This window comes from Eptesicus fuscus, chromosome 9 (genome assembly GCF_027574615.1).
Source record: "Eptesicus fuscus isolate TK198812 chromosome 9, DD_ASM_mEF_20220401, whole genome shotgun sequence".
NCBI lineage: Eukaryota > Metazoa > Chordata > Mammalia > Chiroptera > Vespertilionidae > Eptesicus > Eptesicus fuscus.
In genome coordinates, this window is record NC_072481.1 from 76,754,032 (window position 1) to 76,826,120 (window position 72,089).

Here is a 72,089-nt window from a genome sequence, read left to right on the forward strand (position 1 = left end):
AAAATGAAAAGTTTATTTCTAATTTTTGTGGCTTTAGTAATTCTCTGATAATTTCTGACTTAAATACAAAACACAAATTACAGTAAAATAATGGTTATGAACCCCCCTAGTATGCATTGATCAAGATGCAATACAAAGATGCATTGATCTAGAGATTTATCTTATCTCCAGAGGGCTTTCTTAACTAATATATTCATTTCCATTGCCAATAACACTCCCTCCTCTCAGGTTGCTTGACTCTAGCTTATGGGAACACTGAATTAAGACATAATGGGTAGGGACAGAGATTCAGGTAAAGGCAGTCCTGTAGTTTGGAGTACTGCAAATTAGGAATCACTTATTATCGTGCCTTTTGTCTCTTGGTAGTATGGCAGAAGGTTTATATAGTACTGTATAAAGGATATATTAAGTAGGTAACAAAATATTTAATGAAATATTCCTTAAGGTAAAATCAATTTTTGAAAGCATTCACCAACTTATTTAGAATAATATAGTAAAAATTAATCAAAAATTATTTAAGAAGCCATCATTTTTTGAGTTCTATTACTTCATCAGTAGATTTTTTTTATTTTGAAAATATTAGGTATGAGAATGAATTTTAACTTTAAGTATTACTAACATCATTAATAAAATATTTTAATTTGCTATAATTTATATTTAAACATGCAAAATATTATCACATATTTTAACAAGACAAAAGCAATTAAGTTATAATCCAAACACTTAAGAATTTCAGGAACATATAACTAAAAGGAGATTCCCACCCCATTCTCCTTTAGTTTTCTTTCTCATGATTTAGTCATATTTCCATCTAGAACAGCTAGACTGTATCTTAGATTGTTTGTGAAATACCCTCAGTGATGTTAATATTAATGAAATAACACTTTAAAATGTCACTATTTGGGAATTTATGAAAATTTACATTAAAATTCACTTCCAACCGATAGATAGTAAAACACTTGCTAAATAAATTAATCTTGTAAACAGGCTTTTAAATGACATGTATTCCCCAAATAATAGTCCATCTTCTATCTGCCAAAGCACTTTGAATCTTGGCCATATAGTATTTAGCCTGGTGTATTATAAATATTTGTTTATTTACCTTTCTCCTCTAATGGACTGAGTTACTGGACAACCTCTTATTTGTCTTCTTATGAACTAGCATAGTGTCTAATACAAAGTACACATTCAATATACATTGGTTTACTTGAATTAAATGCTTACTTTCAAGCACTTTGGAAATAGTGTGTGTATACACTGAGTGGCCAGATTATTATGATCTCTGAATGCATAATAATCTGGCCACTCAGTGTATATCCTATATAATAAAAGGTTAATATGCAAATCGACCGAATGGTGGAATGACCAGTTGCTATGATGTGCACTGACCACTAGGTGACAGACGCTCAATGCAGGAGCTGCCCCCTGATGGTCAGTGCACTCCCACAGGGGGAGTGCAGCTCAGTTAGAAGCCCTGAGCTGGGCTTACAGCTGGAGAGCACAGCGGTGGTAGCGGGAGCCTTTCCAGCCTCTGTGGCAGTGCTAAGGGTGTCCGACTGCTGGCTTAGGCCTGCTTCCCTGTGGGCTCCCAGACTGTGATGCTGAGGGACCTCCTCCGCCCCGAGTGCATAAATATTGTGCACCTAGCTTCTAGTGTTAATATGAAATAATTTTTATCTATTTACAAAAGAAAGAATTGTATATAGACAGATCTGGCATCCACTTTTGGCATTTATTTGTTGTATAACTGGACAAATTAACAAACCACTATGAATCTTGGTTTTCTCATATATGAAATGTGGTTATTAATTATACCTTACTCACAGACTTGTAAGGGTTAAATAAATTCATATGTGTAAAGAGTTTAGCATAATATTTGCCACATAATAATCTCTCAATAAATGATAAGAATTGGACATTCTACTTGCATCTTCAGGTTAATTCATTTATACTTTCTTTTTTTCTTTTAACATTTTTGGGGCAAAATGGTTAGTAATTAGAACATTAATATATCATATTAAAAAATTCTTCACATAAGAAATTTCTAGTTTATGAATGGGAGAAGATATTTGCCAATGATACATCCAATAAGAAGTTAATATCCAAAATTTATGAAGAACTCATACAACTCAACACCAAAACACCAAACAATCCAAGACAGTTCTGGGAGAAGGGGGCTAGAGGGCTATAGGGACTGAGCAAAAAAAGACAAAAAAAGTTAAAGAACTCATGGACAAGAGCAACAGTGTGGTGATTGCATGGGGGAGGGGTGTGGGTGGAGGTGGATGAGGATATATGGGAGATAATGGTGATGGAAAAAAATAAATTAAAATAAAAATGGGTAGAAGACCTGCATAGTCACTTACCGATGGCCAATAGACATATGAAAAGATGTTCAATGTCACTAGTTATCAGAGAAGTGAAAATTGAAACTACAATGAAATATCACCTCACACCTGTCAGAATGGCTATCATCAATATATCAACAAACAACAAATGTTGGCGAGGATGTTGAGAAAAGAGAACCTTTGTTCACTGTTGGTGGAAACACAGATTGGTGTAGTCACTATGGAAAACAGTATTGAAGTTCCTCAAAAAATTAAAAATGGAACTGCCTTATGACCCAGGAATTCCACATGTGGATATATATTCAAAGAAGCAAAAAAATAATAATTTAAAATAATATATGCATCCCTATGTTTATTGCAGTATTATTTAGACTAGTCAAGTGCCCATCAATAGATGAGTGTATAATGAAAAAGTGGTACATATATACAATAGAATATTACTTGGCCATTAAAAAAAATGGAATCTTACCATTTGCAGCAGTATGGATGGATCTAGAGGGTATAGTGCTAAGTGAAATAAGTTAGACAGAGAAAGACAAATACCATATGATTTCACTAATAGTGAAATCTAAAGAGCAAAATAAACAAACAAAACAGAAACAGACTCATAGATACAGAGATCAGACTGATGGTTGCCAGAGGGGAGGAGAGCTAAAGGGTTCAGTGAAAAGGTGAGGGTTTAAGAAGCACAAATTGGTAGTCACAAAATAGTCATGAGGATGCAAAGTCCAGCATAGGACATATAGTCAATAATATTGTAGTATGGTGCTAGATGAGTACTTCAAATATCAGGGGACCGCTGTATAAAGTACAGGCAGTCCTCGGGTTACATCGCATGTGATGTACATCGTTACGTGGTTACGTCACAATCTCCCATTAATTTATAAAAAAAAAGTTCTGTCATTTTGATGTATGTACATATGTGTTTTATGTTTTTTATTATTTATTTACCACAAGTAAAGGTCAGGAATTGTTATCTTTTTTTTAAAATTTTTTACTGTTTCACTTCATTACTGCTGTGTATGTGCTCCATGTGAGTGACGTAGGTGCTTATGTAGGTGGTTTCTGACTTACGGTGAAAATCACATTACTTCATGCCTTTGGAACGGATCTCAGACGTAACCCGAGGACCTACTGTATATAATTATCTAACCACTATACTGTCCACTTGAAACTAATGCAAAATAATATGGAATGTGAATTGTAATCCTAATATATAAAAACCGAGGGTCTGTAATGACAGACCGAAGGCTCAACTGAACACTGGAAGTCAGTCCTGCAGTCAGTGCTGGGTTGCCATGACCCAGCACTGACTGCTGAGGGAGCTGCAGATCAGGCCCGGAGAGAGGCCCAAAGAGAGAGGCAGGGTCTGATCCACAGCTTCCGTGGCAGCTGTTGATCAGCCGTTGCCTCTCTCTTTCTCTCCAGGCTTCACCAGCAGCTGTGCCTCTGTTTCTCTCCAGGGCTCCGTGGGGGCTGCTGATCAGCCCCACCTTTCTGATCATGCCTGGAGATAGGCCCAGAGACGCTGACTGGCATAGAAACTGACCAATCAGAACCAAATTGGCTGGCAGGGGAGGGAAGTTGGGGGCGAGATCAGGCCAGCAGGGGAGGGCAGTTAGGGGCGATCAGGCTGGCAGAGAAGGGTAGTTAGGAGTGATCAGGCAGGCAGAGGCAGTTAGGGGCGATCAGGCAGGCAGGCAGGTAAGCGGTTAGGAGCCAGCAGTCCCAGATTGTGAGAGGGATGTCTGAGTGCCAGTTTAGGCCCAACCAAATGACAGGAACAACCATTCGACCAGTCGCTATGATGCGCACTGACCACCAGGGGGCAGAGGCTCAATTCAGGAGCTGCCCCCCTGGTGGTCAGTGTACTCCCACAACCAACCTCCCATGGTCCCTCCCCTCTGCCAGCCAACCTCCCATGGTCCCTCACCCTGACCGGCCAACTTCCTATGGTTCCTCCCCCTGGCCAGCCAACCTCCTGCGGTTCCTCTCCTCAGCCAACCAAGGGGGAGGGGCAGCAGGAGGTTGGCCATTGGCCCCGATGGGGACTGGGCAAGACGGCCCCAATCACCCTCAATCTCTGGCCAGGCCAAGGGACCCCACCTGTGCATGAATTCGTGTACTGGGCCTCCAGATGAAAAATAAAATTAACATAAAGCAAAAAAAAACCAAAAAACCCCAACTAATTTAATCTGGTCCCCAGAAAAGAAATGAGTACACCTTAAATTTAGCATACATTAGAAAAGAATTCTCATTACACATACATTTTATAGATATTATATATATTTCTATATGAGACAATTTTTTTATTTCTATGTATTTGATGTTTTCTCAGACAAGACTATAACTATTCTTTTTAGAAGTTGCAAAAAATTGCATAGAATGGTTATACAACTTTTTTTTTTGTTCTTTGGTGGTTATTTGGTTATATTTTCACTCCAAAATATTTTAAAAAATGTTTTACATTTTCTTCTACTTTTTTGAATTTTTAAAAATACACTTTAAAATAATCAGATATTCATTTTGTGCATGCTGAAATGTCTGGCTGGTATAAGGGCTGAGAATTACTTTATGTCACTCTAGTTCTTGTTTCACAACGTGTGTATATGTTTAAAACACACAGGGAAGCCCCTTACCCAGCAGCTACTTTGCCATGGATTCATAGTCAGCAAAGATATTCTTGTCATTGAATGGGTGAATTGAAACAAGATTTCTATGTTGGTGCTAATGTGAATTGTGGTGCCAGATCACAAAGTAGAGCAAAAAAAAAAAAAAATTATAAAAATGTTAACATTTCAATAAGAATAAAATTGAATTATTTTCCTTAGAGATTTTTTATTTATATAAATCCTTAGTCTTAGTCTGTATAAATGTGGTCCTCCTGATCACAATAAATGAAGCAACTCTTCTATTATGTGTTGAGGTTTTTGGAAATTTTCTTCTTTAAAATATCTGCTTTAAGAACAACTTCTGCTGGTTCCCTGGTCAAAATTATAGTTGCTACTTTCTTCTGCCTCAGTATTGCATTCATTAAACCTAAGTGAAAATAATGCATACTATGCTTAAAGGTTGTTCTATACTTTTCAATAGTTATTTTCAAATGTTTTTGTTTAAATAAAAAGTTGGTAAAATACATTTTTAAATAGCTGGAGTTGTTTGTGTATAGACTATGATTACAGGAACATTTAACTATGGAAATATTACCAAATAAAAGCCATACAGTATTAAGTTTTCTTCAGTTGTTACTAGTAGAATACATTTCTTTTTATATAAATACTATGAATAGCTGCAGTTTAAAACACTAACATGTTAATTGGTCTAAATTGTGCTGGTGTATATTATGCTATCTGTTCTTCTTCTGGCATAGTTAGTTTTTAATTATTTTAATGTTAATTTTAAATTTTAGAAATGAAATTGTGAAAAATGAAAATGTGAAAAAAATACTTCTGTTTTTATGTGACCAATTCTTTGTTATCCCAGAAAATAGAAAACAACTTCACATGGATTACAGAAAAAACACAGTCCATTAAAGAGGCTTCTGTTTTAACCAATGTATTCAAGGAGCCTTGCTAACAAAGACGAATGAATAGATTTATGTTTTCTTCTTTTCTGTGGGAATATGGCCAATGGTAAAATGGCCAAAATTGTATAGAAAAGTTAAAATGAAGCATGGATCCCAGGCAACTCAGACTGGATTCAAGCTCCATGTAACTTCACAGTGGCTGAGCCAGAGCTTTTAACAATGAGATTGAGATGGATAAACTTGAAAATCTGCTTTATAAAATTTACTCAAATAGGAAATTGGAGGTAAAGCAGATCTCAGACTGCATTTCCTGTGAGCAAAATAATGCATTATTTTTCTAGGGACAGAGTGCACTTGGAATTTATGCGATGGACAGGGAAGATTCTAGAATGAGAAATTATATTTCTTAAAACTCTCCAGAGACTACTGCAGAATCATGTGACCTGAAGAAGTCATTCCATGCATCTTCTGATTACCAGGAAAACATATTTCTATGCTACTGCAAGAGGTGACATTTTATTTTCTCCATAAAAGAGTCTCTTAGGAGGTTATTTTATAGTTTCTCTCTCAGACCCATTCCAAAGACTTTTTCTTGGTCCAGACAGGACTCATATCTCTTATAAAAGATGGAGAGCAGGTAGACTAGCTTATTCAGGACTTGGAGAATGTGTGAGAGAGTAATTTAAAGTTTTTCCTTCTATCATCAAAATTTTATCTATATCCTTCTAAAGTTACTGAGCCAGAGCTGCAGAATGATTTTCAACTATTCCAGAGGATATAAAATATACCATTGCCTACTTCAAAATTGTTTTTCTTCTGCATGTGCATTTTACCACTGTGTGTGGGCTTATTTGTTGCTAAATAATGCTGGTAGTGATAGAAAAAGCTTAGTAATGATTACCAGAGGGGTAGGGGGTAAGGGAGAATGAAATGGATAAAGAGGGTCAATTGTATGGTGACAGATGGAAACTAGACTTTTGGTGGTAAATATGCAATTAGTGTGTATAGCAATTTCAACCTTTTTCATCTCATGGCATACATAAACTAACCACAAAAATTCTACAGCTTACCCAAAATATAGTATATATTTTGCTGATCTGACAAAAAATATAGGTATAATTTTGATTCATTTATACTGGATGCCTATTGTGTTGGCTGTAGTTATTTTTTTATTGGACAATCTAAGGGAAAAGAGGTCAGTGCCCATGACTAAATAGTCAGCTATTGCATGTTTTAAAAATTCTTGCAGCACACTGGTTGAAAATTTCTGGTGTATACAGATATAGAATTATCATGTTGTACACCTGAAAGTTATATGATGTTTTTAACCAATGTTATCTCAATTAAAAAAAAAAGAAGAAGAAAGAAAAGAAAAAGGAAGGGGAAAAGAAAAGAATATGCTTGGCAAAGATGACATCAACTCTACAAACCATCATTAATACATCAAACCACTTTTTTTTTCTATGAGTTCATGAGCCTGAATCAAGCAGCTATTACAAATCAATCAGCACTGCCATACTAAACAAATTCTGATTATCTAAGCCCTAGGTTTTAATCAACCACCATAGTCCGTCAGGGACTAGAAGGCTAACGATTTCAATGCAAGATGGACTTCAAAAGCTAGAAAAAGACCTCAAAAACTATGTTTTTGTTTTCTTTTGTAAATTTGCTTAATTTTAAGTGAACAAAGATCTTTATGACATAGGGAAAAGAAAATTCATTTATTTACTAGAACAGCACTCACATTTGCATCAAAATAATCCAACCACTGTCCTTCCAGACAAAGGAAGAAAGAATGCTAAGATTTAAGGGGTTTGCTTCTGTTGAACATTAGTAGCAGAAACAGGTCTGTTGTCATAATGCTCCTGACAGTACTTAGCAACAGGAGGCTGGGGCCCAGGCCTTCAAGAACTCCTCAAATTGTTTCATCTCATCTTGGGCACAGTGTTCCTGATGCTTTGATGCCAGGCTCAGGGCCAGGCTCTTCACCTGATTTTGTACATGGGGCTCTTGGAGGAAGGTGATTTCAGCTAAGTTCCCAGAGTTTACTATATCCATCATTAATAGGATTTGGTTCATCCATTCTATGTCAGGAATTATGGCTTGGTCTGGGCCAAGAGAGAGTCAGGCAGTCATGCCTCCTGTAAATCACCAACAGGTCTCTCAGTTCCTATACAGGAAACCACCACTACTGGGAGTGAACCATGGTAGTGGAAGAAGTATCCTCAGCAGCCTGTCCAGGGACTGGGAGGATGTCCTCTGAGCCCCCTGGACCACAGCACTGGCTGGTGGACTATGCTAAGAACAGGCCCAAGAGTGAAAATTTTCTGTCAACTAAAACTTTCAAAGCATTAGTTCCTTCAGGTAATAATGTGTTGGCATATATGTTCTCAGACATCCTTTCAGTCTTCAATTGTACAAAAAGACTAAGATATGAGGTCAAGAAAATATCATCCTTTGTGACAACTGTGAAGTGTTATCCAATCAAAACCTCTGGGATGAAGAAAAATGCTTTGTGCTGTCCAATATGGTAGCTACTAGCCACATGTGGCTCTTGTGCATTTCAAATGTGGTTAGCACAGCTGAAAAACTAGATTTATTTTTTTAGAAAGTAAATTTGATTTCTTAAAACTAAAAATTCAAATAGCCACATGTCACTAAGGGCTACAGTATTGGACAGGGAAATTTGATAGAATATTTCCCTGGAATATATCTTATCTTATAATGTGATCAAGAGTATTCTGATTAAATTATTTCCTTCTCTGCTATAAGTCTACTTAAAATGTATGCTATGAAAAAATAATTATAAACCTAAAATTGATGCATACTTTGGAAATGTGTGAAAATGATGATGGGTGGTATAAATTTTAAAAATATGAAATATAAAAAATTTAGGCTGGTCCCTAAGAAAGTATTTATGTAAACTTATTTAAAAAATAGAGACATGATATTTCTTTATATATTCTGTTCATTATAAAGATGTATGCAGAGTTTCTTTATAGGCTGGTAGATCCTACTATTTGAAAACAAAAATTTTCTTCTGTAGTTTTTTTCTTACATCATCTGGTATATGATGAGCATGCAAAAATATTTTTAAAGAATGAATAGAGTTTATCAAGTTCTATTACCCACAGGAGGTACCTTCCAAATCCGCTGAGGAACAGTGATAAAAAAAAGAGTTCTTCAGCAACTCATCATTTACTTGCTGCAAAATTGCCCTTGGCTAATCAGCTCACTGCAGGAACTCAAAAGAAATAAAAACACAAACTTTGACCAGTGGCATTTCTTAACACATATCCAACTCTTTCCCCAAAAGTAATAGCAAGTCATAACCAGTTAGTGTTTTGCTTTGTTATTAGGTTGTCTCTATGCTGTACTTGCGAGTACAGAAATCTCAAGCGACTCCATGTTCTCACTTAAAATGAACTAAAGTCCTGGCCGGCTAGCTCAGTTGGTTAGAGTGTCGTCCAAGGTTGTGCATTTGATCCCCGGTCAGGGCACACACAAGAAGCAACCAATGAATGCCTAAATAAGTAGAACAATAAATTGGCATTTCCCCCCTTCTCTCTTTCTCTCCTTTCCTCTCTCCCTAAAAATCAATCAATAAAAACATTAAAAAAATGAACTGAATGTGTGTGTTGGCTTTACATTCGGTTCTTGGTCTTTAACAGGTGTTGCTGAAAAAAAATTAATACAAGATAATTCAATAGAAATTTTTCTTGTAGTTCTTTAGTTCAGGAAGAATGGCTCTGCATTTAATTTTCTCAAGAGATTAACTGAGACTTAGCAAATAATTACCAGTAGCAGGAATCTTAGACTAGACCTCCTGTGTTCTGGACCAAATTGACAGTCTTGGGACCCTCCAGTACTGAGGCAGAAATCCAGTTTCCTAATAGCAAAGGCATTATGCAAAACTCTCTGAGTAGGTGTTGGATTTTCTCATAAACCTCCAGCTCCCTATTGATTAAGACTGTCTAGGCTTCTGAAAGTCAGTCCAGAAGGATTAACTCCTGTTCTTGATTATTGAACCACATATTGATTCTTGACCTCCTCTAGTAAGTCACCTCGGGAACTCCTTTGTTTATATCATCGTTATAGCCTAGCCTAAAATTCCAGACACAGCATCCAGTTCAAAAATATTCCTGAATGGTTTGCATATGATGTCACCTGGACAGCGTGATGACTATATATAGACCTGTTGGTGTTTTACAGGAGGCATGACTGCCTGACTCTCTCTTGGCCCCTGGACAGCGTGATGACTATATATAAATATATATATGTATATCCTATCTAATAATAGACAAATATGCAAATTGACCATACCTCCGACACACCCACAAGCCACGCCCACCATCCAATCAGAGCGAGCATGCAAATTAACCCAAACCAAGATGGCTACAGCCACAGAGAGCAAGGTTTCCTAGGTAACAGAGGAAGCCAAGCTTTCCGCCTGCCCTTGCCAGGCCTAAGCCTCCACTCAAGCTACAAAGTTTCAATTATAGAAGGTAAACAAATTCAAACAAATGGTGACAGAATGGAGCTTGAGAGAGCAGGCCAGAGTTGCCGCCGGCAACAGGGGAAGCAAAGCTTTTCACACACCCTGGCCAGGCCCACCCGCTTAAGGCAACAAAGTTTCAATTATACCCCCAACACAAATGGCTGCCGGCCTCGGGAGGGAGCCCCAGGCTTGGCTCTGCTCCAGGCTACAAAGTTTCAATTGTAGAAGGAGAATAAATTCCAGATACCAGGGCCTCCGCTTGCATTGCCAGGGGGCGTGGCCAGCCTGCAAACCACCACAGGCCCCTCTCTCAGGCCACCCCATGCCCCAAGGGAACCCCCACCTGATCCAGGACACCCTTCAGGGCAAACCAGCTGGCCCCCACCCCTGTACTAGGCCTCTATCCTATCTAATAAAAGAGTAATATGCAGATTGACCATCACTCCAACACACACTATAGCTGCCCCCATGTGGTCAAAGATCCTGCCCCCATGTGGACACAAGATGGCCACCACAAGATGGCCAGCAGGAGAGGGCAGTTGGGAGGCACCCGGCCTGCAAGGGAGGGCGGTTGAGAAGGACCAGGCCTGCAAGGGAGGGCAGTTGGAGGTGATCAACCCTGCAGGAGAGGGCAGTTAGGGGTGACCAGGCTGGCAGAGGAGGGAAGTTGGGGGCATACAGGCTGGCAGCAGAGTGGTTAGGGGGTGATCAGGGCTGGCAGGCAGAAGCGGTTAGGGGCAATCAGGAAGGCAGGCAGGCAAGTAGTTGGGAGCCAGCAGTTCTGGATTGTGAGAGGGATGTCCAACTGCCCGTTTCCGGGATGGGGCCTAAACGGGCAGTCGGACATCCCTTGAGGGGTCCCATATTGGAGAGGGTACAGGCTGGGCTGAGGGACAACCCCCCCCTCCGTGCACGAATTTCATGCACGGGGCCTCTAGTATATATATATATTTGTGATACATATATATACATATACATATACATATACATATATATATATATATATATATATATATATATATATATATATATTTGTGTGTGAGTGTCTTGTAAAAATCATATTTCTGACAAATAACTCATATTGATGATAGGTGAGTAGCTTGAATTACTTAGGAAGTTCTCTGCCTTCCCAACTGTACACCTGGCATTAGATACAAACCAATATGAAATGTCACTTTGTGAAATATGTACCTTTTTATCAACTTGTAGATTTGGATTAGGAAGATCTTACGCCATCAAAACTTCCCAACGAAGCTCCACAATATAATTGGGCATTTCTAATGACAAATGGCTGAGAGCCTTGCTATTTTCAATTGCATTTACTGACTAGTAGAGGTATCATAGATAATGAAGATGATTTCAGTACTGTGTAGTGATGGTATAATTTAGTACACAGACTCACAATTGGAAAAAAATTCTAAAACAAGCTCACAGTCAGTTCAAATAAAAAAATCATGGGCCTTAATATGGTCATGGAACTTCTTGCCTCCAATTTTAACATCAGGGATTCCTTAATTTTTGCTTGCTTCTATGTTTTAGATGACACTGTAAGCAGTTGGTGTCCCAGTGCCATCTGGCACATACAGCAAACATAGATTCATTACCATATGGTGAAATGCCAGTAGAACAAAACAAGGTTTCATTTCATCATAACTTGCTGAAACATAAAAGTCAAGACATGGCTGACATTAAGGAAAGTTCTTCATAATGGTGAGTTCAATACTGAGGAATGCCTGCTCTACATCATGGAGGTAGTCTTTGGAAGATGTGAGTTACTCGTTTGTGTATATAGGGTAAAGTCATTGTATCATTATATTTGTTACTAGAGGCCCGGTGCACAAAATTCGTGCCCACTGGCAGAGGTCAGACTTGAACCCAGAGGGTCCCTCAGCCCAGCCTGCACCCTCTCCAATCTGGGACATCCCTCTCACAATCCAGGACTGCTGGCTCCCAACTGCTCGCCTGCCTCTGCCTGATTGCCCCTAACTGCTTCTGCCTGCCAGTCTGATCACCCCTAACCACTCCTCTGCCAGCCTGATCGAGGCCTAACTGCTCCCTGGCCAGCCTGATTCCTCCTAACTGCCCTCCCCTGCTGGCCTGGTCACCCCTAACTGCCTTCCCCTGCAGGCCTGGTCCCCCCCAACTGCCCTCCTCTGCTAGTCCAGTCACCCCTAACTGCCCTCTCTGCTGGCCTGATCGCCCACAACTGCCCTCCCCTGCAGGCCTGGGTCCCCCCAACTGTCTTCCCCTGCAAGCCTGGTCCTCCCCTCAACTGCCCTCCCCTGCAGGCCTGGGTCCCCCCAACTGTCTTTCCCTGCAGGCCTGGTCCCCCCGCAACTTCCCTCCTCTGCAGGCCTGGGTCCCCCCAACTGTCTTCCCCTGCAGGCCTGGACCCCCCGCAACTTCCCTCCACTGCAGGCCTTGTCCCCTCCCAACTGCCCTCCCCTGCAGTCCTGGTCCCCCCGCAACTGCCCTCCACTGCTGATCTGGTCTCCACCAACTGTCCTCCTCTGCTGGCCCGGTCACCCCTACTGCCCTCCCTGCTTGCCTGATCACCCACAACTGCCCTTCCCTGCAGGCCTGGGTCCCCCCCAACTTCCCTCCCTTGCTGGCCTGGTCTCTCCCAACTGCCCTCCTCTGCCAGCCTGGTCACCCCTAACTGCCCACAACTGCCCTCCCCTGCAAGCCATCTTGTGGTGGCCATCTTGTGTCCACATGGGGGCAGCCATCTTTGACCACATAGGGGCAGCCATCTTGTGTCTTGGAATGATGGTCAATTTGCATATTACTCTTTTATTAGATAGGATTTTAGTTGCTGGTTATATTTATTTTCTATTACTGTAAAAATTATCAAAAAGTCAGTGATTTAAAACAACACCCATCTTTTAATGTTTGTTTGTTATCTCATGTTTTCTGTCAGAAGTTTGGATACAGTACAACTCAGCTGATTTCTTCACCTAGGCTCTCACAAGACTAAAATCAAGGTGATGGTAGGTTGCATTCAGATTGCTGTCAGAATCCAGTTCTTTTTGGTTGTAGGATTGCTTCTGTACTTGGTGCTTGAGTATTCCTTGCTGGTGGTAAGCTAGGAGCAGCCCTTAGCTCCTAGGAATCTCTCTGCCACTCTTGCATGTGCCCCTCTGCATCTCAGAACCAGGAATGGGGTATCAAATCCTTTTCCCACCTGGAATATCTCTGACCCTCCTTTCAATTGTGTCTCTCTGCCCCTAGCCAGGGAAATTTCTCTGCTTTTAAGCACTCATGTGATTAGATTGGACCCCTTGGATAATTCAGGCCCCTCTCTCTGAAGGGGGGAGGGCAGTTGGGGGGGGGCAGGCCTGCAGGGAGGGCAGTTAGGGGTAACCATAAAGACTTCTGCAAGTCCTTTTTGCCAAGTAAGATAACACATTTGGTATTCCAGGATTAGGGAGGTGTGGACCGCAGGGAGGCCCTTGTTCTACCTACCACAGTGATTATTAGAATTAATAGTTTATTATTTATTAACTAGAGGCCTGGTGCATGAAATTCATGCACAGGGGTGTGTGTCCCTCAGCCCAGCCTGCACCCTCTCCAATCTGGGGGATGTCCGACTGCCCTCTCACAATCCAGGACTGCTGGCTCCCAACTGCTCACCTGCCTGCCTTCCTGATTGCCCCTAACTGCTTCTGCCTGCCAGCCTGATCACCCCCTAACCACTCCCCTGCTAGCCTGATTGATACCTAACTGCCCTCCACTGCAGGCCTGGTCACCCCTAACTGCCCTCCCCTCCAGGCTTGATCACCCCCAACTGCCCTCCCTTGCAGGCCTGGGTCCCCCACAACTGCCCTTCCCTACAGGCCTGGTCGCCCCCCAACTTCCCTCCTCTGCAGGCCTGGTCACCCCTAACTGCCCTCCCCTCCAGGCTTGATCACCCCCTACTGTCCTCCCTTGCAGGCCTGGTCCCTCCCAACTGCCCTGCCCTGCTGGCCTGATCACCCACAACTGCCCTCGCCTGCAGGCCTGATCCCTCCCTCCCAACTGCCCTTCCCTGTCGGCCATCTTGTGGCAGCCATCTTGTGTCTGCATGGGGGCAGCCATCTTTGACCAAAAGGGGGCAGCCATCTTGTGTGTTGGAGTGATGGTCAATTTGCATATTACTCTTTTATTAGATAGGATTATAGTTACTTTTTCTTCTCTCTGTCTCATTCCACTCTCTTTTTCATTAGATAACAGGATAAATGAAGAGCTTTCCTATAGCTTTCTGTAAATTTATTCTCTTATAATTTCCTCATCAAATATGTTTTAGGCATTTGTTATTATATATGGAAATCGAAAAAATGAGGTCTATTGAAATAGTCTATTCAGATTTTCGACCTCTCTTTGGTAATCTATATTATTCTAGAAAATGATCCATTTCATTCAAGTTTCCAAGCTTATTGATAATTTTGAAATGTTCTGTTATAATTAAAAAATATCTTTATTTGTAACTACATTTATTTATTTATGTTTTATTTTGAACTTTGCTTTATTTCATGTATTTTCTTTAATATATTCACAAAAATATTTTATTAACGTTTTAAATGAGGCATCTATTTTGTTTAGTCAATTATTGTTATTATAATTTTTTGTATGCTTATCATCATGTTAGGGCTTTATCTTTAATTCTTTCCATTGCTTTTATTTGGGTTATTTTGTTGTTTCTGTAGAAACATTAATTTATTTAATCTCTCTTGTTTCTAATAACTAATTAAAATATAAATCCTTTAGAAGTTTACTTCTGTGAGAGTTTAAGATAGTAAAGTTTCTGAGTGCTTAAGCATATTAAAATAGATTTATTTTACTTTTGCTCTTGGATAGTTTATTTTTATAAATATATTTTTATTTATTTTTAGAGGGAGAGAAAGGGAAAACGATAGAGAGATAGAAACATTGACAAGAAAGAAACATCATCAATTGGCTGCCTCCTGCACACCCCCTACTGGGGATTGAGCCTGCAACCCAAGCATGTGCCCTGACCAGAAATCAAACAGTTGACCTTTTGGTTCATAGGTCAATGCTCAACCACTGCGCCACATTGACCAGGCTATTTTTACTTTTGAAGTCTTACTGTATAAATTTCAGGTTCAAAGTTATTTTCTCTTAGGATTTAGAAATATTTTTTACTGCTTTCTTGCATTTTGTGATAATGATCAGAATTTTATGTCACTCTGATTCTTATTTCTGAAGCTTCTATTTCTTTTCTTTCTGGTAGATTTTGATTTTTATTATGTTTGTGCTTCTTGTATTTTGAGTGAGGTTTAATATTTATTTTCATTCTTGGAACTTAATGAGCACTGTCAACCTAAAGACTCATGCTTTTTTTTCTCAATTCTAGAAAATAATTGGCCATTCTTTTTTTTTCTAGTATTGCCTCTTTTTCATTCTTTCTATTGTTTTCTTCTAGAAATACCAAATTTTGGTTGTCTACTTTAAATTGAAGAGTTGTAAAATCATAAAAGCCAGCATTTCAGTAAGGGCCTGAGGTCAGTTGAAGACAAGGTCAGTTGAAGACAATTAGAACAAATCAGCCAAGAATGTTGAGATAGAAACCTATAATCTAAATCTATAGCTGGGGGGAACTGATACCAAGAGCTTGTGCATAGATAAAGAAAAATGTTTATATGTCAACAGACTTAATTGTCTTAACTATTCCAGGAAGCAGAAAACCCGCTGTGGAAAGTTACCGGGTTGTAAAATGGAAAGACCCTGCCCCCTAAAATGTATTTAACCTGTGCTCAAACCCTGCTTCGGGGCCCACAACCTCTGCTCTGTGTTCAGAGTATGTTGTGGGACCGGGCATGCCTGTACCAATAAACCCTTTGCTTTTTGCATAAGAAGCCTCTCTTGGTGCTTTGTGAGTGCGGCCAGCGTAGTTTTAAGTTTTCTTATTAGCTTTTCATCTCTTTATCTTATTTGTGCTACATTTAAAATAATTATTCAGTTCATTCTCCCAAATTACTCAGTTTATTGCTCTAGCTAGTATCATTTCTCATTTAATTTATTTAGTATTTATTTATTTAGTGAATATGCTACCAAAGTCAATAACTGAAACACATGCATTAGCTTACATATGTTATATGTGCCTCTCTTATCTCATCTCTGTTTCTCTAACCCAACTGTCCTTAAGTTTTGTGTTTATTTTTCATTTGCTTTTTTAAAAGTTTGACTACACATAAGACATATGCCTAAAATAAATGGGTTAGTCTACTTATTTTTGTAGTTTATTAAAACTTGTGTATGTGATCTCCTGAGACTTAGTTTTCATTCATTATTAAGGTTCAGGGTGTTTCTGTGAGAGTGTTTTTGGATGAGATCAACGTTTAAATCCATAAACTAAGTAAAGCAGGTTTCCCTCTCTAATGTGAGTGAGCCTCACCCAACCAGATGAAGGCCAAATAGAACAAAAAAGCTGACTCTCCCCTAAATAAGAGAGAATTCTTTCCTGCCCAATGGTCTTTGAGCTGGGACATCAGGGTGTTTTTTTTGTTTTGTTTTGTTTTATTTTGTTTTGTTTTATTTTGGTGTGTGTGTGTGTGTGTGTGTGTGTGTGTGTGTGTGTGTGTGTGTTTTCCCCTCCTGAAAGGGGATTCTTGGTGTGAAGTGACACAGAACTTGGTTGAATTGTGTTCTAGTGTTTTGTGGAAAGTAGAACTTGTGAATGTAAACTTGGATATTTAGCTGAGGAAATTTCTAAGCAAAATGTTGAAGGTGTGGACTGGCTCCTCCTGACAATTTATGGTGAAAGGTGAGAAGAGTAACATAAATAAAAGGAATTGTTAAGACTTGAGGATTTGGAAAACTTTCAGCTTATCCATATTGCCAAAAATGAGGAAGTTTGTTTTAAAGAGTCCCTTAAGGGTGTGGCTGAACCACCTTTGATAAGGAGATTACCATGGGTGTGAACTGTGAATTTAATCAGCCATCTCAGAAGAAGCCAGGAATAGAGATGAGATTATACTAGCAGAAACACTGCCAGCTGTTACAATAAGGGACAGAAAAAAAATTGAACCGTATGAAAGAAGGTTGTCAGATTTATTAGATTCTACAGAACCAGAAAATAGAGATATCCCACTGTGAGCATGTGTCATCCTTCAAGGAAAGGCAAGAATGCCCCAGAAGATGATTCAGAGATCGGCAGGGCTGCCATTCCCACCCAGGGGACAGGCTCGTTCCCCCTTAGTTCCGAAGGGTTAGGCCTCCTTTTCTCCAGAGGCCAGGATGCTATTGCCCAGTGCCTCAGGGGTGCTGCTGCCCTCACAGAGCCTTGGAGGGCGGAGCATCAAAACAAAAAGGGTTATTCTGGAGCTGTTAGATCTAATGGAGATCTGCCTTGATAGGCTTTATTCCTTCTTCCCAGTTTCCCCTTTTGGAACGGGAGTCTCTCTCCGATGCCTGTCCCACCATTGTGCTTTGGAAGCACATTACTTGGGTAGTTTCACAGGTACACCGCTGGAGAGGAATTTTGCCTCAGGATGAATAATCATACCTGGAATTTCACTCATATCTGATTTATAAGATATTTAGATAAGACTTTGAACTTCAGACTTTAGATGTGATGCTGGAATGAATTAAGACTTTTGGCCTAACCTGTATAAAATCTCTTCCACCACACCCGGGCCCTTAATGATGGAGCTTGGAAGTATCCCCTCCTCCACACCATAAATTCAATATGAATCATTTCCATGTGTATTTTAAATGGTTGATCAGATTCAACTAGAGATGTCCTGGAAGCTGGATAGAGGAAAAGGACTCAGCGTCTAATATGCCCTTTACCCAGCCCAGAGGCCACCAAAACCTGCCCTTTGCCAGGGAGAAGGAACAGGAGTTACCTGGGAGCTAGAGGAATGCCAACAATATCCCCAGGAAGCTACCGGAGGTTGTGCTCCACTGAAATGAAGGACTAAACGAAGAAAAAAGAAGACATAGGACATAGGAAACAGAAGATGCAACACAGGAGGAAAATGAAGTGATGCCCTGATAACTGTGCACTAGAAATAGAAGGCTCCAGGAGAGACTCCTTCAGAGTCGTGAAACTTGTAGAATCCCCCCTCTTTCTCTATCTCAGCCTCTGGAGGGAGAGATTTAAACAATCATTAAGAAACTGGGGCTTGGCTTAGTGATGAATAGCAAACCAAAATAAGAAAATTACTAACTGCAGGAAAAACAAAAAGCTGAGCAGGAGAAGCAATCAGAGTATACAGTACCATTTTGCCCAGGATGTGAGTACTTATAATATAATAGAAACAAATCTATTTTTTAAAAAGTACAGTTGTAACTATATTTGGCATATAAAGCAATGGGAAGTGTGGTGGAGTGGGGGAAGGAATGGGGGAAGTAAAATAAGCAAAATCCTTATTTTTCATTAAGGGAAATCGATAGATAATACCTAAAAGTGAAAAACCAAGAAATAGCAATATAAATGTGTAATGTAGAGAAAAGAAGATAAATAGCAAGATAACCAGTTGAAAGATGAAATGACTGCCTTTGAGGAGGGGAATACAGGCAAGGGGATGGGTGGGAGACCGTCTCGGCTGTTCCAGTGCAAAACTCTGGCCACGGACCCAACTATTGGCCAAAGAAATGTGGACATTTTTCCTCCATACTCATTTATAAGGAGTTGGGCCAAAATCTCAGAGAAGACAGTTTTTAAAGCATACAAAAATTAAAAGTTTGGGTTTGAAGTTTTACTGCATGGCTGTGATAAAAAATATTTGCAGTTGCTGTCATTAGGACATTAAACTATGAATTAACCATAGCCCAAGGATATGTGATTGTATGCATATTAAGAACAGAAAACTATTCAAGGTACTTAACTGAGGTGAATAATCTGGGCGGTATAGAGCCCTACCAGTCTGAGCGAATTATCTCTATTTAGTTAGCCGGATCCCCACATGTAAACCCAGATTTTCAAAGCAAGTCTATAGCTGCTATGTAAAACAGTACGGGGGCTGCACAAAAAATTAAAAATAGAATTACCACAAGACATAGCCATTGCACTTCTCCATATATACACACAAAATAATTGAAAGCAAGGTCTCAAAGAGATATTGGTACACCCTCTGAACATTGCGATGAACATGCAGCATTACTCACAATAACCAAAAAAATAGAAGCAATCCTAGTGATAATGGGCATACTAAATGTGGTATATACATATAATGGAATATTATTCAGCCCTTAAAAAGGGAAATTCTGACACAGGTTACAATGTGATGAATCTTAAGGACATTATGCTAAGTGAAGCCAGTCACAAAGGAACATATACTGTATGAGTCCACTTAAATGAGTTACCTAGAATTTTAGAATTCATATAGACCAAAAGTAGAATGGTGGTTGCCAGAGGCTAGGAGGAGGGAAGACAAGTATAGTTTCAGTTTTCAAGATGAAAAAGTTCCAGAGATGGATGGTGGTGATGGTTGTACAACAGTGTGAATGTGGTCAATATCACTGAAATGTATACTTAAAAATGGTAAATTTTATGTTATGTGTATTTTAACACAAATAAAACAAGTTTAGCAAAAAAAAAAAAAAAAAAAAAAGACTTTTGGACTGTGAAATGGAATGAATGAATGTATTTTGCATGTCAGAAAGACATAACTTTGAGGGGACCAGAGTGGAATATTATGAACTGAATTCATATATGAATCCCCAACCCCCAAATGGGGTTCTATTTGGAGTAAGGAAGTAATTAAGGTTAAATGGGGTCATAACAATGAGGTTCTGATAGGATTAGTGTCCTTAGAAAAAGAGACACCAGCAAGCTCTCTCACTGTGTGCCCGGGGTTGTCGGGACAAAGCACCTGCCTGAAAGCCAGGAAGAGAACTCTCGCCCCCCAAAAGCTTTGCCGGCTCTTGATCTGGGACTTCCAGCCTCCAGAACTGTGAGAAATAATATCTGTTTCTTAAACGACCCAGCCTGTGATATTTTGTTATGGCAGCCCAAGTGGACTGTTATAAATGGCAAAGGCAGTTGTATGTAGTGTTTTCCTAGTTAATGTAATTGTTTTATTACATTTCAGAAGGAAATTTGGGGAGGTTGATTAGTACACAGCTGCTATTGTCTTTAGCTATGGAAAAACTAACACATTAGTTAAATCCTGTGTGACTTATTTCTTTTGTTTGTTTAAAGTGTTACATATGTCTCCTTTTTCCTCCATTGACCTTTCCCTTTCCCCCGGCCCCGTGAGTGATTTCTTTAAAGAATTCTGAATACAGTTCATTTGGTTTTCCTGATTCTTGATATATTTGGACTTTTTTTACTTCTTTCTACTTGTGCCGTTTCCCTTTTCTCTTACCATTTTTGTATTTAGTATTTTAAATCTTCTTTCTTCTCTAACTTTTTTCTCTCATTCAACTATATACACTCTATTTTTATTTTCTTATTGATTACCATTGAAATTTTACCATACATATTTAATAAAACAAAATCTAAATGTAAAAATACCTTTATTTTTATCCTATAGAAGAGATAATCTTGTCTTTTCTTTCTGGTTGTTCAATACATTTTCTTTGTTTTCAAACCCTCTAGTTCTACTAAGAGGGGTCTTAGGGAATTTCTTTTGACTTATCCTGTTTGGGGAAAGTCATGCTCACTAGATCTGTGGATCCATGTTTTGCATTCTTTCTGAGAGATTAAATATTGCCTTTCCCCATCCCATTCATGTCCATGTGGGCTGCAAGTAGACTTATGTTGGTCCTTATCATTCTATGTTTCAAACTCTCTTTCATATTTTCTTATCTCCATATTCCTTTTTGCTGCATGTTGAATAACTTTAGGGGTAATATATCTCAGTTTACCAGTTCTCTCTTTACGGCATCAAACTGGGGTTTAACTCATCCACGGAATTTTTGATTTTTACAAATATATATTTTTTATTTCTAGAAGCCTTTTTCCTAAAGTTTCTATTGCTAATAAGTTTTTGATGAATACTCAGCTTTAGAGTGAATATTTTTTAAAATTATTCATGCAGCTATGATATATATCCAACTTATGAAACATCTGCAGTTTTTGTGAATCTAAATCTGTTATTTCTTGTTTATGCTGACTGATGCTAATAGCAGTGATTTTGGTAATTTTGTTTGTGAGTTGATCACCTGATCTTAACTGGGGTGAGTCCTTCAGAACTTACACATTTATTAAATCTAATGTGACTCAAAGAGTTAGATGGAGAGCAACAAGACCCTTTTTTCTGAAAACATTGAGTTTAGCCCACTTGTTTATCTTGATTGGTGTTATAGTGAACTTTTTCTACTCATTTCTACTTGCCCCATTTTTTTTCCTCTTACTATTTTGGATTCAAAAAGTTTTATTTTATTTTTCCTCAACCATTTCTCTTATTTAGAATTGTACTTTCTATTTTTCATCTTTTATTGGTTATCACTGAACCTTACCATCCATATCTATATATATAGAAGCCAAGCGACCAGAATGACCGGAACAACCAGAATGACCAATCACTATGATGCACACTGTGGCCAGCCAACTGGCCCAATGGGGGTGGGGCCAGTTGGCCAACCTCCCTTGGCCCTCCCCCCAGCCAGCCCGGCTCCTGATCGGCCCCCCGCACCCCGACTGAGGGTGGGGTCAGCCGGCCAACCTCTCACAGCCCCTCCCCCTGGCCAGCTGGCCCCCACTGGCCCCAATTGGGGTGGGCTGGCCGGACTCCACCCATGCACAAATTCGTGCACCAGGCCTCTAGTCTAAAATAAAATCCTAAGTTAAATAATACCTTTACCTATATCCCAAACAATACATGAACTTTAGAACACTTTTCCCCTGATTGTCTTCCCTCAGACTTACTTATCCTATCTAATAATAGAGTAATATGCAAATTATCCATCACTCCGAGACAAAAACGGCGGTGCCCATGGCCACAAGATGGTGGCACCCAGTCCTCTCAGGCCCACCGAAGTCCCCCAGTCACAGAGAGGGTTACTGTTGAGAGCAGGCAGCATGCAACCCGGGCTGTTGGCCTGGGAGGTCCCGAATACCCCTGGCTGATCTGCTCCCAGCTGTGGCCCTGGCCGTTGCTCTCCCCTCTCCCCCCACATCTCTCTCAGCCGCGACCTGGCCGTAGCCTGGGAGACTGCGAACAACCCCCGCATGATCTGCTCCCAGCTGCGACCCGGGCAGTGGCCTGGGAGAAGGCACACCCCCCCTGGCATGATCTTCTCCCAGCCGCGACCTGGGCAGTGGCCTGGGAGATGGTGCACACCCCCTGGCGTGATCTGCTCCCAGCTGGGACCCAGGCAGTGGCCTGGGAGAAGGCACACACCCCCCAGCATGATCTCCCAGCAGCGACCTGGGCAGTGGCCTGGGATATGGCACGCACCCCCGGTGCGATCTGCTTCCAGCCTGAGACCCGGGCAGTGGCCTGGGAGAAGGCACACCCCCCCCGCTCCTCCCCCCCCCACACCCCGCGTGATCTTCTCCCAGCCGCAACCTGGGTAGTGGCCTGGGAGGCCGCGCGTACCTCCCCCCACCTCCCCCGGCACAATCTGCACCCAGCTGTGACCAGGGCATTGGCTTGGGAGGCTGCGCGCACCTCCCCCCTCCTCCCCACCCCCAATCTGCTCCCAGTCGCAACCCGGGCAGTGGCCTGGGAGATGGTGCACACCCCCACATGATCTGCTCCCAGCTGAGACCCAGGTTCCAGCTGGGAGCAGATCGTGGGGGTGGGGGGAGGTGCACACAGTCTCCCAGGCCACTGCCCAGGTCGCGGCTGGGAGCAGGGGAGTGCATTTGGGGGTGACCGGGCTTTCAGGGGAGGGCAGTTGGGGATGATCAGGCTGGCAGGGGAACAGTTAGGCATAGATCAGGCTGGCAGGGGAGTGGTTAGGGGGTGATCAGGCTGGCAGGCAGAAGCGGTTAGGGGTAATCAGGCAGGCAGGTGAGCAGTTGGGAACCAGCAGTCCCAGATTGTGAAAGGGATGTCTGACTGCCTGTTTTTAAACAGGCAGTCGGACATTCCCGGAGGGGTCCCAGATTGGAGAGGGTGCAGGTTGAGCTGAGGGACACCCCCCACCAGTGCATGAATTTCATACACCGGGCCTCTAGTATTCTATAGAGTTTAATTACATTACTTCCTCTCTGGCTCCTCAGTGCTTTAGGTCCCTTATGCTCGAGCACATTTTCTGAACTCTGGGGCCTCAGCTCCTGGCTCCACTAGCTTAATTTTTGTGTATTCTTAACTGGACTCCTAAGCTGTCATTCCACCTCAGATGTTAGCCTCAGAAACCCTAGGCCCTGCATGCCTGGCTGTGTTCATGTTTATTTCTCTGAGGGCTTCCCTGGAGAACACTCCCACCTTTTGTAAGACCAACAATACCCGCAAGAGTAAGTTATTTCTAGGATCTAGTTACTGTGAGAAGAGGAATCACCCACAGCAATGACCATTTGTGATACACTAATTATGAACGTTTGATTTTTTATTTCAATTGTTTTCTCTCTCAAATCTAAGCTATCTGATTTGATTTTTATAAGAATGTGTACTTGTTTCATAACCACTACTTTTGTTTTGTAAACTATTCTTAATTTTTCACATATGCAATTACAGTAGGTAAAACAAACAAAACTCTCTGCTCTCATGAGTTCATTATTTTAGTAAAAAAATAGTGGATAACATTCATAGAGTGCTTAAAATGTGTCAGGTATTAGTCAATACTAATATTTTCCACATCCTGTAAAAAACAACCATTTTTATCTTTACTTACTATCTCCCTGGATATTAAGATATATATTTAAAAAATATTTTTATATTGCTCTACTATTTCTATCTATTCTTTCAAGGTTAAATTATTCGATAAGTGGATCTTGTTTTCCCTCCTTCATATTAGATTTCTGGATGCTTGATGTTTTGCTGCTGTATTTGCACTATGTCAGAATGACTTTTTCTTGGCCCATTATGAATTATAATGACCTCCTAAGGAGACCACCTTGTAGCAGAACTAACCCAAATCTCAAGAACTTAAAAAGTTCAAGTTTTAGTGTGTGTTTGTTTTTTAAGTTCAAGTTTTAAATAACTCTTAGAGTATAAACAAACAACGGTATATTTGATAAAAATCTCCTGTGAACACATGCGTGTGCGCGCACACACACACACACACACACACACACACACTCGTATATACATATATGAACATATATATGCATATATAGCAGCATCATCTTTTGAAAACTTTGGCCTCTTTTTACCACTGTAACTTCCTGTTTGTTTTCTGTATTGAGGTATGTTTTTCTAATCTATGGAGATCTTCTACTTTGATTTTCAAGCATAAATATGTATTTAGTCATTTTCTTTATCTTCTTTCTATCATTTCTACCAGTTTTGTGAGAAATGAGGAGATTTCATTCTATGCTTAATCTGCAATCTTAAGTAGAAAATTCAATTTAGATTTCATATGTCATTTTAGAACCCTTAATAAAAAGTTTACCAGTGTTATCAATAGTTTTCTTCTTACATTTTTTTTTTTATTAGAAGTCTCCTCTACCTTTATGGCATACAGTAACATTGTTTCATTACTAAAGCATTTCCTTGGGTTTTTGTGAATTAATAAGTAATCAGTAAGTAAAACTACTGAAAGTCTTTATAATTAATTTTACACTCAGACAGGAATTATAGCTAAGAAAACCTCAAATACTTTTAGTCTTAAATGAATGAGAAGTGGGAAAATAGTTTTATTACAACTACCATTTGAGTGCTATTAAGTGCCAGAAGTATAGAGCATGCCTATTCAAGGTCCTATATACATACCAACTATTTCAATGATAGAATGAAATCCGCTCAGTACCCAATTCCTCTGAAGTAGGGTGAATACCATTAATTCTTTAATGGATCCCTAAGCACATGTTTTCATTTCCCTCACATAGATAATGAAAGACGTACAGACCCCTGTGGAACACCTCTTACCTCTTGTTATTTTCTGTTCCTTCTTCACTGAAGATGCCTCTCTACGAATTTGTACTCTGAATAGGAACCTTCAGTTCACTAAGTAGCCACCTTATAGTTGCACATTATTCCAGCTGTGCCAGCAACAGCTGTGAACCAGAGAAATGCATATCATCATAGAGCTTATGGAGCTCAATATGTTAGTTCTGTTTATTCAAAAGACCACCTGTGCTCCTGGGGAAATTGGAGAAGTTCCAAAGAAGAATGAAGACACAGCAGACAGTAATGACACCTGCAGAGCTGTAAGCTGAAGCATCATCGCTTCGGGTTAAAAACAATGTGACAGTCCTGTGGGAAACTTGACTTCTAATAGCTATAGCAGCGCATTTTTGTTTAGAATATTAATTAGCAAGTGGATGGCTAAACGCCCAGTTTCCTTTTCTCACATATAGACAGGCTATGAAGTCATGACTATCACTGAGAGGGAAAACTTACATTGATATGTGAGAGGAAATGCTCCCAGTTGTCCATTTTTTAAAAGCTATGTTTTCCTATGTTTCCTTTAATATTTGTGGAAGTTGTTTTATTGGCCCTAAATACCAAAAAAAAAATTTTTTTTAAATCTCTTTTTTCTTGAATAGATAATCACTCTGTCTCCTCCAAGTTGTTGAGGGAAAGTGCGTTACCTTGGGGCTCCTCATAAAACCTACCCATCAAGAATTTCACTGTTACTGTGATGATTCCTGATCTAAGGGGAGAATACTGGTCAGAAAAGTCGAGTAATGAATGAAAGAGTGATGCATTATGATACCTGCTGCCCTTATACTATAGGCTGCTCCAGAAGGGAAAGTGCAGGATTTGTCTGACAGGATAAATAAATTGAGCCTAGGCTCAGGGTAGGAAAAATGCAAGTGGTCTTTCTTTCCCTGTCTGAGTTGTGTTCATGAAGAGAGTGAATTGCAGACTTATTCTGCCATAATCATGTGGCATCACTCTGGGCGAATAGTGTTGGTTGTGGTAAATCTTTCAACCTTTTGCTCCATTAAAGGCTCTATGGCAATCTTGAAGTCATCCCTTCGATACTGTAATGTCTGCCCTGACCCAGACATCATGGTAACTTTTTTCAGGTTGTTTCTTTCCATAGCCTCTCAGTGCAATTTAGGCTCCCAGAGCAGCTCGAGATTATTTTACATTAGAGAAAACAGCTACTTGGGACTGAATTGATTTAGAAATTGCTTCTTTTAAGTCTCTCCAGAACACACTCTTCATTCTGGCTTGCCTAGCTTTGTTATGAAAGCATAAATATAGTGCGGGGAAGCAGAACTTCCCAAATAATGGGACATGTTTTCTGCCCAGGATCTTTCATACTCTGCACTGTGGTATGCTACTACAATTATTGCAGAACCCATGGGCCATTTCTTAACCTTTTGCACTCGGATGTCGAGATTAAAATTACTCTTTGAATGTATCAATAATTTGAAATATAAAAAAATCCAAATAAATAAGTTTGTATGAAAAGAAACTCCAGTTTTTTATTCTACTGCCGCGCTTTGTAAAATCTGGGGTATTTAAAAAAATTAAATCCCGAGTAGAATAAAGGAATCGAGAAAAAAGCAAGCGAGTGCAAAGGGTTAAATGAGGTGTGGTAAAGGTGCAGGCTATGAAAGGGGATGTTATACATAAACTAGAGGCTCGATGCACGAAATTTGTGCAAGAGTAGGCCTTCCTTCTCCCAGCTGCCAGCACTGGCTTCCCTCCGGCACCCGGGACCCGAGCTTCCCTCACAGCCCCGGCTTCGTCCAGAAGGATGTCTGGTCTAATTAGCATATTACCCTTGTATTATTATAAATGTATTTGTTTCCCCATAAGAGTCTAGGCTATATCTTTGCCCAAAGTGAGCCGAACATCCGGAAAAAAGAATATCGCCTCCGCGGGGTATTATAGTAGAAGGCAGAGGGCAAACATACACAGGGTTACAGTGTAATGTAGAAAAAAGTGTGAAAAATGTATAGTGGCAAGAGACAAAGCTCTTTGATTTTGAACTGTGTTATACAAACATATATATTTCCTTCTTATCCTCGCTGCCCCCTGTACTTTTGATATAATTCTTGATGCTATCGGAGACACTGCCTCACAATGAGTATTTGTGAAGATTGCATTCTGGGCTGGCTGGGCTGGCTGAGCATTCCTGTTGTGGCTAGTTTATTGGTAAAGTAAAGGAAATGCCTGGACTTGCCTACAAGAAATTTCCCAACTATTCTTCTTGCAGCTGGTCTACCTGAGAGCGGGTTTATAAGCCAAGATCTGGTGTGCGGTCAGCAGTGGTTAGGAGGTCCCGCCAGTGAAGCTCCCTCAGAAAATAATTCCACACCTGTGTTTCAGGAAATAAAACTCTCATTGTTAATTTTTCCCTCTCTATCTTTACTATTGTAACAGTGCAAGGCATTAAAAAATTAATTGGGGTCCTGAACTTTTCATTGCCCTACATTCTTTTACATATGAAAAATGAGAAGGTACATTTCTCTTCCTTTTAAGCAAAGGTAACATGCGCAGGTCTACTGAAAGGAAAGATGGTCCAGTGGCCAGCAGCACTAGCATCACGCAGGAGCTTGTTAGAAACTAGTGCCCTGGTGCACAGATTCATGCACATTGAAAGGAAATTAATTAGAAGATAGCTGGCGGGGCGGGACTGGGTGAGACAGGTTGGACACGCCCTGGAGCCAACCTCCTGTGGTCCCTCCCTGGCTGGCCACACCTGGGGGACACCTGGGCTCGAAGGGCATTTGCAGAGTGAGTGGGGTTCCTCTGGCAGGTGGGGTCCCTCAGCCTGGCCTGTGGGGATCGGGCCAAAACCAGCTCTTCAACATCCCCTGACGGGTCCCAGATTGCAAGAGGGTGGTTCTAGGGTGACACACCCCAGAATCGGGCTCCCTCCCCTCTGGTTCTGGGGTGCATCACCTGAGAACCACTGATGCCAAGTCACTGCAGCTTGGCAGCTCCTGTGTTGAGCGTCTGACCCCTGATGATCAGTGTGCATCATAGCTACTGGTCAGAGTGTCTGCCTCCTGGTGGTCATTGAGCATCATAGCTACTGGTTGGATGGTCAGAGGGTCTTTTAGCCTTTTATATATATAGATGTACATTCTTTGGCCCCACCTCAGGTTTACTGAAGCAGAATCTCTGAGATGGGGACCAGAAATCTGTGTTGTAATAAATTCTCCAAGTGAATTGTATGAATTCTAAAGTTTAAGGAGTGGAGAGGGAGGAGAGATAATCTATGTGTTTTGAGCCCATCCAAGTGCATTTTCTGGGTTGTCTCCAAGAGAAAAGGGCAGTTGGCAAATGGTGCTCATTTCCACATAGTGCCCCAGTAGGTGGCAGAACCTCTGAGGTGATGCCTGGGATGCCTGGAGAAAGATCACCAAATGTGTGACCTTGAGAGTGGCAATGAAGATCCTGGATGCTGACTTTGGCTTAAAAAACATGAATATTGACACCAGGGGCATCCAACTATTTGTGGGCCACATGAGCTTCCACAGTAAGCATCACTGGGCGAGGCTACCAAGAATGGAAAGCCAGAGGCCCCCTCCTTAGGGTTCTTAGACTGTCTCAGACCAGGGTTCTCAGATAATCCCAGGAAGAAGGGGCAGGTCCCTGTAATATGCGTTAGATTAGATTTTCTTCCACTTTTGGCATGTAGGAACAAACAAGATTTAGTCCAATTTCCAAAATAAAATATACACTTGGTATATTGTAAAAACCAATCATAGCTATAACAGTAGGAAGAACTAGTATTCAAAAAATGTCAAATATGAAAATGTCTTGTTTCCCTTATGCTTTTAGTAAAAACAGAGAATTCATATATCTGACATCCCCTGAGACTGACCCATAGGAGGCATTTAGTAGATTCTTTCTAGTTACCTAACTGGCAAAAAGGAAAACACACATTTCATTTATATGTTTCAATATGAACATTGCTTTTAAAAGCACTTATGGCGAATAAAAGAAAATGAAAATGACATGACTGATTGGTTTAAGGTTGACCTGCAGAAATCCTTATGCACTGTATCAAAAAGACGGCATGACTGGACACTTGGCTTTGATGCCTCCCTCTGCCCCTTACTAGCTATGTGACCTTGAGCAAGTCAATTTTATTTTTCTATGGTTTGGTTTCATCATAGTCTTCTAAGGCTTCATTTAGTTAGAGATTCATATAGCCCACTCTCACCTTAGAGCAGTGGTTCTCAACCTTCCTAATGCCGCGACCCTTTAATACAATTCCTCACGTTGTGGTGACCCCCAACCATAAAATTATTTTCGTTGCTACTTCATAACTGTAATTTTGCTACTGTTAATGAATCACAATGTAAATATCTGTGTTTTTTGATGGTCTTAGGCTCTACAGCAGCGGTTCTCAACCTGTGGGGTCGCGACCCACTGGTTGAGAACCGCTAGCAGGGTTGCCTAAGACCATCGGAAAACACAGATATTTACATTATGATTCATAACAGTAGCAAAATTACAGTTATGAAGTAGCAACGAAAATAATTTTATGGTTGGGGGTCACCACAACGTGAGGAACTGTATTAAAGGGTCGCGGCATTAGGAAGGTTGAGAACCACAGGAAGTGGTCCTGAGACATTTGCTTAGCCCCTCCTGTAAAAGCTCCAGCATACCTCAGGTCTTTGTTCCTTGTGCCATAACTTTTACTAAAATGTTTAATTGAAATTGTAGTTTGTGAATATTTAAGCAGCCATAATTCAGTTTCCAGTTTTACTAATGTTGGGAGAACATTAAAATATTGACATTTGTTATGAGGAGAATAAGGGTTGGCTTTTTTTTTTTTCTTTTTTTTTTTTTTCTCTAAGTGAAGTTTTTTTCTACGAGAGAAAATTTTCAAAAAAAGAAGTCCCGGCCGGCATGACTCAGTGGTTGAGCATTGAGCTATGAACCAGGAAGTCACAGTTCAATTCCTGGTCAGGGCATATGACTCGATTGCCAGCTTGATCCCCAGTGTGGGGTGTGCAGGAGGCAGCCAATCAATGATTCTCTCTCATCATTGATGTTTCTATCTCTCTGCCTCTCCCTTCCTCTCTGAAATCAATAAAAATATATTTTTAAAAAAAGTACTATAAAGGAGTTGTGGCAATTAGGAAGTCAAGTGAGAAAGATATTGTCCAAATGGGCTTAGAATCAATGCTTAAGTTTGTTTTAAATGCTTCTGTAGCAAAATCTGGGTGTGAATAATATGAAATAAAATGAGTGAATATAACATGTTTTATAAAATAAATTTCAAAAAAAGAAACTTTAGAAGGAAGCAAAGATCTCCTGAGCTGCCCATCTGCCTAACTCTTCTCAATTCTGAACACAAACTGCTCTTCATAAAAGGCTCCCAGGCTGAGAACATCAGTTCCTTCAGCAATAGATGGAGAAATCCTATGGAAACCAAGTCCAGCTGAGGCTTCCTGGCCTCCAACCTTCCTAAGTTGCACACCTCAGCTTGTGATTTGGCAGCTGCCCTTCTCTGAGGGCACAAGGTTGACTCTTGAGCCTATAAACTGCACCTTCATGGCTTTGTGGATAAAGATGAGTTACTTTCTTGAATTAAGTTTCCCTTTCCTACCCTCCAATTCTGTAATTGCCTAAATCACATAAACTGGTACTTGATTGTCTCAGAATATAATCCAAATATACATATAAAATGATGCCTAATTTATTATTTAGGCAATCCTTACCATTCCACCTACATAACTTTTTTCACATCAAAAGTTATATTTTATTTTTACTCGCCCTCCCACCCCCACAATCTTGAGTTGATGATCACAAGAGGGTGCAGAGAGCGGAAACGCTCCAAAAGCAGGTTGATAAAGCGATTGTATATGTAAAGAACCAGCATAATGTTCCACGTCGCATGGTTACCCAATGTTAATGTGTACTGATGAGCACTAAGGTGATAGAGGTCTTTTTAAAAAAATGAGATAAGAGATTCAATAGAGCATTTTAATGCAGCCTCATCTCACTCATCCTCAATTATTAAGTCTATGTTCGCTACTGTTTTTAAAAATGTGCATGCAAATGGCATCATTAGTCTATAATTAATGCTGCCTGTCCCTGGGAGCTCTGCAGGGGCCTCTGGGTGATGTGAAGGACACTCTCTGTGTTGGCTGCCCTGTGTTCTCACTCCTGTTACTTACTGTGTGCAGAGCGTGGGCATTACATGGGCTTCTGTTCCCGGCCATGCTTCAGTGCTCCCTTCCAGTGAGCAGGCAGTACAGTCAAATTTAAAGGAATCCTGCTCTTTCAAAGAGGTCAAAACAAGTGTTCAGAGAATATTTTATATTTTTGTTGTGCCTATCAGACACCCTCCTGTATAGAATTGAATCAGAGCTGTTGAACGTGTGTGTGTGTGTGTGTGTGTGTGTGTGTGTGTGTGTGTGTGAAATGTCCAATCACAAAGGCTCAAACTTGTTAGCATATGATTTTGCATATGATTTGCATGTTAATGGACTGATGTCAAAACATAGAGTTATCTACCTGTCCCTGTTCCTTCCTCCCTATTGTCAAGATGGGCTGATTAGTCTTATTAAAATGAACTCTTAGGCTTCTCCCAGCCTTAACTGCAACAAAATGAAAAGCCGCCACAATGACACAAGATGTTGTAAACAGTTCTGATTCTGCTGGAAGATCTGTCATGTTGATGGTAGAAAGCCAAAGTGAAGGAGTCAGTTGTACAGATGAAAATTTCAATTTGTGAGATGGGAGATTGATTGTTGTTAATCTTATTCCACAAGCATAGAGAGTTTTTCTTTTCTTTTCATTGTCCTAAAGCTCCAAGGAACTGCAATTCGAATGTTCTGTCACTTACCCCTTCTAAATGGATTTATTTTAAACAAGTAAACAAACAAAATCTATCATCCATATGTAAGAAGTGCTCATGTTTCTATACAACTAAATATTTCAGATGTTAAGAATGAAAAGAAACAAAATGAAACACATACCAAGTAGAAAATTCTAATGAAGAGCTTATTTGTCCAAGGATTACATCCTAGACATCGTTTTGATGTGTACAGTGAAGGTCTGTTAGTGGAAGGCATTTTCCTCAAATTAGTACCAGAGAAGACACTGCATCTGGAAATACTTGCTAATAAGGGTGAGATGTTTGATTTCAAAATCCAATTAATTAGCTATCTGGTCTAGTTAGATCTGGTGTGTACAACCACCCATACAGACACACACACACACACACACACACACACACACACACACACACACCACTCTGTGGTAATTTAAAAAATTATATTAGGGAAAATGGCAATGTTTCTGTATTATTGCTAAGAGATTTAAAGTTATTGTTTAAGATGATAGGCACTCTTCAGGAATACAAAGAGATGTAATGAAATCACTGCCTTCAACTATGATCTAGCTTGGAAGAAAAGTCAAATTTACGCAGCTAAAATTTTACAGACCATAAATGCATGAATCGAGAAAGGCAGTTAGGATGTTACAAAAAGTTCTTCATGAGTCTCAGGAGATAGCGTAGACAACTATAATAGCATCCATTTATTCATTTACTCATCTAATATTTACTTATTTTATTTTTAATTTATTTACATTTTTTTGTTAATCTTCACCTGAGGATATTTTTTTTCCATTGATTTTTACAGAGAGTGGAAAGGAGGGAGAGAGGGGAAGAGAGGGGGAAAGGGAGAGAGAGAGAGAAACATCAATGTGAGACACATGGATTGGTTGCCTCCAGCACATGCCTCGACTGGGGTCGGGGATCAAACCTGCAACCCATGTACGCACCTTTGACCAGAATCAAACCCAAGACCCTTAGGCGTACAGGCCGACACTCTAACCACTGAGCAAGACCAGCCAGGGCAGCTAATATTTTTTGTTGTTAATCCTCACCCAAGGATATTTTTCCATTGATCTTTTAGAGAGAGTGAGGGGAAGACAGAGAGAAACATCAGTGTCAGAGAAACACATCAATTGGTTCCCACCTGCCTGCACCCCGACCAGGGCCCAGACTGGGGAGGAAACTGCAACCAAGGTACGTGCCCTTGACTGGCATCGAACCTGGGACCCTTAGGTCCGCAGGCCGATGTTCTATCTACTGAGCAAAACTAGCCAGGGTGGCAGCTAATATTTATTGAGGGACTATGTATTAGGCACTATGCCAGGTGCTGAATATAAGCAATGAGTGGGACACAGGATCTGTTTTCTAATTTAATAATAATTAATAAATCCTTTAATTTGTATATTATAAGAGGGTTTATAGAGGGTTTTATTGTATTTGATTTTAATTATATAATCAACATAACCTTAAGATAACTATTTATTACCCCTATTTTTTAATGAAAATCCTTTCAGAGAGGGAAATAAATTTTCATGTACCCACAGAAATCAGGTGGGTGAAGCTGGACTTGAACTCTGGCCTTCTGATTGCAGGTCCTCTACTACGTCAAGTATACCACAATAGAGCAATCTAACTGGAGTGAAAGTTTCATGTATGCGAGAAGTAGAAAAGCATCTGGAGAATTTGGTAAGACTGTTATTGCAAACTCTTAAAGAGCAGGCTAAAAAATTTGGCAATGGGCACCATTAACATTTTAATGAAGGGATCTCCATAAGGAGAGCCCTATTTTAATAAAATCATTCCTATGGAGGTATGCAGAGTTAGGTCAAGATGGAGAAATTGTTGGCAACAAATCAGCCACTATCCCAACACAAAGTGACAACCTACTTTACCCAACAGTGATTGAGTGAGCTAACCTTCATGGCTAGAAGTTGCCAGAGAAATGGGAAAAAAAGAAGCAAATATAAGAATACTTATTGAAAATAATGGATAAGATTGATGACTGCTTAGATATGAGATTAGGAAAAAGGCAAGATTAAAGTTGGTGTCAAAATTTTGAACCTGAGAAGTTAAGGATTGAAAAAAACTAAGAGCAATTGGGAGGAATCTTACTTTAGGAGATGGTGATATGTCTAGTTTGGAGTGTTGAGAAGGAAATGATATTATATTCAACAGTTAACACAGTTGTCAATGGCCTGTGTTCAAGGAAGAGGATTAGAGATGTGGACTTGAGATGCTTTTTCACAGACCTCACCGTTTCCACAGTGGAAACCTTGCTGTTAGAGGAGAACTGAAAAAAATGTGGCGAGTTGAATGAGCAGAGGGCTAAGGACTGAATGTTGTCCAAACAACCCGAGTTATGCCTGTGCATGCTTCAAGTAGATAATGAATATGATCTTGGACAGAGGAATCACCATAAGAAATAACATTTCTTTTGGATCATCCTGGGCTTCCCCTGTAGGCCAAAAGAAATAAATGCTTATTTAAGAGCCAGAGGTAGAATCATGACATGCCCTAATAATATTAGATAAAGTGTTTGTGGTATAATAAAAAAAAAATAATTTGTTCTTTGTCCCTAGTTGCTGGCACACATCTTATAAAACTCTGGAAATCTCCTGAGTGATAAGAATATCTTTTGTATGCTAATGAGATGACACCTACAGGAGCCCCTAGGTAGTTTCCAGATGGGGATTGGTAACCAGAAAGATCAAGCTGTGATTAGAAGGTTGGAAATTTCTGCACCCCTGTCTCTCACCCCTTAACTGTGTGAGGAGACAGGAGCTGAAAATTTAATTCAATGATTTAATCAATCATGCCTACATAATGAAACCTCCATAAAGACTTCTAAATGATGGACTTTGGAGAGCAGCTGTGTTAGTTACACATAGAACTGCTGGGAGGATGGTACCTGGAGAGAGCATGGGAGCTCGGTGCCACCCTCAACTCCTATATCTTGCCAGGTGCTTTTTCCTTTTGGCTCTTCTTGAGTTCTATCCTTTATAATAAACCAGTAGTAGTAGTAAATATGGCACTTTCCTGACTTCTGTGAGTCATTCTAAAAAATGATTGAACCTGAGAAGGAGGTGGTGGGAACTCCTGAATTTGTAGTCAGCCAGGCAGAAGTGTGAGTAGCCAGTGTGAGTAGCCACTGCTCCCATTTCATACACCAAATGGCAAAGACATTTACAAAGGCACCATACATTTTGTGTCAGGAGAATAAGACCTCTCCATGGCCCCACAGGGTGCTGAGTTGATCAATAATATTCACCAGTTCTGGGGTTCCCTATTCTCAGCTGTCTGTCTTGACCAATGGAAGAGTTATCTGGCTATTGGTCACAAATTTCTACAGAGAATTCACATGGAATAGTATATTATAAGATCATCAATAATTTCTGAAAATAAGGTTCTAGTGAAATGTGTGGTGGCAGAAACCAATTCTGGGTATAAGAAATGAATCTGTAGTTGGAGGATATGAAGACCAGATAGATCACTTGTTTGAAAAGCATTGGCAGAAAAAAAGGAACTAGATGGCATCCTTGGTTCAGCTGGCTGTTATGTGGGTATCCTCTTTGGGGAATTCTTTCTTTTTCTTTTTTGGTTTTAGCTGTATTTTATTTTTATTGTTGGCAGTATTACAAATGTCTTCTTTAATATGGTTGAGAGTGATATTGTAAGTTTTATTGGTATGAAGTGAATTCATCCAGCATAGGAAATAGATTATAATTAGGAATTGTAGTAGGTATGCAGATGACCAGGATGGTGTGCCAACAATAAAAAAATAAAAATATTTACAGGCATGTAAAAATGGCAAACATCAATTTTAACTCATAGGATTTGTGTAGACTTGAAAAGGATCATAGGGATTGTCCAACTAAACCTGTTCATTTCGCATCTGGATAGCTGGAGTAGCTTTTCTAGATCTCATGACTAGAGATTTGGAACCTCAGTCCCTTACATATTTCCTCCCCTTCTTCCCCACTGCTTTCTTGATTTTGTATGTGGCTGTCATGCTTCAGGCTGCTTGAATACTGCCCATTTTCTCACAACCTTTCCATCTCTGCTTTTTATCATGGTGTTTCCTATAGTTGTTCCACTCTCTTCACTTAATTCTCTGTATTAAATTATATCCTTCTTTTGAGATTTATTAAAAATGTCTTGTTTCCCCAGGAAGATTTCTCTGAAGACCCTTCCTAATAGTTCTCTCTCGTGCTGAACTCTTAGAGCACATCTACTTATTCTTGTATTATTCTTATACTAGAGGCCCGTTGCACGAAATTCGTGCACTTGGAGGTGTGTGTGCGGAACTTCAGCCCAGGCTGTGCTCGCCAGCCATGAGCCCAGCTTCTGGCTGAGTGGCAATCCCTCTGTGCGAGCGCACTGACTACTGGGGGCAGCTCCAGCTTTGAGCATCTGCCCCCTGGTGGTCAGTGTGTGTCATAGCAACCAGTCGTTCCGCCATTCAGTCAATTTGCATATTAGCCTTTTATTATATAGGATATGAGGTCTTTTCATTCCTGGCCAGAGTATGAGTGCCATTGGAAGGAATATGCCTTATATATATATTTGCTCTAGCCATGGGATCTATGCGTCTTTCCATATGGTCCTTATTTCTATATATTTTTTCTTGATGATGATAGAGGTGTTTTTGTTCTAATTGAGTTATTTTAGCACAGCTAATTAAAATGATCTCCTCCTTCTTGTATTCCTAAACCATTGCCCATGTAAATCCATGTTATAGAAAGTAACAGTATATGTGAATAAAAATAACAGGAAGTGAAGAGTAAATGTCAATTGCTTGAATGAATTGAAGACTGATGTTAATTTAAGGCCCAATTAGTAGGGACTTCCTCTAGACAGAAGCTTATACTTAAGTTTATAAACCTCTCATAACAGGCATTTCTGAAAAGGCTTATTCCCAGAAGCATATATTTTATTGACTCTTCCTTGGGCTATATTAATATATTGCATAGAGAACTGAAAAAATGTGTCAGCTTGATTTACAGGAGTGTGTCTCAATACTAGAAGCAACTTTTTAAAAGAAAAGGAAGGCTGCTAGGCTGATATGGTTTTAGGAATACAGGGAAAGCCTTCTTCCCACCTATCCCTCCTGGCACCCAAAATACTATTTCTCACTTGATTATTGATCCTAAAAATAGTATTAAAATGCTGCAATAATTTGTTTTAATTTTTATTTTGAATCATCAGTTTTTTTGGTTCATTAGATTTCACATATGAGTGAGATCATGTGATACTTATCTTTCTCTGTCTGGCTTATTTCACTCAGCATAATACTCTCCAGGTCCATCCACGCTGTTGCAAATGGTAAGAGTTCTTTCATTTTTATTGCTGCATAGTATTCTATTGCGTAAATGTACCACAGTTGTTTTTTTTAACCACTCATCTGCTAATGGGCACTTAGGCTGTTTCCAAGTCTTAGTTATTGTAAATTGTGCTGCTATGAACATAGGGGTGTATATATTCTTCCTAATAAGTGTCTCAGGTTTCTTAGGATATATTCCTAGACGTAGGATGCCTGGGTCAAATGGGAGTTCCATTTTTAATTTCTTAAGGAAACTCCATACTGTTTTCTGGCTGCAGTGGACTGCATTCCCACCAGCAGTGCACGAGGATTCCCTTTTCTCCACAACTTCGCTAACACTTGTTGTTGGTTGGTTGATTTGTTGATGATAGCCATTCTGACAGGTGTGAGGTGATATCTCATTGTTGTTTCGATTTGTATCTCTCAAATGATTGGTGACTTTGAGCATTTTTTCATATGTCTCTTGGCTTTGTGTATATCCACTTTGGAAAAGTGTCTATTTAGGTCCTTTGCCCACTTTTTAATTGGATTGTTTGGCTTCCTTTTGTTAAGTTGTATGAGTTCCCTATAAATGTTGGAGATTAAACCCTTATCAGATGTAACATAGGCAAATATGTTCTCCCATGTAGTGGGGTCTCTTGTTATTTTGATGATGGTTTCTTTTGCTGTGCAGAAGCTTTTTATTTTCATGTAGTCCCATTTGTTTATTTTCTCCTTAATTTCCATTGTCCTAGGAGATGTATCGGTAAATATATTGCTACAAGAGATGTCTGATATTTTGGTGCCTATGGTTTCTTCTAGGACTTTTAAGGTTTCACATCTTACATTTAACTCTTTTATCCATTGTGAGTTTATTCTTGTGTATGGTGTAAGTTGGTGGTCTAGTTTCATTTTTTTGCATGTCCAATTTTCCCAACACCATTTATTGAAGAAACTGTCTCTGCTCCAATGTATGTTCTTGCCTCCTTTGTCAAATGTTAATTGAGCATAATGGCTTGATTTTGGGTTTCTTTGTTCTGTTCCATTGGTCTATATGCCTGTTCTTGTGCCAGTACCAGGCTGTTTTGAGTATAGTGGCTTTGTAGTATAATTTGATATCTGGTATTATGGTTCCTCCAACTTTGTTCTTCTTTCTCAAGATTGCTGCAGCTATTTGGGGTCTTTTTGGTTCCATATAAATTTTTGGAGTATTTGTTCTAGGTCTGTGAATATGCCATTGGTATTTTAATAGGATTGCATTGAATCTATAGATTGCTTTGGGTATTATGGACATTTTAATGATGTTGATTCTACCAATCAATGAACACAGTATATTCTTCCACTTGTTTATGTCTTCCTCTATCTCTTTTTTTCAGCGTCCTGTAGTTTTCAGAGTACAGCTCTTTTACCTCTTTGGTTAAGTTTATTCCTAAGTACCTTGATTTTTTTGTTGCAATGGTAAATAGGATTTGCTGCAATGATTTTAAAAGGCTGAACACATTACATAGAACATCAGAAAGAAAAACATACATTAAATACCTCTAAAGAGGTAATTGACTTAAATTTAAGCCACTTTAAGGTAGACTTTAGTCTTTGAAAGCCAGTGGAGGGAGAAAAAACATTATATAGAGAAGATGGGATGGAGACTGCTGAAAGCTCTAAAGAAAATTTTATGCAATGGAAAACTTTGCTTTGCTTAATAATGCACACCAAGAATGAAGTAACAATTTAGGTCTCCAACTCTCCGTTCCAATATGTTTATTCCATAAAGTAAATAAATAGATTCATAGACTCAACTTCTTTGTAAAATGTATCCCAATTAATTTGCAACTACTAATTCTCAGACTCTAAAAGTTTTCTCCCCATACAAAGATTCAGATCTTGAGACTGCAATCTGGTTTTCAACTATATACATGAAAACATATTTTTCTTGTTTTTGGAGTTAATTCCTAAATTGCTTGACCAAGTCACTTAAAAGTGATGCAATGATAAACTTCTAAATATAGAAGTAATGAAGATTTCCTTTCTTACTTGTAAAGCCAATAAAGGATGTAAAATTCCAATTTAAATTCAAAGACAACGGAGATATCCAAGGAGTCAAAGGTAAGGAAGATGTGCTAGTCTCACATCCTTTACTCCATATGAAATGGTCTAATTAACATACCCTACTAATGGGAGCACTATTTCACAGTTCAGCCACCTACAGATATGACGAAGCAGCTGTGTAAAAGTCAGGTACAGGAGGCCAATGTGAAAAGAAACACAAAATCATACCAGAGCTCCTAGGAGTTTCAGCCATCTCTGGTCACAAATTTCATGACATGAAAACAATATCAATTGATGTTGCTTAATATTTTTTAATATATTTTTTATTGATTTTAGAGAGAGAGAAAGGGAGAGGAGGAGAGAAACATGGATCAGCTGCCTCCTGCACGCCCCCTACTGAGTACTGAGCCTACAACCTAGGCATGTGCCTGGATGGGGAATCAAACCGGTGACCTTTTGGTCCATGGGATGACATTCAACCAACTGAGCCACTCTGCCCAGGTGCCTGTTAGTATTTTTTAAACAGTCACAAAGCTGTGATTCATCTGGGAGTAGACTACTTGACAAGCTCAAGCAGTTTTCTGTGAAGACCCCTTTTATTAAACATCTGAGTCATAGTTAAATTTTTAAAAAAGATATGAACTAGAAAAACCTTATTCTCAAAGGCAAGCTTCAGTTCTTTAATAACATGTTTATTCAAAATTCTCTTTCTTTTATTTTCTTTCATTCCTGCAAGTATTCTTCAGCACATTTTGAATTGCACATTTTGTCTGACCCTGGCAAAGAACTGCTTTGAAGAGCATAATGTTGGGGTTTCCTCCCTTTCTCTGCCTTGTGCCAGGCACATTTGCGGGTGCTCCATCCTTTAAACCTGCCCTCCAACTGAGCCTTCCAGGACAGGAATCTTCTCCCTCCAAGTCCACATTTTTCTTCAGTAGTTGACTGTGACTGGGAAAATAGGCGTACAAAGCATTTCGCATTCTCTGAATGTACCACACAGTAATTCTGCTGTCTGAAAACTCTGTAATGTCAATAATTGATGCACTTGAGAAGTGGTAATTAAATTAGTTAATTATGCTGGTAAAATTACATGCAATTATGTGACTGCAGGGTATGTTTAGTAAATTAGGCTTTCCCATACTCACTATATATTGTGGTGCCAATTTTGTTCCTTGATGATTAGGTAGCTTTTGATACTTCTTAATTGATTTAATACCTGGATCTTCATTAGCCCTTGATTGCTATGCTATGTATGTCTGACATTTTTTTCTCTCTGATGTTTCACTGAGATCATACATCAGGGGAGAATATACATACATGCTTCGGGATGATACACATATGAATATATGCACACATTTTTCATTTAAAATGTTTAGATGTTAGAATATCACCTCCCCCACTACCCTTCCACCTTCTGGGAAATAGCTAATCCTAAATGTTGATTCACATAGAATCCAAGAACTTAACTCTTCTTGGACACTCAAAAAAAATTTAAATCATGTTTATTTATTCTGTTTCTGAAATATCAATACAAATAGTACTAGGCAGTATTAGAAGGAAGCAAAACACTAGTAAGTCCAAGAAAGTTAATCCTTTTACCTCTTGACCACATTTAAATTGATCCTTTATCTATAAGGAGTTAACTAAAAGGTTATAAATAATAGAAACCACAAAGCTGTCATTTGATCTTTAGAGGTTTGTGGTCCACTATGGGCCTCTGAAGTGCATTAGAAAGACTCTAGGGGGCAATGAGATTGGTGAAAGAAACCATAGTGCTATGAATGGAGCTTATGGATAGAGCTTCCCAGTGAAGCCTTGTAAATGGCAGAAGCTGTACAGAAACCTGGGACTTGCTGGGTTAATCCCCTTTATGTAATAGATGATGAAATGCAGATCTCATTGAATGCCTTGTGGAACTTCTCACAATTTAAGTCTCTGCCCCTCTGGACATTAGAAATATACTCTACAATATTATACCTTTTTTCTCCTTTGTTCATTTCCTCTCAGTCAATCATTCTAAACCTTGTGATGCCTTGGCTCAGACAGGGAGTAGGCACTTTTGAAAAAGAGCTCCTTCTTGAACTATAAACTAGGTGTCAGGAGGCAACCCGAGTTATTTAAAAGAAGACATATCCATTATAATTATCTAAATTGAACATTAGGAAGTTAGTCTTTTTTGTTTGCTTGTTTCTTGAGCAGTTAGTATAATAATCAGAACCAGTAACTTCTCCAATATTCTATATCCCACCCATAATATAATCAGTGAGGAACCCTAACATGGAGGAGTTCTTACCTGACTTGGAGGGAATTGGCAAGGTTGCTCACTCTTTGGGGCTTTTGCCTTCTCTCTAAAACCAGAGAGGTGGACAAATAGACGCCCCACCAAACCCACTGCTGGTGCTGATTCCATGATCATCTGGAAAACTTTATCTCTGAAATGGATAAGCAAAGACCACTTGTTACATTTCTTGTAATTTTTCTTTTTCTTTAATCCATTGATAGAGTAAAACAGGGGTCCTCAAACTTTTTAAACAGGGGGCCAGTTCACTGTCCCTCAGACTGTTGGAGGGCCGGACTATAGTTAAAAAAAAAACTATGAACAAATTCCTGTGCACACTGCACATATCTTATTTTGAAGTAAAAAAACAAAACGGCAAAGACACCCGCATGTGGCCCACGGGCCGTAGTTTGAGGACGCCTGGAGTAAAAGAATACTAGACATACATAATAACTTTCATTTATACAATGGTGTATCTCTGTGGATTTTTAAATCCACCCTGTGGTGATAGAAAACAAGAAATAGGTCCATTTCATAGATTTTTAAAAAAAATTTAAGAATTTTTAAGAAATTTTAAAAATTTTTCAAAGAAATTTTTCCAGATTTGAATAGTGAATAGATGTGTAGAATCATTCAACCTGTTAAGTAAGGATAGGTGATACCTAATTCTTCTTGTGCTTTATGAATTCAAACTTTTAATGAAATCTGCCTTTGATCTCTTCCAGGAAGTTTTTCTTGATTTCCTTCAGGCTAGAGTCAGTACTCTCATCGTACCTCAGTGTGTTCCCATTGCTGAATTTCTGTTTTCTTTTGTTTTTCTGGTCACATAAACACACATAACACAAGATGGTGAAATACTTGACTGGAGGTGTCCTGGTCCATAGTTGTTAAATGAAAGAATGAATAAATGAATGAATGAATATTGGCCTAGAAAATCATTCTTATTGTGATCAGGTAACATTTAACCTCTTACCTCTGCAATTTGTTCCTAATAGGTGTAAGTATTATTAGGATCAGCTAACATGTTTTTGTTGTATTTATTACCACATGCTCTAGATTTTTGAGTGCATTCCCTACTTAAAACTAATACCTTATTGAATATAAACTGAAAATGGTCTTGGTTGTTAGGTTGAATATTTTTATTTTATTAACTTAAAATTGATGTTTACTCTTCTGGTTATATTAGCTCCCAAGGATATATGATCTTTAATGTAATTATAAAACATATTCTAGTCACACATAAGCATTAGTTTAAAATACCAAATGTGTTTAAGTATCTTTCTTTGTATCTTATAAGAATAATTTATATGCATATATTTTAATGTTTTCCATTTAAATTAGTGTGGACACAGGTGGAACATGGGTAAAACAAAGAAATCTTTGCTAAATCTTACAGATAGTTGAAGGATTGGGGAAAGAGGGAGCAATATGGGGAAAAAGGAGAATGTTGGGGAATTAGAGGAGGCACTAGCAGTATTGATGGAAACCCTGCTGTTTCCCATTAGCCCTGCCAAGAAGCAGGCAATAACACCACCTGTCTGTTTGGCAGCCACAGGTATCTACACATGGTTTGTGTTTATTCCTCTCCAGATTTCAAGACTTAGATTGGAGACCCACCTACTTAAATCAACAGGTGAAATAAACATGAAGCAAAAATTGCCATCAGAATTGCTGTGTGGGCAGAAGAAGAGGCAACCAGGAGCGCTCTCCAGGCACCCTTGTGAGATTTACAAGGGCTTCTTGTGGAAAACCTTCCCTTGGCCCCTGGGCTGCGGCAAAGCCAGCCAGCAAGCTCTCCTGTAAGCTGGCACTATGCCATTATAACAGATGGCCAGCAGTGTAGGCAGCAAAGAGACATGTAGGAACATCACAAGTGAGTGCTGAATCGAGATGATCTCTAGGCACAAGCCTGGAGTCTGTCTGTCCATTAGTTAGTCCTGAGCTCCTGAGCAAACTGGTGAAAGGGACTATTTATGTCTGGATCTTTGTAACTCACTTCTGGCAGAAATGCCAGCACTACCTTATTTGTGTTTTAGTTTTCTATTCCAACTCTGGTGAGTGTGTGTGTGTGTGTGTGTGTGTGTGTGTGTGTGTATGTGAGAAATATCCCACGAGGGAACAAAAAAGATGGAGATATTTTAAATAAAACTCTTAGCTCACTTGCTCTGACCAATTCATTCTGTGTACTCCTGCCAAATTAATCTCCTAAGGCACAGCTTGGATTATAGCCCCTCTTTCCCAAAACTTTTCATGATGATGATAATAATTTTGATAAGGATGATGGTATTGATGGTGGTGATGGTAGTGCTGCTAATGGTTAAGCACTTACTATGTGTATAATTTTCTTATTTCACAGGGAACCAGGGCTCACAAACTAACTTCCTATCAAAGGTCACATAGCTAATCAGTGGTTAGAACTGGAATCTAAACCTCTATCTATCTGAGTCTAGTGTAAGAACCTTAGCGGCTATACTAAATATTTTCAAATACAAGCAAATTCATCTGCTAAATATTCTCTGGAAATTTCTGGGTTGTCATCAATTTACAATTTACTAAAATAAAAACTTTTAATTTAACTCAAGTTTAGTTTAGCTAAAAGACTTTTTTTTTAAATTTTGAAATGTTTCTCCTATTTAATTTCTCAAGAGAATGTTTGTTCTGAGAAACTAGATTGAAGTAAATAAAGACCAAGATACACCATATGTCTTAACAAAAGTACTAGATTGATTCTCTGCATCATGATAGAGTAGGTTAACATAAAGAAAACATTTCTTATCTATTTCAAGAAACTGCCAGAATGTCTGTTTTTAATCACAAGCAATTTCTATTTTCTTTTTTTATTTAAATTCTTTATTGTTGAAAGTATTACATATGTCCATATGTCTCCTCCCCCCCACCCCCATTAACCTCTCCCTGTCTGTTCCCACCCCCCCACACCCAGGACATGCCCTCACCCCCTCTACTCTCTGTGTCCATTTGTTATGCTTATATGCATGCATACAAGTCCTTTGGTTGATCTCTTACCCCTCCTTCCACCCGGGGTTTGACGGTCTGTTTGATGCTTCTATGTCTCTGTATCTATTTTTGTTCCTCAATTTATGTTGTTCATTATATCCCACAAATGAGTTCGATCATGTGATATTTATCTTTCTCTAACTGGCTTATTTCCCTTAGCATAATGCTCTCCAGTTCCACCCATGCTGTTGCAAATGGTAAGAGTTCTTTCTCTTTGATAGCAGCACAGTATTCCATTGTGTAGATGTACCATAGTTTTTTAATTCACTCATCTGCTGATGGGCACTTAAGTTGTTTCCAAATTTTAGCTGTTGTAAATTGTGCTGCTATGAATATAAGGGTGCATATATTCTTTCTGATTGCTGTTTCTGTTTTCTTGGGATATATTCCTAGACATAGGATGACTGGGTCAAATGGGAGTTCCATTTTTAATTTTTTGAGGAAACTCCATACTGTTTTCCCCAGCAGTGATTGAGGGTTGCTTTTTATCCACATCCTCATTAGCACTTGTCATTTGTTGATTTGTTGATGATAGCCATTCTGACAGGTGTGAGATGGTACCTCATTATCATTTTGATTTGCATTTCTCAGATGATTGGTGACTTTGAGCATGTTTTCATATGTCTCTTGGCCTTCTGTATGTCCTCTTTCGAAAAGTGCCTATTTAGGTCCTTTGCCTATTTTTTTTTATTGTATTGTTTATCTTCTTTTTGTTAAGTTGTCTGAATTCCCTATAAATTTTGGAGATTAAATCCTTATCGGATGTAATATTGGCAAATATGTTCTTCTATGCAGTGGGCTCTCTTGTTTTGTTGATGGTTTCTTTTGCTGTGCAGAAGCTTTTTATTTTGATGTAGTCCCATTTGTTTATTTTCTCCTTAGTTTCCATTGTCCTAGGAGCTGTATCAGTAAAGATATTGCTACCACATATATCTGCTATTTTGCTGCCTATGGCTTCTTCTAGAATTTTTATGGTTTCCCATCTTACGTTTAAGTCTTTTATCCATTTTGAGTTTATTTTTGTATATGGTGTAAGTTGGTGATCTGGTTTCATTTTTTTGCATGTATCTGTCCAATTTTCCCAATACCATTTATTGAAGGGACTGTTTTGACTCCATTGTATGCTCTTGCCTCCTTTGTCAAATATTGATTGAGCATAGTGGCTTGGGTCAATTTCTAGGTTCTCTGTTCTGCTCCATTGGTCTATATGTCTGTTCTTGTGCCAGTACCAAGCAGTTTTAGAACAGTGGCTTTCTAATATAGCTTGATATCTGGTATCGTGATCCCTCCAACTTTGTTCTTTCTCAGGATTGCTGAGGCTATTTGGGTCTTTTAAAAATTCCATATAAATTTTTGGAGAGTTTGTTCTAGGTCTGTGAAATATGTTGTTGGTAGTTTAATGGGGATTGGATTAAAACTACAGAATGCTTTGGGTTAATATGGACATTTTAATGATGTTGATTCTACCAATCCATGAACATCTCTTTTCAACGTCCTGTAGTTTTCTGAGTATAGGTCTTTTACTTCCTTAGTTAAGTTTATTCCTAGGTATCTTAATTTTTTTTCTTGCAATGGTAAATGTTTTGTGTGTGTGTGTGTGTGTGTGTGCGTGTGTGTGTGTTTGTGTGTGTGTGTTTTTTAGTTTCTCTTTCTGTGAGTTCATTATTGGTGTATAAAAATGCCTTAGATTTCTGGGTGTTAATTTTGTATCCTGCTATGTTGCCAAATTCATTTATTAAACCTAGTAGTTTTTTTGATGGAGTCTTTAGGCTTTTCTATACACTATCATTTCATCTGTGAATAATGACATTTTACTTCTCTTTTTCCAATTTGGATGTCTTTGATTTCTTTTTGTCTGATTGTCATGGCTAGCACTTCCAATAATACATAGAACATGAGTGGTGAAAGTGGGCATCCCTGTCTTGTTCCTGTTTTTAGGGGAAATAGTTTTAGTATTTGGCCATTGAGTATGATGCTGGCTATAGGGTTTTCATATAAGGCTTTTATGTCGAGGTATGATCCCTTTATTCCCACTTTGCTGATAGATTTTATCAAAAAAGGGTGTTGGATTTTGTCAAATGCTTTTTGTGCATCAATTGATAGGATCATGTGATTTTTGTCTTTCAAGTTGTTTATGTGATGTATCACGTTTATTGATTTGCAGATATTGTACCAGCCTTGCATCCCCAGAATAAATCCCACTTGATCATGGTGTATGATCTTTTTAATGTATTGCTGGATGTGATTTGCTAATATTTTGTTGAGGATTTTATCATGTATGTTCATCAGGGAGATTGGCCTGTAACTTTATTTGTAGTGTCTTTATCTGGTTTGGGGATTAGGTTAATGCTGGCTTCATGGAAAGAGCTTAGAAGTGTTCCTTCCTGTTGAATTTTTGGGAATAGTCTGAGGAGGATCAGTGTTAGTTCTTCTTTGAATGTTTGGTAAATGTCCCCTGTGAAGCCTTCTGCACCAGGGCTTTTGTTTGTTGGGAATTTTTTGATTACTGCTTCAATTTCATCAGTAGTTTTCAGCCTATTCAGGATTTCTGATTCCTCCTGATTGAGTTTTGGAAGATTGTATTTTTCTAGGAATATGTTCATTTCATGTAGGTTGTCCAGTTTATTGGAGTAGAGTTGTTCATAGTATTTTTTTTTTTTACAATCCCTTGTATTTCTGTGGTGTTGGTTGTTACTTCACCTCTTTCATTTCTGATTTTGTTTATTGGGGTCCTCTCTCTTTGTTTCTTGGTGAGCCTGCTACAGGTTCATCAATCTTGTTTATCCTTTCAAAGAACCAGCTGTTGTTTCTATTGATCTTTTGCTTTTTTTTTTTTTTTTTTAGTCTGTATGTCATTTATTTCTGCTCTGATCTTTATTGTTTCCTTCCTTCTACTTATTTTGGGCTTTTCTTGTTGTTCTCTTTCTAGTTCTTTAAGTGTAGGGTTAGATAACTTATTAACAGTTTTTGTTGTTTTTTGAGGTAGGTTTGTAGTGCTATAAACTTCCCTCTCAGGACTGCTTTCATTGCTTCCCATAGATTTGGGATTGTTGTGTGTTCATTTTCATTTGTTTCTAGAATGTTTTCTTTTTAATTTCTTCTTTGATCTCTTTGGTAACTCATTCATTATTTAATAGTATGTTATTTAACCTCCATGTGTTTGATTGTTTTTATTGTAGTTGATTTCTAATTTTATGCTATTGTGATCTGAGAAGATACTTGATATGATTTCAATCTTCTTAAATTTGTGGAGACTTAGCCTATGTCCTAATATGTGGTCTATCTTTAAACTATCCCATGTGTACTTGAGAAGAATGTATATTCCACAGCTTTGGGGTGAAATGTTCTGAAGATGTCAATTAATTCCATCTGACCTAGTGAGTCATTTAGGATTGCTATTTCTTTGCTGATTTTTTTGTCTACAGGGTTTATCAAGTGGTGTCAATAGGGTATTAAAGCCCTCTACTATAATTGTATTGCTGTTGATCTTGCCCTTGATATCTTCCAGAAGATTTTTTATGTATTTGGGTGCTCCTGTATTGTGTGCATATATGTTTACCAGCGTTATATCCTCTTGTTGAATTGATCCCTTTAGTATTATGAAGTGGCCTTCATTATCTCTTGTTATGGCCTTCACTTTGTGGTCAATTTTGTCAGATATAAGTATTGCTACCCCAGCTTTTTTTCATTTCCATTTGCCTGAAATAATTTTTCCCCATATCCCTTCACTTTCAGTCTGTATGAGTCCTTTGTTTTGAGGTGGGTCTCTTGTAGACAGCATATTTATGGGTCATGTTTTCTTATTCATTCAGCCCGCCAATGTCTTTAAAAGTAAAAGAAAAAGAAAGAATATGGGAGAAAACAAACAATTAAACCAAAAAGCACAAATATAAAACACCCTGAACAAGGGGGAGCAAAATCTGTAGAGGCAGAGCTTAAGTACAATATAGAAAATAGGGCTAAGGAACTGGATGAATAGGGGAAGGAACACGGTTTAGTATAGAGGAGGGAGAGGAGGGAGAAAGAGAATGAGTGGATAAGAGGAAAAAAATTATTTATTTATTTGAAAAGGAGAATAGAGGGGAGATCAGATGGGTCTGGATTTAGTGAGTGAAACTAATTAAAAAATTAGGAGAAGAAAAGGGCAAGAGAGGAGAGGAAAAACAAACAAGTAAAACAACAAAAAAAAATTGAGTAGCGAAGAAAGAGAAAAGCACAGGGGAATGGAGTAGGAGAAGGGAAGGAGAAATTTTATATACGAATAAGCCAACAATCTACCATAATAATAACATATCAATGAAGCAGATAAAGATCAATTTTTAACAAGGGGTGAAAATAAAGTAAAGTGAAAAGCTAAAGCGGGGAAGGGAGAAGAAAAACAGGATGGAAAAGGGAGAAGTGAGAAAGAGAAAGGTAAAATAAAAGATAGAATAACAATAAAAAATAAAAATAAAAAAATACTAAATTAAAATAAATAAATAAATAAGTGAAATGTCGTTTTCTTCAGCTGCATTCTAATACTCCAGGGGGGCTGGTTTAGGACCCCACTCCTCTGTTCTGTCTGCCAATTCTGGGCTTCCTGTTAGGTAGTTCGGTGCTGACCACTATTAGGCACTGTCTTTGGCTTTTAGCACCGTGTTGAAGCTCCAAGTGATCCGCTGCTCCTCTGCTTGTGTCTGTCTCCACAGGCCTCGGCTGCAAGCAGGCGGGACGGATCTGCCTGCTTCTCCTGTCTGCCAGCTCTCAATCTTAATCCCTCAAGCTCTGTTTCTGACAGGGCTTTAGGTAGGTCTCGTGCTGTTTCACTTTCTGGGTTCAGATGGATGTTTTTTTCCCTGACCCAGGGCCATTCCTCCACAAGTGGCCCAAAATATTACTCTGGCTTTGGTTGTCAGAGATCCATGTATGGAAACCAGTGGGATTGGCTGGCAGCCTGAAGTTTTTATCAGTCTGGTACCCACAATAGTGGGGCAGACTGGCCCTTCTCCCAACCAAGTCACTGAGGGCTCTTTGGGGCTATCCAGAGCCTTTGTTTCCTTTGTATTGCTCAGAATGCAGGCAGGGTGTGAAGGGCTGTATTACCTGCCTTGGGGCTACTGGGAGGGGCTAGCTCTTCAGGAGAGAAATGGCCTCTGAGGTTGGGAAGGTTACAAAGGTCCCAATGCCTGGAGTCCTGGCCATGTCTTCCTGCCCTGCTTCCCTCCCCAGCCTCTCCTCAGGCTCCACAAATCTGTGCCTCTCCCTGCTCTGCAGCCTCGGGTGAGTTCTTGAAATTGAAAAGTCCTATTTTCTGGGTTGAGGGAATAAAACTAAAGACAAAACAAAAGGAACACAACCACAAAACTGCGCGTGTCTCTCCCACCGGCACTGCGCTGCTGAGGCCACTTTTCAGGCCGCCTTTTGGGGTGCAGCCTTTCGTGGCTGTGGTCTTAGGTCTAGATTCCCCGGTGCCAGCAGCCCTGTGGCTTTTCCTTTTCTCAGCTGGGTATTACGCCTCTCGCCAAGGGACACGGCTTTGGTGCAGTGTAGCTTCCACCTCACCCTCTCCGCCCAGTGGTCATGTCCCTCTCCAGCCCAGATCCCCGTTTCTACCATTCTCCAGGCGTCCTCTGCCCTTCCTTAGGAATTTTTATCTTCTATTGGCTTATCTGTAATTTTATGTCTGGAATAAAATACATATGAAGAAGGAACAAAGATCATTTGATTTGTTTCTCCTAATGGCTAATTGAGACTCCAGTATTTTTCTTTCTCATTCTTGAAACTTAAAAATAAGGTGCTAACCAATCTTTCTTATTTTTAACCTGAATCTCTTGTAGTGCTTTCTCATTTCCAGTAAAGAAAGGAAACTTCATCATATACTTAAAGAAAACAAATAGCCACAAAAATTTTAGTGGCATACAGAATCAGCATTCACTCTCTCAGATCTGAGGGTAGCAGGACTTTGGCCCATAGTGGCTGCTCTAAGTGAACATAGGCTCACATTATCTCTTATTCTTCAGCTGGAGTGGGTGTTTAGCCTGAGAAAAGACTTTTCTTAGCAATGGCAGAAGTGAAAAAGAACAGCTTGATCACTCAAACATTTTAAAAAGCCTTTGGTCACATCACTATTATTAATATTCCATTGGTGAAAGCAAGTCTCACGATCAAAATGAGGAAATATCTTCTGCCTCTTTTTAAGGAGTGGGAATAGAAGGGAAGGAAATAAAGTTGACCCAGTAAAGAGTGATGATAAAGGGAGGGGTGAAGAAACCGAGCCATCATTCCAATATCTGTCTATTGCATGGCCTCATGCTATTCTTGTTGCATACAGTTATATAATAGGATGGTGGTGGCTGTCTGTCAGACCATGCATTACTATTTCCACAAGGTTGCAAGGCTTGGCTTTTGCATCCTCAAAGTCCATTGTTGATAATATTTTTCAGTTGGCACTTTCCTCTTTCAGGCCATCAGATAACATTCTTTTTCAGGAAGTAATTCTCATCACAGATCTTGCTCATGTTTCAGTGCATACTATTGCCCCGCTGCTCAGGTGCTTTGGAACCTGAGTGCTGTGTGTTGTACCCAGTCATGTATAAAACATGTCCTTTTGACATGAAGAGTAACTTCCTGATGGGAGTAGATCTCAAAATGGCTCCTCCCTTGGGCAGAAATGAGAATGACATAATATTTCTTATGACATATATTTACATCTTCCCTGGCTGCATCACCTTAAGATTTTGCTTTGTAATCAACTTTATACCCACCATTATTTGTGCTTTAATTCTCCTATATTAAGGATCAGATGAGATATTGGTGGGAGGGGAGGGAGCATGAACTTGTGTATATGTACCTATGTGTATGTATGATTAAGGAGAATATGTTTTACAATTAAGCAGACTATCAGTGTTGTTATATGCTTTGTATGCCCATCAATAAGTATGAAATATTACTTTATGCTTATGTTGTATTTTTATAGTGAACACACACACACACACACACACACACACACACACCCTTATCACCACTACTTAGGTTTCATCAAATGCATTTTTAAAATTCCAGATTTGAGGACCTGTGAGAACAGTTATACTTTAAGATTTTTGTGCACATCTTATTTTCATGTTTATCAGGGAGGACAGGCTGAGTCAGATGTTTGGGAGCATAAGAGCACTTAATCTGTTACCACTGCTTTGCATCATACCATGTTCTAGACTTCTTAGGAGCAATCTTTATTTTTGGAGCTCACAGATCACATTTGAACAAGTCAGAAATATTTTCCAGCTTATTTTAGTGAACTTACTCATGTTTTGCCCAAATGGAGCAAAAACACTATTTTTCCAAAGAGTTGTTATTAGTGCCACTCTAGTACTAGATTGTTGTTTTATTTGATCATCCCAAGAAATTCACATACTTGTTGGTTCTGTACATGCACATGAAGGTGTGGACATGCCAAAAAACACATTTCTAATGGTGAGATTAATCAAGAAGAAGCTCTCACTGAAATCTTGTGTTTTAATTTTGCTTCCCACACACAAATACTTTGTGTTTTTAGATAATCCTTCTGTCTTGAGGCTTTTAATAAACCATAAACATTATTTCACCTTTAAGAGCTTCTTGGGGGTGAAAAATATGCACATTTGACTCAAAGCTTGCGCTCTCAGTGGTGATGGGTTTAGTTGCCTGGAATTGCCTGGTTATTTATGTGTTGTTTTTTGTTTTTGTAGCACCTGTGGATTCCAAGACTGATAGTTTGTTTCATCAGAAGCATGTGTCATACATTTGTAATAACTGATTGAGCACAGGTGTCTCCTGATTATCTATTTGATTAACATAGTGACCAAAATTAGTAAACAAGTCCTGATATAGTTACTTTTTAATTTCCATTGTCATATCCATGGACACTGTTTATTTTTTATTTATTTATTTATTTTTATTATTTTAAAAAAATACATTTTATTGATTTTTTTTTTTTACAGAGAGGAAGGGAGAGGGATAGAGAGTTAGAAACATCAGCTGCCTCTTGCACACCCCCTACTGAGGATGTGCCCACAACCAGGGTACATGCCCTTGACTGGAATCAAACCTGGGACCCTTGAGTCCGCAGGCCGATGCTCTATCCACTGAGCCAAACTGGTTAGGGCTCCATGGACATTGTTTAAAGTATAGCTTAATGGTTGGCCACCATCTCATTTTGATTTAGTAGAACCTAAAATCACTAAAGCCTCTTCCCAGTACCGAACATCATGCCTGGTGCAGAATAGTCTGTTGAATGAATAAATGAATATCCGACTGAACATACACATGTACGTATGAATAAGTTTAATGTGAATGGTCGTCACAAATGCCAGGATTGTGAATAAACCATTCCACTTTAATTTTACTCCTATTTTAAACTCTGCGTGCAGATATGATTCTTGAGTATTCAGAAACTGTCTGACGCATCATGCCTCAGGAAGGAATAGAGATAAGGGACCTAAAAAGGACCAAGTCTTACAGCCCATTAATCAAACCCATAATTCTCACTAAGGCAGGTAAAACAATGAATAGCACTAAGAAAAAAAAAATACTCTATATCATGAGCATATTTAAAAGCTAAAATCAGAGTCTGCCGTCCCAGGGCACACCAGTGACACCTTTAAAAGGCAGAGAAGTTTGAAGCCCCTCATTAAGAAGATGTCGCCTGCATGCTCAGATAAAACAGGAAAGAAAAATGTATCTAAAGTTCCAAGGAAATGCAGCTCATATTCTTCCTCCCACTCTGTTCCCTGAATGATTCTCTAAGTTACAATATGAGCAAAATGGAGCTTGAAATAGACAAAATGGGACTAGAGCTTTTTTCAAAATGTAATATCTTAATGGAATTGCTACTCCCGGCCTTCTGTGCAAAGATTATTTGTTTTTTCCAGATACTTAAGGAGGAAAATTTTAAGGTTCCAGTTAATGTACTTAGTTTCAATAAGTACCATCGCTGAATTTCTAGATGCCTCATAATTAGGGTGTTTAGGGGATATATTTATTTGCTTGTGCCTTATCCAGTTAGATTAGGTACCATTAGCACTTGCATGGTTTAATGGAAATGATAGCTAAAATGTGAATGAATGCCTCCTCTGTGGGTGAAACTAAGCCTAGAAGCCAACAGCTATAGCAGTTAAATGTGAGCCAATTCTCATAAAAAGAGCGGCCACAGGCAATGAAGACTGGGCTGAATGCACAGGACCAGAAAAAGCTTCCATGAGTTTCCTTGCTTGCAATCTGTATGCTTGCCTAAGCCTTCACTAACACTGCCCTTCACCCATTAATATATGCATGCACGCATGCACATCCTATAGCCAAAATCAGAGAAAATTTTTTCTTTTCGTTCCTTTAGCAAAAATATCAGCTTTTTTTTTTTCTTTTAACTACAGTTTTGAAAAATTATGCACCACTTTTGGAATTCTCCAAATCACCATATTTCAGATTTCAGAGAAGACTGAGTCTTAAAATAATTGGTACTTTAAACATGAAGGGTGACAGCCAAATGGCTCATGTACCCAGTTAACCATGTTAACTTCTAGTTTTTAAGGCTCCTAAAACTGTAACTCATTAAAAACCAAAACCAAAACCAAACCAAACAGACAAACAAAAACAAGAATCTCTATCATCCAACTTAGGGATGCAAAACCTTCCGGAATTACCTGGATTACTGGGCTATTCTCAGGAGTGGACTTTGAGGGGAAGCAGAAGCTCCTTGTTTTTTAGAGCCTGTACCTTATTGTCTCTGATGATAATGCAGGGTGACCTCCAAGCAGTGTAGAGTCACTGATTCTTTTTCATTTATTCAATGGGGACCAGGTCCTGTGTTGGCTTATAAAGACTATAGTACAAATTAAGATATAGTCCCTCTCTTCAAGGAGTTCATGATACAAGCATATAAAACTATAAAATGATATACTTATATGTTTACTAGAGGCCCGGTGCACGAAATTCATGCACGGTCAGGGGAGGGGGAGTCCCTCAGCCCGGCCTGCGCCCTCTCCAATCTGGGACCCCTTGGGGTATGTCCAACTGCCTCTTGCAATCTGGGACCACTAGTTCTAACCTCTCGCCTGCCTGCCTGCCTGCCTGATCGCCCCTAACCACCTCTGCCTCACTCCACACCCGGGACCCAGGATTCCCTCCTCCGGCTGGCCACAGGCACCCAGGACCCAGGCAGGCTTTGCCCGGCTGGCTGCAGCCACAAGAGACCGTGGACGGGCAGCTTCACCTGGGCCGCAGCCGCAGGCGCCTGGGACCGCAGGGCGGGCGGCTTGTCCCTCTCCTGGGCCGCAGCCACAGGCGCTGGTGCCCAGGACCACAGGGCGGGCGGCTTGTCCCTCTCCTGGGCCACAGATGCAGACACAGCCACTGGCGCCCGGGACCGTGGAGTGGGCGACTTTTCCCTCTCACAGGCTGCAGCCTGGCTGGTCCCCATTCCTCTCTCGCAAGCTCATTTGTGCCTGGCTGGTCCCCATTCCTCTCTCCCCAGTGTTGAGTGTCTGAGCAGTTCTGGCTCAAGGGCGCAAGGGCATGAGGGCATGATGACCATTTGCATATTAGCTCTTTATTACATAGGATTATAATATATAACTTTCTATATAATAATGTAATGGAAAATGAGTTGTGGAAAGACAAAAGTGAAATCAAATAATTTAACCTGAAGTTGCTAAGAAGACTTAACTGAGGAGGTGGTTGTTGAGTCATTTACTCAGTGGAAAGACATATTGTGTGAATGGCGGGAAGATCAATAGGTTTAGCACATAGGGTAGATGAGACTTTAGACTTGTACCACCAAATAAGGTAGCCAGTACTGTTACCAAGTAGGTGATTGTCAGTTAGAATATGGACCTAGCTGCCTACTTCAGAAGGATGGGCCACAGGGGGGCTACCGTCTGTGCCAGGATCCAGGGGTGCCTTGCACACTACAACCAGCTCCCTTGGATGTGCAGGCACTGTGTCCAGGATGAGGAGGCAGGCTGAAGGCTGGGGCATTTCTAGGCTTCATGATGGTTGGTGCTACAGCCCCCAACCCCACTACCGTAGGCAGCCAGGGAGTCCCAGGAAGTCTCCCCAGTTGGCCAAGATGGCACAGTGAGAGGGTCTTACATCTGTGTGCCAAAAGCTAGCAAGATAATGGGATAAAAAAAGCCCTCCCTTCCATATCCCTATACTAGTAAGAACCTGGGGCTTGAGCAGGAAGGGGGGATGGTCTTTGAGATTGCAGTCCACAGCACATGAATAAACCTTTTTTCTTTTTCACCAGCACCTGTCTCATGAGTTTGTCTTCTGTTGTGACAGGCAGTGGAACCTGTATTAAATCTCCACAGTACCACATGCAGCTATTATGTAAATTTATTAAAAGGAAAAAAACTTAAAAATTTAGTTCTTTAGTAGCTGATCACATTTCAAGTATTCAATAGCCACACATGGTTATTTTGTTAGGGTAGCTATAGACTACGTCCATGATAGCAGAAAGTTCCATTGGACAGTGCTGATGTGAAAGTCGGTAAGAAACCAGTTGGAGTTATAGGTTGGGCATACTGAACACAAAGACCAAGTGGAAGCTGTATGAGTTATAGCTTCACCCAGAGAGTAACAAGTGAAGAAAGAAAAGAAAGTTTTCTGGTTTACGTCAAATTGTAAGAGGTGGATGGGGAAGGAGATGGTACAAAAGAGCCTGAAAAGAAATGGTGAAAAGAAGAATGAAAATGAGGGAAAATGGAATCCTAAAAGTTCAGCAAGGAGAGTGTTTGCAGAAGTCCACAGGTGGTAAGAATGCCTGATATAGCAGAAAATCTCATGAAAGCTGAAAATTGACCTTGAGACCTAAAACATAGAAAGTCATCCATTAGTGCTATTAGTGAAGGTTGGTTAAATTGAGTTGTGTGTGTGTGTGTGTGTGTGTGTAGTAGATGTGGATAGAAGAAATATGTAGTGGACTAAATGGTGGCTCCAAATATGTAGTGGACTAAATGTCCGCTTGGCAGCCCATAGAAGCTCAGAGACGCAAAAAACAAACAAACAAACAAAACAACAACAACAAAAAACACACAACAACAACCCAAAACAGTTCTCTGCTAGAATGTCCAGAAGGAGCATGGCCCTATTGACACATTGATTTCTGATTTCTCTCCTCCAGAACCGGGAGACAATCAAGTTCTGCGTTTTTTCTTTTCTTTTTCCCCCCAGCAAATTTGTGTTAATTTGTTACAGCTGCCAGAGGAAACTAATACAAAGGTCACTTAGGAGCAAATGGGGAATAAAGAATGGAGATAGAAAATTTTGACAAATGATTACAAACTCAAATGTTCCCAAGGGAAAGGCAGGTAAAGTAAATGATTGAATAAAAGTGGAAGTGCTAAAAACGGGTGAATTTGAGATATGTCCAGTCCTCCAAAACAGCATACAGATTATATTTCCATTTGTACCTCCTACTCTTCACACTTATGGAAACTGCTGTCTAAATTTATTGCAGTCTTTCTTACTTAATTTCCATTTTCTCTTATATATCTAGACTAGACTTTTATGTTTAGCCATTTTAGCTAACTTCTCATGTCATGTTAAAATTTCTCTTATTCTTTTGACCTTATAGCATATGTTTCTTGTTAGTTCCTCAACCTGGTAAAATTCTTCTATTTGTCTGCTCTTGGGAGAAATTCTATGGTAACTATGACAATTTTTCCACTACATGTAAAGTTGTCTGACAACACCTACGCCCTCCGTGCAGATCAGCTTTGCTTTTATTTGTCTCTACTTCCTCTCTTCTAACTGCCTCACAGTAGCTGTCCCCAAATTTTTACTTTTGAGAACATAACCCATCTCTTTCCTTTATCTTTAATGAGAACATTGCAATTATTTGATATGCCTTTTCTCAACTCTTCTTCCTTCCATTTCATGATTTCTTCATGCCTTTACTACATTCTGTTTTATTTTTATCTTTCAGAAAATAAACTTTCTCTCCATTTAAAGACATTTTTCACTTTTTGAAATGAGACTATACTGTTTCCATCTTTCCGAATATATGTTTTTCCTTCATCCTCTTTGTTTTCCTGAGTTTACACTCACAGCTCTTTTGCCTTTGCAGGCTTTTTCCTGGTTGATCTCACCCCGTTTACTGTAATACTCTCACCCTAATTCTCAACCTTTCCTCTGAGCTCTCTGACTGCTGGCCACCTCTAACCACATAATTTACAAAAGCTTAATCACTGCGCTTTAAAATACACTTACCATCTTTCTCTCCAAACTCCACTTCTTCCCATGATTTCCCTACTCTTGTTAATATAGGAGAAATCCTCTCAGGAGTGTAGATTGGAAAGCTTAGATTCAGCTTTAAATCTGCCTTTTCCCTGACTCACCTCCCTCCTTGTAGAATGATTATAGTGCTTTCAACATGATAGTTCTTACAGGACATTTTTAGTTCCTGAGATAAGCACTGGAATAGTGGGGGAATTACACTAGATTTGGAAACAGACGACTTGAACTTAAATCCTGCCTTTACCACTTAGTGCCCCTGTGACCTCTGGCAAGTTGCTGAACTCTCTGTCAAGTCATTCAACTCTCTGCCTCAGTTTCCTAACTCTAAAAAGATGATAGCAATACTTTTTTTCAAAAGATAGTTGTGATAATTACAGAGGCTAGTATGCACAAAAGATTTTTTTACAAATTCTAAAGTGACATACTTTGATTTAATCTTTGAGGTACCAGGTATGTCGTCCCCCAATAGTTCTCACTCTCAGAGAGAAGGGTCTTGCAAGAACAAGTAGGGTTGAACCAGTTGGGAACACTTCCTTTGCAGAAAGCAAACTGTTCTGAATGGATTAAGTTCTACACTGAGTAGATAAGCTATTAGTTTAAATCTATACAAACTTGCTATTCTTGCAGGTTGTTGTTTTTTTCCAGGCAACTGTTGAAAACTGCATATAGTCCAAGGTAATCGTTGTGATACTTCCCTTTCAGATTGCTCCCGGAGAGGTCAGACATTGGAAGAGCACACAGTTCCCTTTGACATCGCACTCACAAGTCGTTTGCTAATGACATTAGAGTGGAGGCAAAGGTTATGCAACCTCTGTTGCTATGTCTTCCTCACCAGCATTCCTGCCCATCAGGATACCCTATTGACCTCTGTCTCCCATAGGGTGAGTTCGAGGAGCGAAGCAGCTGGCCCATACACTTTAGTAACTTAGGTTTACCAAAATATAATACATACAAAAGGTGAAACTACTTTTATTGTTATCATTATTAGGTAAATTATCGACACCATGATCCTTAACATTTGGCTGAGACTTGGAAGTCTTTGACTTGAAAAATCAAAATGATCATTATGTATAATTTATGTTAATTCTTTAAGTTGCTGTTTCTTGGTTCCAAGTGCTTAATATGTAGTGCTTAACACTATTGTGATTGTCTGTTAGCTGGCAAAAGATAATTGACTCTTTTAAAAAAGGTCACTCTTTCTTTTTTTTTTTTTTTTATGTTTTTTTTTTTTTAATGAATCTTTATTGTTCAGATTACAATTGTTTCTCCTTTTTCCCCACATATCTCCCCACCACCCAGTTCCTACCCCCCCTCTTTCCTTACCTCCCCCCGCGCTGTCCTTATCCATAGGTGTATGATTTTTGTCCAGTCTCTTCCCATACTCCCCACACAGACACCCCTTTCCCCCTGAGAATTATCAATCCACTCCCATTCTATGCCTCTGATTCTATTAAGTTCACCAGTTTATTCTGTTCCTCAGATTTTTAATTCACTTGACTTTTAGATTCACTTGTTGATATATATGTATTTGTTGTTCATAATTTTTATCTTTCTTCTTCTTTTTCCTCTTTTTAAAGAATACCTTTCAGCATTTCATATAATGCTGGTTTGGTGGTGATGAACTCCTTTAGCTTTTTCTTATCTGTGAAGCTCTTTATCTGCCCTTCAATTCTGAATGATAACTTTGCTGGGTAGAGTAGTCTTGGTTGTAGGTTCTTGCTATTCATCACTTTGAATATTTCTTGCCACTCCCGTCTGGCCTGCATGGTTTCTGTTGAGAAATTAGCTGATAATCGTATGGGAGCTCCCTTGTAGGTAACTAACTGTTTTTCTCTTGCTGCTCGTAAGATTCTCTCTTTGTCTTTTGCTCTTGGCATTTTAATTATGATGTGTCTTGGTGTGGTCCTCTTTGGATCCCTTTTGTTTGGGGTTCTGTGCGCTTCCTGGACTCGTAAGTCTATTTCTTTCATCAGATGGGGGAAGTTTTCGTTCATTATTTCTTCAAATAGGTTTTCAGCATCTTGCTCTCTCTCTTCTTCTGGTACCCCCATAATTCTGATGTTGGTTCGCTTGAAGTTGTCCCAGAGACTTCTTACACTATCTTCAACTTTCTGAATTCTCTTCTCTTCCTGCTTCTCTGGAGGAGTGTCCTTGGCCTCTTTGTATTCCAAATCTTTGAGTTGATTCTTGCAATCCTCTAGTCTGGTTTTGGGTCTCTGTATAATATTTTTTATCTCAGTCAGTGTATGTTTAATTTCTAGTTGGTCCTTTTTCATATCCTCGAGGGTCTCATTGAATTTATCGGCCTTTTCCATGAAATTCTTGAAAAACCTTATAACCGTGGTTTTGAACTCTATGTCCAGTCGCTTATTCTCCTCCATTTCTTTGGTTTGTGATCTGTTTCCTTGCCTTCTCATATTCTCTGCTTCCCTGAGTTGGTAGGGTAGTTTTGTCTACTAGGTGTCCTATTGGTTCAACGGGTCAGCCTCCCAGTTACTTGAGGTGGACACTCTTGGTGTACCCTTGTGTACTGTGTGTTCCCCAGCAGGAGCTACAGCAAGGGCTAGTTTTCTCCTCCTTTGCTTGGGCGGTTTTGGAGCAGTCTGGAGCTGTAGTTGGTTAAGCTGCCACAGAACAGGCCATTTATATGCAAAAGCCGCTGTGTGGAGCCTGGGCGGGTTTGTAGAATGTGCGGGGCAGGGCCTCAGGGCGGGGCGGGGTCTCAGGGCGTCACTAGGCTGGGGCGTGGCCAACGGCAATGGCTGCCGTCAGCCGTCTTTGCCTTTCCCGTTTCCAAGTCCCTGCGCCCCGCGCACCAGCGCAGTAAACAATGATTGCTGGGCGCACCTCTGCAAAAAAGTCACTTTCACTTTCCGACCCGATGGCCGAGAGTCCAGCTTCTCCCCGTAGGCGTCTGGGTCCCCCGAGTGTCCCCAGAAACTGGATTTCAGAGTGAATGGGAGCTTGTCTCCCTGCGGGTTGAAGAAAAGCCGAGCACCCAGCCACCAGCCGCCCGCCGGCCCGATTCGCGTGCCTCCGTACCTCAGCTTTTCAGCGATTGTGCTTCTTTCTCTTCTTAGTTGTAAATCTTCCACTCAGCCAACTTTCCCGTGGTTCTGGGTGGTAGACGTTTTTGTCTTTTAGTTGTGTTTTTGAAATTGTTGTGTGAGGCAGCAGATTAGTTGTTTTTCCACTCTTTCTTTTTGCCAATAAACTTAGACTTCAAGGTCATCAACAGCAAAAAAATAAAATAAAATAAAATAAAAACCACTCTTTTGCAGCCTAATGAATATCAACAAAATAAAATCAGATAATAATATATTTCTTAACTAAAATGCATTTGATGTGATTATTGGCCTTATTGGCTTTATGGAGTAGAGCTCTCTACTTCAAAATGCTACTCTGCTTATACTAAAACATTGTATGCAAAATACAAAGCCATGTGTTGTTGTATATGTAGATGTGTCTGTATGTGTACCTTCAAAGAATACATTTTTTTTAGTATAAAACATTTTCTGTTTACAACACATTACAAGTAACCTTGGTGGTACATGTGCCATAGTATATAGTCTCTTCAGATTATACGTCTTCCTGATGCAACACTCAGGTGCCAAATGCACACTCCAATTCTTATTTTCTTATGTAGTGTTTAATTGTACAGATTACATAAAAAATCACTTAATATAAAGAAAACAAATACTCTTTTTTATTGCCACACAAAATACTTTGCCAGCAAATGCTTTTGGGGGTGCTCTTTATTTATGGATTTTTTTTACAATGCCGGAGAGCTTTTGTCGTTTTTAGTGCTTTATATTTATAGTTGCAGAATGATCATTTTCTGGTTGGTTTCACATTGAGCTCTTTCAGAACTAGTTGGAGTAGTAATAGTTTCATACTGTTTATTCTTTCTTTCCCTCAGTCCTATTCTAAATCTTTTTCACCCAATCAGTGACACTGCAGTATATTATGCTATACATTCTTAGGCTATTAACTTTAGGCACTGCTAATGATTATATATATATATATATATATATATATATATATATATATATATATATATATATATATATATATATATATATCACATAAAACATGTAAATGTTTCTTATTAAAACAAGAAAATTCAAAACACAATAATCAACCCAGACAGCCCAAAGAAAAAGCTGGAGAGTTTTTTTTTCTTCAAGAGAGATACCAAGAGAAACAGGTCTGTAAAATTCCAGTGTTGGAAAACGAAGTAAATTATAAAAACTCCTAAAGGGAAGGATTTAGTTTTTTGTTTTTTTAAACAGCTTGTTTGGTATTCCAGTCCTACACTTAAAATGTAACAAAAATAAACACATTTGAAAAATCAATAATAGGAACATAACAGTTTGTGTTTTTTGTTTTTGTTTTGTGTGTGTGTGTGTGTGTGTATGTGTGTTTTACTAGAAGAAAATGAGTCTTTGTGAGAAGGCAGGAAGGATTCTCCATCTCACCTTGAGCCCCACATCATTACACTCAGAAACATGTAAAAAAGCCTTCGTGAGGAGCTCATCTTGAGTTTAGCAGCTCACAGCCATTGGGGATTTAACCTAGAGAAGGAATGGGTAAAGTAGCTGAGAACTCTTGGGGACAAAATTTAACACAAAAAGATTTTCGGAAGCAGGGTGATCCAGAAAAGGACACCTCAAACATAAGCAATAGAACAGATTAGAGCAATAGCAAACTGCATCTTCACAATGAGGGTTGTCTTTGGAAGACACTGGACTCTGAGCTTATTTTACAATTTGGATTCCTTTACATTCAACTTTTTGAACAAACAGGATGATTCAGGAAACATTTTGCATGAAGGCTTAAACACTGAACGTGGCCATTTTCAGGTTGAGGGGTCAATGGCTAACGGATGGGATAAAGATGGATATAATGGAGAAGAGAGTAGAACAAAGAGAGATGGGATCAGATGAGAAGCCACATGTGAGGAAAATAAGAGTAGAGAAACAACTGGGGGAAAAAGAGAAAAGAAAATTAGAGTAGCAAGGGAAGCCAGATTGTATTAAAGTGTCATCACGCCTAGAACTACAAATCTAGGGGTATAGTATGTAGAAAAATGAAAACAGAATTTTGTTTTTCTTAATGTACAAAGTGGGGGGTTGAAGAAATGTTAGCAAAATATTTATTAAGGTTTCCCTAGTAGCGTACAGACATCCACATCTGGCTGGGTCCTTCCCTGCCCAGATTTACTTCCAGTGGGGCCATGGAAGGAGGAGGCACTGCAGCATCCCAGTTATCTGTCCTTACAGATGTTCATCTGCTTCCAGAAATGGTGTCCTAGAAGAGCAAGGTCAGCAGACAGGAAGTGAGGTCAATGTCAGGTTTCCCATGCCAGGAACAGCAACTATAGGTACTTTGGAGGGTTACTGCTGGTCAAACCCCAACGCTGACCATTGAACTGGTCAAAAAGGCCAGTCCCAGAGTCACCTTATCAACTCTCTTGGAATTTTGACACCATTAACCCCTTCTGGTGGTAAAAAGCTGGAGAGAAACATTTTTTTTTTTTTTAAAGCATGATCTTTTTTCTCTTTTCAAACAAATTTATTTTAATGTACTATGCATGATTCAGAATTCTTTTTCAATTCTCCCAAGTTAAGGATCTGGTTTACCTGTAGAGAGATTTTTCTCAAAATAAAACTGGACACTTTCTTAAAAGCTACATTTTCACGATTAATTCTATGTTGTATGTCTTAGCCTTTTGGACATTCAGTTGAGATCTAATCAGTAGATCTGTTGTATCTAGGAAACCGAGAAGGAAAACAATCAGCTCTGTTCTCCCCTCTGGGCTGGAGGAGTGAGCTGTAATAAGAAGCATAAGAATACACTGAGAACCACAAGCCCCAACACACAGGTTTAGCACTGCCTGGCTGACCTAACTCACAGGTGCATGGTTGCCAGGTAACCTTGGGGCCTCAAGGTCCTTTAAGAAGCCCTGCAATTTGACTTGGAGAGGTGTGGGCAGTGCCTAGGGCAATTGTGGGGAGCAGGGCAAAGGGAGTCACTCTCAGGGCAGCTGGCAGGCTGATTGCTCCTCACCTATGAGGCAAGTGGAAACAAGCCTGGTTTGGCTGTGAGCAGCCCATCTTCTTTCTCAGCTGTGGGTGCTGTGAAAGGGCCCTGATTAGCGGTGATCATGCAGAAGGAGGAAATGAAGGCCGTGCTGTGCATTATATAAAGCACACCATTTTTCTTTGTATATTTAAAACACAACTCCTGCCCTTTATAAAGTTATATTCTAAAAATTCCTCTCAGTCTTGGGCAAATTTATAGAGCACATTTTCACATGTGTGAAGGGCAAAGTGATTTTGGAGAGAGACACTGATTGGTTGAAAACACCTGGATTCTAGTTACAAATTTGCAAGTTTCTTTATCTCCGATGTTAGCCTGGAGTCACCCCGTCATTTGATATTCACATGAAATTTACTCAAATCCCTATGTGTTGTGGGAAACCCAGAACTCTCCTCAGTCTCTTTAGGAATTCTTGAGGATTTAGTTTTCTTTACCTTCTATGACCCTTACTTCCTCCTTCTATAGATTTAATTCAGATCATGAGTCACAAGGCACCTTGCATATGGTCTGCATGTAGAGTCTGCCATTTCCTAAACCATTTATCTGGCAAATTCATAAATCAGGAACACCTTGTTCCCAAATACTGCCAGATGTATAGGGACATGCTTTGACCTAAGCTGATGTTGATTTATCTTTTAGTGGGTAATAGTAGTTACTGCTCAATTTGTGTACTCTTAGGGGTCTGTGTTTCAGTCCACTTTGGCAAGAAAGCTTTACATGGATGCAGAGGTGCAGCGTGACCATGTACAGCAAAACAGGTGGTGGTCTTGGCCTGGAATTCATTTACAAAGACAGGCCCAATGTTTAAGAGGCAACCTCTTTCAAAGTCCGCATTGGTGGGTGAGCTAGGTTCATAGAAGGGTAGATATTGTGAATTAGCTGGCCTCTCCTGATTCATGCCTTGTCTTTACAACTCCGTCTTTCCCAAGCATAGTCTTACTTTTCCCCCTTGAGATATCCATCTGTTAATGAATCTATTCAGGGTGAAGAAAAGATGAGTTATCTAATAAGGCTACAGCAAAGCTGAGAGCTCGAGGGTGGAGGAGAGGCAGCCTGGCTGCTTTGTCACCACCTGGAATCAGGCAAATAGGGAGATCATGTAGGCCAACCTTCCTAACCCAAGGGCTATCATTCTGCTTTATATGTTTGAGTCATTGTGAGAAGAGAAAGATTTATAGGCATTATTTCAACACTTACTCAACAAATATTTATTGAACACCTACCCTAGTCTGAACTCTGCAGTGTTTTCAGAGATCAGGGCTGCAAACAAGTCATTCTCCCTCACTATTCTCAAACACTGCTCTTTTAACTGCCTCTAGACCACATCCTAAGTATCAATCCGTGTATTGATTGAATGCTTACATGAATAAAGGCTCTTACAGGGCTGACATTGTCAATATTTGCAAGATCTAAGATTTGAAACTTGGAGGAAGCTTATTTTCTGTCGGTATGTAATTTCATGCACCTTATGTTATAGTGCAGCCTCAGTTAGGTTTATGTTTATAAAAAAAGCAAAAACAAACTAATATACATCTAGCACTTAAGACTGAAGAAAAGATATGAGGCACTTCTAAGAAGCCAATTCAATCTACTGCCATGGATATCATAGGTTTCAGCATTAAACGTGTATGTGAAAAAATGTCTTTTTAAGAAAACATAAATATTTGCATTGTGATGTTAATAGTTCAGTAAATGACATTTGTCCTATTTGGTCATAACCAGTTTTGAGGAATAAAATATGAATAAAGATGCCTAGTTCATGAAAGAGATGCCGTATTTGGCAGGAGAAAATGGGTTCTTGGTAATAGCCATCCCGCATGATGTTCTATCTCAAATATGTGAATAAGGAATATACAACCTTTGTAAAGGGTTTGGCACACATCCAGAGGTACATAAAATGCCAAAGATGAGGGCTTGGGAGAGCAGTTTCTCTTTCTAAATGTGTCAGCTCTCTTCACGAGCACTCTCTATCCCATTGACATGATAACCATGGTTGTAAGTGCAGCTCACCAAGTTTGGTGGACTCCCAGAAAGAATTTTGCCATGTGGATTCTAGAAGAATATTACTCAACTTTTTAACACAACACCAAAAACTCCTACCATGCTCTCGTTCTATCTTCTAGAGAAGCCAGACCAGAGAAATATACATTGACCAGCTGTAGGTACTGTGTTATCTAACTGTGTATGACTCCATATGCCAAACTTCTGGAAATTCTAGTGTTTTTTCTTAACTTGAGGAGCTACAGGTAAGCCTTTCCTGGACAGTCCCAGTTTACTCTTGTCTTCTTAGTGTGAATATTACTAGTGCATGCCCTTTTACTCTTATGAGTGTCCTAGTTTATATGATAAATTCTATAGTCACCTTATCTTTAACCTGGATCCGAATCTCCCACCAGTTGAGACTAACTCCTCCAGGATCATTCCTACTTTGCATCTATACAGCCATATGAATTTGGATAAGTTATCTAATTTCCCTGTGGTTTAGTGTGGTCATCAAAATAATGGGGTTGTATGAACAGATATTATCTACTTCCTCCCTAATACTAACACTCACACCAAGTGTTAGTCATATCAATCAAATTATTGCAATTACCATTCGGGGAGCCCATTTTTCTCTTAGAGCAAGATGGGCTTTCTCTTAGAGTAGATGTTGAAGGATCTTTTATAATCAATAGCTCGATGGAGCATCCTTCATGCCATTCTAAGAAGTTTGAGCTTTATGCTAGGCAAAGGAGAGTGACAAGGTTTATGAATATGTAAATAATGTGACAAATATTTGCTTCAAAGAATCCAGGTGAAAACAAATGGGAATGTTGACAAGAACTTTGAAGGGTTATACCTCTGTATCTGTGAAGTCATAAAAGTTATAGCTTTGTGAGTTCAAATGTGAGAGAAGATTTCAATCAGCTTTCTCTCTCCTCTACTCACATGTTTCAAATCTAGGCCACTGATATAGTATTTCCTTGCTTCTCATCTTTCAATACTGTTTTGTGTGCACTGTTAAAAAAACACCACAGTATCCCAGGGCAGGATGTCTTTCAGTGATGAATCAAGTGATCCCCATGTGCTAGTTTATAAATTGTTAACTGCTTTGGGATTCATAGAGATGAAAGATGCTTTATTCATTGTCCTTTGAGATGAAAGATGCATAATTTATAACATGAGGATTACTATTTTATTTACTCTTGTGATTCTGAAATCACATTAATTTCTAGTGATGAAATTGCAGAATCCCTTTTAATTTGTGGGCAAGTAGCTTATTAAAAGCTTCGGTATTGGGAAGTCTGACTACACAAAAGTGGGTGCATGAAAAAAGCAGTATGATTCTTTTGTTGTTACATAAAAGGCCTTATTCTCTTGCTCACAAGCATGAGTGAAATATTAAACATGTGTGCATGATATAAAGATGTTGGCCCTGGTGTGTGTTCATGCAGGCTTGTGATGACATAATTAGGTACATTCTACAAAAGTATCCCAAAATATCACAGTTAACATTTCATGGTCTCCTCTTCCAGTGGGCCCAGGACTTTTGTATTGCATTATTGCATGTTTGCAGGTAATGCAATATGTTACCAACATCCAAAACATCAACAATGTTGTGTTTAGAAAAATGTCAGCTTCCTGGTTGATAGATCCTTTAGGATTTCCTTGCCTGGAAATCTTCACTTTGCAGCTTTGTAGAAACAGCTAGTTTTATTTGCCTGCTTGCTTGGTTTCCATGAAAAGGTGTGGCTCATTTATTGGGCGCAAGATTTGGAACCCCTTCCTTCCTTCCTTCCTTCCTTCCTTCCTTCCTTCCTTCCTTCCTTCCTTCCTTCCTTCCTTCCTTCCTTCCTTCCTTCCTTTATTCTTTATTCCTTATGTTTGTCCTATGTCACCTCTGTGTCAGATGGACTGTGGGAAACATGGATTGTGTGGACTGAGTGAGGCAGGAATGTCAGAGTTGTTTTCCATCCTGTTATTTCACCATTCCACTCTTTCTTTTGTGGGACTGATGTCATTTACTCAGCATTTTATGTCACAGCTACAGTGAAACTTTTGGAAATACAAGAGCAGGATCGGATTTTATTTACATGCAATATGTTACCAACATCCAAAATATCAACAATGTTGTGTTTAGGAAAATGTTGTGTTTAGGAAGCGGGGTAGATGTTAGCTTCTTCATTTCCCAGCTATTCATTTCTACCAGAGGAAAAGTGCTTACCCTTAGACTGTTGGCCAAATAGCAATAGTAGAAAAGGAAAGTAATCTATAGATAGATGACCCCAGAGGCTGTAGGCTAGCATCTCACAAAGTATCTAGCAGGAACTATACAAAAAATCCAGGGAAACAAGAACCAAGCCCAGAATTTTCCATTTTCTTAGAATGATCTTACCAATTTGGTTGCACATTTCTAATTTGTTAATGTTGTATATTGGTTTGTCACTATTTCAAATTCACTTGTTTATGACTTAAGAGAAGTTGTTTTGATCAAAGGGTGAATTTTTTACATTGGGGAGGCCGTATCAGGATGATGTCAACAAAATTGTTGTGCTCCTGAGTTCTTACCAATGTGACTGACTATGACCTAATGGGCATTTAAACTTTAAATACCAAGGGTCTGTGAGGACTTAAAGAGAGCGTTCTGTTTGGGAAAGGCTACTCTTTGCTAATCTGAATAGCTCTCCAAAGACCTTAGGACATTAGCTCCTCTGTGGCTCGGCTACTCTTGGCAAGCTGGTTGAAAACAGTGCAGTGGCCCCTTGACAGAGATCACCTTGCCTGCCAACACCAGCGTCTCCATTCGGCTAGCACCATGCTCTAGCAACAAGGGATTTTCAATTAGCACTGGTATTTGGATGTCATTTCTTAGTTGGCTAAGCCACCCCTTCTGAGAACCAACTCATAGAAAGGTACACCTCAACTCAATTTGGACTTTATTTTTTTCATCACTCCTCTGCTTGGAACAATAGTGTAATGAACCTATCATTAATTTGGATTAGTTTATTTCTTCACTGGCTTATTAAAAAGACACCCTGTATGCTATTGGCTTGTGAAATATTATTATAATAAATTATATTCCCGCTGTGAACCTATGTTAAAGAAATTATTGGCAGAGACAATCTGAGTCTCTGAGTATAATTTTGTCATGTACAAAACAATTAGGGTATGTGTTTGCTTTTTCACTCAGAGTCAGTTTAGAATTTCTGTGAATGTTCTGTTGAAAATATAGAAAGTATTTCTAGAAACTGTAATTCCTCTGTCCTCCATCCCCAATGCAGAAAAGTGTGACTTTAAAAAAAGAAATATTCTACTTGAGAGTAGAAGCAAATGAAAGGAAGTTAAAACATAACTAATAACAGTATTTGTGTATATGGAAAATCCTGGCATAAGATAAGGAGGATTAGCAATTATGTCTTCTCTGAGGGAAGAAATGGACTTCAACTAAAGTGAGGAATGAGAACTAGGTTTAAGCAAGTCCTTTATATCTGAGTCAGACCACTACAGTTGCTGGGTTTTATAAGACATGTTTCCTGAATGCCTGTTGCTCTTGTTGCCAGCATTGTTGAGGTTATCACTGTTTGGGCAAAGAACAGATATTCACCTACCGAGAATGACTTACAGAACATAGGATTTTTGACACTCAAATGTGTTATTTTTCAGATCAGAAACGAAGTCTAATGTTTCCTGAAGTCGCTTGCCTGGTACCATGGCAAGAATTCCAGTTTCTAAGCACCAGCACTGAAGTGTTTTCTGTTCAGCAAACTCTGGGGTGGCTCTCAAAAGCAAGAGATCAAGCTAAAGAATTCTGGAGATTTCTTCCTACTCTGGATAGTTGAAACTAAAAAAGTAGTAGACCTTTGCAAAACATGAAATTATATCAAAAAGGAAATTACTTTTGTATTTCCTCAAAATGCGTATGGCATAAATTTTTTTACATTTTTCCCCCTTATGTTTTTTTTTTTTTTAATTTACCTAGTGATGTGTGGTTATCTTTGCTTCCCTCCTTTTCATAATTATTACTACTTTTTTTTTTTTATTTTTTTATTTTTTATTTTTATTTTTTTAATTTCTTTATTGATTAAGGTGTCACATATTTGTCCTCATCCCCCCATTCCCATCCCACCCCTCTCCCCACGCATGCCCCAATCCCCTGTTGAACTTAACCGTTGGATAGGCTTATATGCATGCATACAGGTCCTTTGGTTGAACTCTCCCCCTCCCCCACCCTCCCCCTACCCTCTTCTATCCTCCCTCTGAGGCCCGATAGTCCGATCGATGCCTCCTTGCTTCTGGTTCTGTTCTTGTTCCTCAGTCTATGTTGTTCATCATTTCCTCTAGATGAACGAGATCATATGTCACTAGATATATACTAATAAGAACTGAATGTGAGACGAGCAATAATATTTATGCTGACAGGCAAATGAATCAATCTGTAGCGAGCTTCCCCCTGGACCAACAGTTCTTTTGAGACCCAATTTCGATGTCCAGTAGTTCCTTATGTGTACATGTCAGCACTGACCCCTCAGCTCTGGATGGTGGACAAATGGTGGTAACGGAGGTCCGACTCCCTCTGGTTTGGTCTCGGCCGAACCCAGGGGCACGGCGTCACCCGGACTAAGGGGCACGTGGCCTCACCCATACCCAAGGGGCGCGTGTTCTCACCCGGGCCTGGGACCCAGCCTCACCCGGATGGATCCAGGGGCGCACGGCCTCACCCGGACCCAGGATCTGGCTTCACCCGTACCCAGGGACGCTTGGCCTCTCCCAGACCCAGGGGCACGTGGCCTCACCCGGGCTTAGTTGCACAAGGCCTCACCTGGATCCAGGGACACATGGTCTCTCCCAGACCCAGGGACGCTTGGCCTCTCCCAGACCCAGGGCCACTTGGGCTCACCCGGGCCTAGGTGCACGAGGCCTCATCCGGATCCAGGGACGCATGGTCTCACCCGGACCCAGGGACGCTTGGCCTCTCCCAGACCCAGGGGCACGTGGCCTCACCCGGACCTAGGTTCACGAGGCCTCACCCGGATCCAGGGACACATGGTCTCACCCAGACCCAGGAACGTTTGGCCTCTCCCAGACCCAGGGCCACTTGGGCTCACCTGGGCCTAGGTGCACGAGGCCTCACCCTGATCCAGGGACACATGGTCTCACCCGGACCCAGGGACGCTTAGCCTCTCCCAGACCCAGGGGCACGTGGCCTCACCCGGGCCTAGGTGCACGAGGCCTCATCCGGGTCCAGGGACACATGGTCTCACCCGGACCCAGGGACGCTTGGCCTCTCCCAGACCCAGGGCCACTTGGGCTCACCCGGGCCTAGGTGCACGAGGCCTCATCCGGATCCAGGGACGCATGGTCTCACCCGGACCCAGGGACGCTTGGCCTCTCCCAGACCCAGGGCCACTTGGGCTCACCCGGGCCTAGGTGCACGAGGCCTCACCCGGATCCTGGGACACCTGGTCTCACCCGGACCCAGGGATGCTTGGCCTCTCCCAGACCCAGGGCCACTTGGGCTCACCCGGGCCTAGGTGCACGAGGCCTCACCCGGATCCAGGGACGCATGGTCTCACCCGGACCCAGGGACGCTTGGCCTCTCCCCGACCCAGGGCCAGGTGGGCTCACCCGGGCCTAGGTGCACGAGGCCTCACCCAGATCCAGGGACACATGGTCTCACCTGGACCCAGGGACGCTTAGCCTCTCCCAGACCCAGGGGCACGTGGCCTCACCCAGGCCTAGGTGCATGAGGCCTCATCCGGTTCCAGGGACACATGGTCTCACCCGGACCCAGGGACGCTTGGCCTCTCCCAGACCCAGGGCCACTTGGGCTCACCCGGGCCTAGGTGCACGAGGCCTCATCCGGATCCAGGGACGCATGGTCTCACCCGGACCCAGGGACGCTTGGCCTCTCCCAGACCCAGGGCCACTTGGGCTCACCCGGGCCTAGGTGCACGAGGCCTCACCCGGATCCAGGGACACACGGT

At 40.0% G+C, this 72,089-nt stretch overlaps 1 long non-coding RNA gene across 2 annotated transcripts; it reads left to right on the forward strand.

Moving 5' to 3' along the window:
- The first annotated feature begins 7,809 nt into the window (after positions 1-7,809).
- LOC129150254 (uncharacterized) lies at positions 7,810-49,483 on the forward strand. 2 transcript variants are annotated; one of them, XR_008556985.1, is made up of 5 exons: positions 7,810-7,894; positions 8,053-8,238; positions 33,730-33,823; positions 43,351-43,480; positions 49,464-49,483. It is a non-coding gene; the product is annotated as an uncharacterized LOC129150254 (long non-coding RNA). The 2 variants fall into 2 exon arrangements; XR_008556984.1 differs by lacking the exon at positions 49,464-49,483 and having other exon boundaries at positions 43,351-43,513.
- The last annotated feature ends 22,606 nt before the right edge of the window (positions 49,484-72,089 follow it).